Source organism: Lactuca saligna, chromosome 8 (assembly GCF_052625555.1).
Source record: "Lactuca saligna cultivar CGN05327 chromosome 8, ASM5262555v1, whole genome shotgun sequence".
In the NCBI taxonomy this organism is placed as follows: Eukaryota; Viridiplantae; Streptophyta; class Magnoliopsida; order Asterales; family Asteraceae; genus Lactuca; species Lactuca saligna.
The window spans coordinates 177,119,350-177,190,744 of record NC_136424.1 but is presented as its reverse complement, the minus strand read 5'-3'; the positions used below and the strand labels follow the sequence as shown (position 1 = coordinate 177,190,744).

General features: G+C 36.0%; 6 protein-coding genes across 10 annotated transcripts; 4 read left to right on the top strand and 2 right to left on the bottom strand.

Moving 5' to 3' along the window:
• The first annotated feature begins 2,506 nt into the window (after positions 1-2,506).
• On the top strand, positions 2,507-6,277 carry LOC145012459 (uncharacterized). 4 transcript variants are annotated; one of them, XM_078971260.1, is made up of 8 exons: positions 2,512-2,768; positions 2,868-3,098; positions 3,870-4,349; positions 4,422-4,514; positions 4,610-4,714; positions 4,820-4,867; positions 4,975-5,405; positions 5,675-6,277. In XM_078971260.1, the coding sequence occupies exons 1-8, from the start codon at positions 2,636-2,638 to the stop codon at positions 5,801-5,803; spliced, it is 1,650 nt and encodes a 549-aa protein (XP_078827386.1). In that variant the 5' UTR covers positions 2,512-2,635; the 3' UTR covers positions 5,804-6,277. The 4 variants fall into 4 exon arrangements, with proteins under 4 accessions (XP_078827387.1, XP_078827386.1, XP_078827385.1 ...); XM_078971261.1 differs by having other exon boundaries at positions 2,507-3,098; positions 5,498-5,809; XM_078971259.1 differs by having other exon boundaries at positions 2,512-3,098; positions 5,678-6,277.
• An 8,530-nt stretch (positions 6,278-14,807) lies between these two features.
• LOC145011054 (glycine--tRNA ligase, mitochondrial 1-like) lies at positions 14,808-18,167 on the top strand. Its single transcript, XM_078969677.1, has 9 exons — positions 14,808-15,220; positions 15,707-16,089; positions 16,165-16,282; positions 16,446-16,640; positions 16,709-16,933; positions 17,044-17,103; positions 17,169-17,249; positions 17,328-17,733; positions 17,802-18,167. Exons 1-9 carry the CDS (start codon positions 14,846-14,848, stop codon positions 18,095-18,097), a joined length of 2,139 nt encoding a protein of 712 aa, XP_078825803.1. The 5' UTR covers positions 14,808-14,845; the 3' UTR covers positions 18,098-18,167.
• An 11,177-nt stretch (positions 18,168-29,344) lies between these two features.
• On the top strand, positions 29,345-33,352 carry LOC145008511 (glycine--tRNA ligase, mitochondrial 1-like). The gene is made up of 9 exons (XM_078967100.1): positions 29,345-29,865; positions 30,674-31,056; positions 31,176-31,293; positions 31,461-31,655; positions 31,772-31,996; positions 32,108-32,167; positions 32,233-32,313; positions 32,392-32,797; positions 32,874-33,352. The coding sequence occupies exons 1-9, from the start codon at positions 29,386-29,388 to the stop codon at positions 33,104-33,106; spliced, it is 2,181 nt and encodes a 726-aa protein (XP_078823226.1). The 5' UTR covers positions 29,345-29,385; the 3' UTR covers positions 33,107-33,352.
• A 2,532-nt stretch (positions 33,353-35,884) lies between these two features.
• LOC145010338 (uncharacterized) lies at positions 35,885-36,280 on the top strand. Its single transcript, XM_078968894.1, has one exon. It carries the CDS (start codon positions 35,885-35,887, stop codon positions 36,278-36,280), a length of 396 nt encoding a protein of 131 aa, XP_078825020.1.
• Positions 36,281-54,716: 18,436 nt separating this feature from the next.
• TIM (triosephosphate isomerase) lies at positions 54,717-57,314 on the bottom strand. 2 transcript variants are annotated; one of them, XM_078967198.1, is made up of 10 exons: positions 56,950-57,314; positions 56,472-56,498; positions 56,287-56,356; positions 55,901-56,024; positions 55,730-55,814; positions 55,512-55,644; positions 55,245-55,418; positions 55,088-55,170; positions 54,935-55,017; positions 54,717-54,844 (listed from the first exon to the last, which is right to left on the bottom strand). In XM_078967198.1, the coding sequence occupies exons 1-9, from the start codon at positions 57,175-57,177 to the stop codon at positions 54,961-54,963; spliced, it is 981 nt and encodes a 326-aa protein (XP_078823324.1). In that variant the 5' UTR covers positions 57,178-57,314; the 3' UTR covers positions 54,717-54,844; positions 54,935-54,960. The 2 variants fall into 2 exon arrangements, with proteins under 2 accessions (XP_078823324.1, XP_078823325.1); XM_078967199.1 differs by having other exon boundaries at positions 54,717-54,827.
• A 1,707-nt stretch (positions 57,315-59,021) lies between these two features.
• Positions 59,022-62,987, bottom strand: LOC145011965 (transcription factor bHLH121-like). Its single transcript, XM_078970717.1, has 5 exons — positions 62,637-62,987; positions 61,266-61,369; positions 60,625-60,752; positions 59,636-60,073; positions 59,022-59,545 (listed from the first exon to the last, which is right to left on the bottom strand). Exons 1-5 carry the CDS (start codon positions 62,726-62,728, stop codon positions 59,375-59,377), a joined length of 933 nt encoding a protein of 310 aa, XP_078826843.1. The 5' UTR covers positions 62,729-62,987; the 3' UTR covers positions 59,022-59,374.
• Positions 62,988-71,395: the final 8,408 nt, after the last annotated feature.

Here is a 71,395-nt window from a genome sequence, read left to right as displayed (position 1 = left end):
TTTGAGTTATGAAGAGGGACTCGATGAGTTGACGCCTAGACTCGTCGAGTAGGATCGCGATTGCTGACTAGATTAATGAATAGACTCGACGAGTCGACGGGTGGACCCGATGAGTCCGCGCTGTGGATAGAACCCCTAAATCCTCAGGCCTGTGCCCTATTTAAGGGATCTTATGGCCCTCATTTGTGGTCACCTTCACCCTTGAGAGCACCATAGAACCTGAGAGCATTGTGAGTGAGAAAATAAGCGATTTTCTTCATTTCTAGGGTGATTCTGCAAGAAAGAAGAATTGAGGGCAAGCTTGGCTGATTGAGGAGCTCAGATCTACTACCATTTGATCAGAAGAGACTGCTAGAGGTATAAATCTATGCTCATTCTCGTGTATATGGTGATCTACTTGAATCTAGGGTTTTCTTATGCCTTCTTTATCTTGGATTCGAAGCATATGAGGTCCCAAGGTGGAATTCTTCTTAGATCTGGACCTTAAGAGGTCTAAAAAGTCCCATCTATCATGCTTTATGCTATTTCTTTGGATATATGAACCTAGGTTGCCATTTTAGAAGCTATTTCATCAAAAGAAGTCCTATGAGTGTTGCATGAGCGTAAAGGTTGGACCTTTACGTGATTATTGAGTATCAGAAGGTCAGATCTATAGGTTAGAGAAGCAAATTTGACCTCAGAAGGTATTTTGAGTGTTGCCATGGAGGGAACTCGCCGAGTCCATAAGGGGACTCGACGAGTCGAGTCGGGTTGCCCCGCGATTTGTGACCAGTGGTAACCCATCAAGTAAAAGGTTAACTCGACGAGTCGAGTGAGTATTTAGGAGGATTAAGAGGACATGCATGGACTTGCCGAGTCACACGAGTGCACTCGACGAGTTTGGTCAAAGTTTGACCGTTGACTAGGGTTGACTTCAGTTGACCTTAGGGTTTTGGTCAAGCTGGTTCAAGAGAGGTCAGGGAGGGGTAGAATGGTCTTCTACCCTTTCTTTAGAAATGAGGACAAGAGAAAAGTATTTATTAGAGATGTTATTATGTTGATAGGAGGAGGCTAGGTCGGGTTATCGAGCACGAGAGGTTATCCGACATCGTACTAGGTGAGTTTTCTCACTATACTTTACCTAGAGTGGTAATTATGTGTGACCGGAAGGTCTTATGTGCTATGATGAGTATATGATGTATGCTGTTATATGATATGTATGTGCTATGTTACGTTATGAGTATTTTGATATGGACCGGAAAGTCAACAGTGTATGGGCTGGAAGGTCAAGATGATACGGACCGGAAGGTCAGAGAAGTGGGACCGGAAGGTCTACCAGGATTATGGGACGGAAGTCCCCTGAGACACATTAACCGGAAGGTCTTGTAGAGTATTAGCCTTGAGTGGCGTATGTGGTATTTTGCGGAACTCACTAAGCATTTATGCTTACCGTTTATGTGATATGTGTTTCAGGTACCAGCAAGGACCGCGGGAAGGCACCGGCATGATCTGTACACATTGATGGAGTTTTATGTATTTGAGATCTTGGGATTGCTTATTTGTTGGACATGTGTTACATTGGATTTTGATATTTCTTATGAATGAAATTATGTTTTAAAAAATGAAAAAAATTGTTTTGAAAATTTACGTTGTTACATGATCTTTTGACAGTTTAGGCCCACAAGGCTTAGAAAAGAAGAGGGAAAAAACAACAAACATGATAAATCGAATGGTACGATAGGGCTTCTACCTAGTGGTATTTGGTATTGTCCTTCCTCCTAAAGGTTGTGGGTTCAAGTCATGTCATGGATATATGTGGAAAGAAGGAGTAGTTTAGAAGTAGAAGAGATCTGTCGTTTAAAACAAATGATAAGAAGTGAGAAGAAGTCTGAGCATTCTTAAGGTGAAGATAAAGAATTAAAGGTGGTGACCATTTGTGAATAAAGGAGCAGAATGTTGGTCTAATTTAGAAAATAAGACTCAGGGGTTGCTAGCCTTTTACACAGGCATGTAAAACATATCAGATGGCAGTGACAAAAATTGGTTTGTGTTTAGTATAAATTAGGACCTGCGTTACTTTTAATTCCATTTCAGAACAAGTTTTTTCCAGCTAATAAAGCATATGCTCCAAGCAATCTTGTTATCCCTTGTTTTCACGTTTTCCTTTTTTGTCCCCGTTTTTTGATCTGTCGGTTTACGTCTGCATCAGTACACAAAGTAACATCAGACTACTTTGTCGTTTTTTTTATTGCATTTAAATCTTTGTGGGCCATATTTTCTTGGTTTATAGAAAAAAAATCTGTTTGTCAAGCCCCACTTTTGTCTTTACATAATCACATGAATTTGAAAAACTGAGAAGACGACCAGTGATGGGAGGTGAAGCAGCAGGGGTAACCACACTCCAAATATTCTTTCCTTAAGACTTGACTATACAATGACAAATAAATTTCAAAGTAAAAAAAATCATATCGCAATTAACATTTTAAATTTATATTCTTTTCTGAAAACATTATTATATTATGGGAATCACTTAAGGAGGAAGCAATCTTAAAGTTGCTTTTGCATGTGAGCACCACAAATCAACTCTATGTTTCTATATAAACATGTAAGAAGATAGAAGTAGTATTCACAGAAATCAAAATAAAAAGGTAGAAAGATGGCCAGCTCAAGCTCCAATTCACATGTCACTCTCGAAGTTGGAGAACAACACACATACACATACCCATACCCATCAAATCTATCTGCAACAGGCTTTACCACTGTGAAGCTGAGTGGTAGGGATGAGTATGGTATGTGGAAAACACAAATGCTATGTCTATTGGAGAGTCATGGTATGCTTTGTTTCATCAATGGTATATTCATGTGCCCTCAACCCATTAGTATTTCAGGGAAGGAAAAAGTGGGTGACTATCAAACTCACTACAGGCTGTGGAGAAGATCAGATGCACTTGTGAAGGGTTGGATTCTTGGTTCTCTCTCTAAACGAACTTTAGGGTATGTTTTGGATCGTCTCCATCAACAGAGAAATGCAAATGATTTTAGTGGAAAAGATGCATGGGATGAACTCCACACTATGTATGCTCCTGTTGGTATTCCACCTGAACTGCTAGTAGTTGAAGGTAATTTTTTTTTTTTTTTTTTTTGTTTATGTATCTTTTATTTGAGTTGGTCATCCAAATCATATAGCACTCGTCATTATAATATGATAAGACGTGTATAGCTTTTGATAAATTGTATAAAATATAATCACTAAAAAGATTGAGTCAGCCAAACACTCGTCTATAGAAACAAGGTACAAAGTATAGAAAATTGATAAAAGTGTCGATACAAACAAGGTTTTTATTTTCATCCTCATTTAAAATCTTTAACTGTTTTATTGGGAAAATAACTTAGGAGTCCAACGAAGTTTTCAAATCATTCAAAAGACCTCAATTATGTTTTGTATATTAAGAAAACCCAAAGAACTTAATCTTTTGTATAAAAAAGCCAAACAAAGTTACACTTTTGTTTAATTCTACGGAAATCAAAGAAGCGAAACAAATGACGTGTCTTATTACCATATCGGGAAAATGATTTGTAAAACCAATAAAGTTTCCAAACCGTTCAAAAAACTTCAATCATGTATTGTCTGTTCAATAGAATCCAAAGAATTTAACTATTTCAACAGACAAAATATGATTGGATTTTTAAATGTTTTGGAAGCTTCGTTGGATTTTTTTAAACAAAAAGTTAAGTTCGTTGGATTTTTTTGAATAAACAAATCATGATTAAGGTTTTTTGAACGATTTGAAAACTTCATGGACTTGTAAGTCATTTTCCCTTGTGGCAATATCAAAGCACATATTTTTCTATCTTGTAGTTTTTACTTCATAACAAATATGCAAATATAGATACACTACAAGATAAAGACAGAGCAAAGAATCTCCACAGATTATACAATCATACTAAAGCTGGTTATTGGAATGGGGTTGAAGACATACTGAGGCAGGAAAGGGTTACAGTGACGGACAAAATCACCAATAATGGCACCACCGCGCTCCATGCAGCAGTCGGTAATTTCAAGGGCCGAGAATTCCTAGAGAAATTGTTGGAAAAGATACCTGAGAACACACAACTAACGAATATAAGAAATTCAGATGGAAGCACGCTGCTTCATGTAGCTGCCATTAATGGCAACTATGAAACTGCTGACATCTTGGTGGCAAAGGACCCAAATTTGTTGTTGGCTCTTTCTAATATGCATACCCAGACAGCAAGACATCTGTTGCAATGCATCAATACTGTTATTGATGATATACAGAAGGATGCTCTGTTTTCTGGCAAAACTGGTGATGACCTTCTAGTTACTGTTATTTCTTCTAAAGATTTTGGTAAGTGTCGAATTTTAGTAAAAAACCTACCCACTTGTATACTTGATACGACTGACTTTGGAAAATATGTAGGTTTTGCAAGAGAACTGTTAAAGCGTTACAAAACATTGCATACTGATGCTGTGCTGATGGCTATAGCTCAAAATTTCCCTCCCAAGCTTAAAGGTTTGTTGTTTTTTTTTTATCTTGATTCTACATTGTCAAATTATTTATAAAACTTTCTTGACACTCTTCCTGAACACCACTTTTTAATATTGAAGCGAATGATATACTTATGTGGGTGGATGAGTATTTCACAACCCCTTGCAATTATATTATTTATGGCAGATCGGTTTTGAGGTTGATATGCATCCCAATCTTATTTGGTAGGTCACGAGCTTATCTTTTCTTGAACTCTTAACTTGTTGGTTGCACATTCTATTATTAACCCCATGATCATCATTCTAACAAACATTCTATCCGTAATGCAGTGACTTCCTGCATCCTTATGTGTTTCCTGTATATCCTTGGGATGTTAGGTAAGATGATCAACAAGTACCATAATTATATAACTAAAAATGAAAGGGAGGAAAAAAAAGGTTTATCTCTTTATTTCAGATGCTCAAAATTTGTGTCTATGTTGCAGTGTATCTATTCTTTAAAGAGGGACATAAATTTTTTGAAGATGTTATATGCCTGTTGTCGGAGGTATCTATGTTGATAAGGGAAAAAAACTACTTCAGCTCTTACCATCATTATTACAGAAATCCAATTATTGAAGCCAGAAGACAAAATGCATACGAGTTTGTAGATAAAATTATGCATCACTTCCCTAATGCAATTTGGAGTGCCAACGAAGATGGTCACAACATTATTCAGTATGCTGTGATAAATCGCTCAGAAAAGATTTACAACCTACTATATTGGATGAGCCAACATAGGAATATATGTCGAAGAATTAAAGACTCTTTAGGGAATAACCTATTGCATCTAGCTGCAAGATTGGCACCTAACAACAAACTGAATCTTATATCGGGGGAAGCTTTACAAATACAACGTGAACTACAATGGTTTAAGGTATAAATCTCAATCATTCAAAATTGACATATATATTTAAACGTCATAACTATTTATCAAGTATATGTAACATATTGTAATCTTGTGGGAAGTGGAAAGATTCATTTGTCCTCTAAGCATCATACAAAAGAATTCTTTCAACGAAACACCACAAACAATATTTACTAGAGAACACAAGGAGTTGGTGATTGAGGGACAAAAATGGATGAAGTCCACTACAGAGTCCTACACGATTACAACTGCATTAATCATCACCATTGTGTTTGCAGCAGCTATCACAGTGCCAGGAGGAAATAAGCAGGAAGGTGGGCTACCAGTGTTTACCAACCACACTGCCTTCACAATATTTACAGTATCAGATGCCATATCATTATTCTGTGCTGTTACCTCATTGGTAATGTTTTTGTCGATTCTCACTGCACGTTTCGCTGAACAAGACTTTCTCTTCAAGTTGCCTACAAAGTTGATAATTGGTTTGGCCACCTTGTTCATCTCAACCACAGCCATGATAGTAGCTTTTGCTGCAACGTTATACCTTGTATTTGGCCAAAGCAACTCAAGGATTCTTATTCCTATAGTTGTGCTGACATGCCTACCAATTACTTCTTTTGTGACCCTGTAGTTCCCTCTTGTCATAGAGTTGATGAGTGCTACATATCGTGGTAGGATTTTTGAAGCAAACATATTATCCTGTATATTAATTTTTTTTATCAGACTATGAATGTTCATAAACAAAAAGCATCCATAAATAGGATGAACATATGGCTGACATACTTATTGTATAAAGTTCTTAATCCTCAATAACAATACTTCCCTAACCTAAGGAGTAAGGACCAATAATTAGAGTATGAAATATGACACATGTTTGGTTATATGTGCTTTTGCATCCTTTGATAACACATTTCTAAAATATGATATATTTTTAAAAAAGTGTGTTGCTATGTTTTTCCAACGAAATTACATAAAATTGTTAATGGATTAATGTTTAAAAAATACGTTGCTATTTCTTCCAAATGGTGTCTAGATGCTCATAAAAATTATTTTAAAATATATCCAAATGGTGTGCATGTGCTCCTAAAAATATTTTGTACCCTAGAATTAACAACAGATAGAAAAGGCTTTGAATCAAAGGATCGATTGGAAATCATAAAAATAACAAAGACGTTTTTGGCTTTCGAGAAGCTGAATGCTCTCACATAGATTGTCTCTCTAACTGAATACATTCCAAGATAATGACTGACTCAATCCAAACTTCTATGTAAGCATAACCTAACTAGAAGAGTTACCACCGGTACACGAAAAATCCTAAATAGCTACAGAAAGTTGTTATGGAATCTGTGACATCCCCAAAAATCTCGGCCAGAAAAGAACGATTTTCATTTATGCTTTTAAAATAATTTCAGAGTAAATCCTTTTGATTTGAAAGAGTTGCAGAATTTGTTCCCAAAAACAAAATGTGATAAAATAATATTTACCAAATCATTTCATAAAAGAAATGTATTTTCATTATATAATCAAAACTCGGGATGTCATGTTCCGATACAGACCATAAAGCATAAACGATAGCATTACAAGTCATTCAACAAATATATACATATACAGAGTTGTAAACAAAACAACTTGATGGTTCATCCATCTTATACCCTTGCACCACTTCCTGTAATATAAATAAAACTGAGTGGGTCAAGCTTGGGAGCCTGGTGAGCATATAGGGTTTTCAACCCACAATAAATAATTATATTTAATTCCACCAACCAACAATAACCCAATTACCCATTCCCGTTATTCTCACTTTACATCCCTAAGACAACTAACATAAGGGACCTATTCTAAGAATATTTCATCAGGGCGACAACACATGCTTCGGGGGTTCCTCAGCAATATAAGTCAAATAAGGCAACCATGAGGGGGATAGAGTACAGCGAATGAACACCCAAGTTCATTAACACCTACAGGTGGTGAACCTGCTAGCGTTCCACATGACTGTCTAGAAAAGTCTGTGGTCATCATCTAAACTCCGCTAGATGACTGAATCAAAAACAACATTGAGGCCTCTCATCTGTTTATCACACGTTAATTATCTACCCATGTTCTACCCGACATATTAGTAGATAAAAATATATATTTTTATACATAGTTTAAAACCTGCATAGCATTCTCATTCAATACATATTCCAAAACAACAGATGAGACACATACACATAACATGTATTTCATAGAGAATAAATCGTATCTATGAGATAGAAGAAAGTGAATATACATTCACGCATATAACAACAAAATATACACATAACACGTATTTTATATTAAAGACTTAATAATTATGCGTTAGAAGAAAGTAACCACACACTCACTTTTAATGAGAGAATCGAAATATTTAAATTTCAAAGCAAACAAAAGATATGCACAAAATATACAACCGAAACCTTATCTTTTAATGAGAGAAGCGAAATAGATAGAACATTCGGTTCATTTTTGTTCCAGAAAATTACAGAGCAGAGATAGACAGAGCGGTCTGTCCATTTTTGTTCCCTAAAATTCGAGAGCCGAAATAGACCGAGCGGTCTGTTCATTTCGGTTGTCTAATTTTTAATGAGAGATTTGAAGATTCGGTACCGACTCTCATTCCATCATGCCCAATCCTTGTAAGATTTTGTTAAAGGTTGCTTCGAGTAAGGCTTTAGTAAAGATGTCAGCCAGTTGATCAGCAGATTGAACAAAGTGAACTTCCACGTTTCCATCTTCTACATGATCCTTGATGAAATGATACCTAAGTGCAATGTGCTTAGTTTTTGAGTGTTGCACTGGATTATGACAAATCCTTATTGCACTTTCAGATTCACAATAGAGAGGAATCTTTTTCATACTTAACCCATAGTCTCTTAATTAACTTTGAATCCAAACCACTTGAGAGGTACAAGATGCAGCAGCGATGTATTCAGCTTCGGCTGTGGATAATGAAACACATGTTTGTTTCTTGGATTGCCAACTCACAAGTTTTCCATCAAGAAATTGGCATCCACCTGTAGTACTTTTTCTGTCCAGTCCACATCCTCCTAGATCAGCATCAGAAAAGGCTTGAATGAAGAATCCTGATTTTGCAGGATACCAGAGACCGAGAGATGAAGTTTTCTTCGGATATCGGAAAATATTCTTCACAACAAACATGTGAGGTTCTCTTGGATTGGCTTGAAACCTGGCACAATAACAAACAGAAAACATAATATCTGGTCTACTAGCTGTTAGATACATAAGAGACCCTATCATTTGACGATAAAGTGTTATGTCCACAGCAGGTTTCTCCAGAGATGGGGTTAGCTTAGTGCCGAATGCCATAGGAACCTTCACTTTTGAATCACCCTTCATTCCAAATTTTGTTACTAAGTTATTGGTGTATGCCTCCTGGTTTATAAAAATACCTTCTAGTCCCTGTCTAATATTCAAACCAAGGAAAAAGTTAATTGGACCCATTGCGCTCATTTCAAATTTAGTCTCCATCAACTTCCTGAATTCAGCTGTTAAGCTAGGATTCGTGGAGCCGAAGATGATATCATCAACATAAATCTGAACAATAATCAACTGTTCGCCTTCTTTCTTACGAAAGAAGGTTGGGTCAACCGAACATTGTTTTGATTTTGATATTTTTAAGAAGCGAGTTAGTGTTTCATATCAGGCTCTCGGTGCTTGTTTTAGCCCATAGACAGCTTTATCCAACACATAGCAGTGATCAGGGTATTTTTCATTCACAAAACCAGGCGGTTGTTCAACATAGACGGTTTCTTCTAATTCTCCATTCAAGAAAGCGCATTTGACATCCATTTGGAAAACTTCGAAGTTCTTGTGAGCAGCATATGCAAGAAAGATTCTAACAGATTCCAACTTTATTACTGGACCAAAGGTTTCTTCATAATCTATCCCCTCTTCTTGACAATAATCTTTTACTACCAACCGAGCCTTGTTACGAATGACATTCCCCTCCTTGTCCAGCTTATTTCTAAACACCCATTTCAGGCCGACAACAGAGGTATCTTTCGGTGTGGGAATCAACCTCCAAACTCTGTTGCGTTCGAACTCATTGAGCTCATCCTGCATTGCTTGAACCCAATCAGAATGATCAAATGCAACATTTACATTTTCAGCTCTATCTTGGAGATAAACGAATTAAACATACAAAATTCCATTTTAGAGAATAATGCAGTTTGTTTCGCCTTCAGTTGAGACCGAGTAAGAACACTTTCGGAAGTTTCACCAATAATTTGCTCTTTGGGAAGGTCCTTTGTCCATTTTACTAATGGAGGATAGCTTGGATCATATTCTGGATTCAATTCAGCTTCTACTTCTATTTCAACATCTGATGGATTACCCTCACCTTCGTTAGTAGAAATATCACTTACTTTTTCCTTCTCCCCCTCGACTGGCGAAGTGAAGTCTCTATCAACATCAGAGTTTGTATTTCTTGTTGAAGTGGGTGTCTCCCCCTTGATTGGATTTTCACTTGTGATTTTTGGATCAGTTATATCTTTATCATCTATACTTTTAGATGTTGGGGTTGAACTTGGATTCTCTCCCTCAACAGAAACTTCAGTTGTCTTTGGAGTGGTTGAGCTCTCCCCCCTGGAACGTTGAAGCTTTACTTGGAGAGCCGTTGGATGACTTAGGACTTGGTGGTTCGCTTTCCATCTCTTTATTGGCTTCTTCTATGACTTTCTTGAGATTATCTACTTTGTTGTCTGCTGCTGTTGCCTCCGAATGAATTGCTTTTTCTGGTTCATCGAACAGCCGAATGTATTCCTCAAACAGGTTGGATATTGGAACCGAGGCCTGTCCAGATTTTGGGAATATGTCTCCTGAATCATTGTCAGTCCTTTGAACCTTCTTCATATAATTGTCATCAAAGGTGACATAATAAGTTTGTTCAATTTTTCTGGAACTCTTATTTAACACCCTATATGCTTTTGATGACAGAGAGTAACCCAGAAATATGCCTTCATCACCTTTAACATCAAACTTATTTCGGTTCTCTTTAGAGTTAAAAATAAAGCATCGTGAACCGAAACTATGGAAAATTTTGACGTTCGGTTTCCTATTATTTAAGATCTCATAAGGAGTTATAGAGAATCTCTTGTTGAGCAAAGACCGATTTTGAGTATAACAAGCATCAGTGATGGCATCAGCCCAGAAGTATAAAGGTAGAGAAGCGTAACTGAGCATGGTTCTGGCTGCTTCACATAGAGAACGGTTTCGTCTTTCAACAATCCCATTCTGCTGTGGTGTATAGGGGGCCGAAAAATTGTGAGTTATCCCCTTATCAGCCAGAAAGTCTTCAAAGTCCTTGTTCTTGAATTCTAGTCCATTGTCCCTTCTGATGTTTCTGACTATCTTCCTTAATTGCACTTCCACTTGCTTGATGAACACCTTCAGCTTGGGAGTTGCATCTGATTTCTGCTTAAGAAAGAAAACCCAAGTGAAGCGAGAAAAGTCATCTACAATTACAAGAATGTACTTACTTCCACCGATACTCTCTATAGCAGAAGGTCCACACAAATCAATGTGTAACAGTTCAAGTGCTTCCACTATCTTAGTATTGATGCGTGTTGGGTGGCTTTTTCGGCTTTGCTTACCCATCTCACATGTTGCGCATAAATGCTCCTTATCGAACTTGAGAAGAGGAAGGCCTCGAACATGATCCCCAATCACCAATTTTTTGATATCTTTGAAATTTAGGTGTGATAGACGTCGATGCCATAACCAGCTTTCATCGGTGTTTGCCTTTGACAGAAGACAACTAGCTGATGTCCCTCGTATTGGATTAATATTTAAAGGCTACATCTCATCCTTCCGCGCAGATTTCAGCAGAACCTTCTTGGATTGTTTTTCAATTATCTCAGACCCCTCATCATCGAATGATACCTTCAAAGCTGTGCCCACAACTAATTGCGATACACTTATGAGATTGTGTTGCAATCCTCTACATAAGCCACCTTTCTGATTGAGAAATCTCCATTAGTTATCATGTCGTATCCTTTGATTGTTCCAAAGGAATTGTTTCCAAACTTCACAGACCCACCATCTCTTAGGGACCGAAACTCCCTTAGCTCCTCCTTCCTTCTTGTCATGTGACGCGAGCAGCCACTGTCTATATACCATTCTTCGTCAAACTGCTCGTCACCGATTACCTTTTTGATCAATCGATCGCAGTCGTTGATCTTCTCACTCACTGGCTTGGCTGCAAAACACTTATTTTCAGTCAGGTTCGGCTCCGAATTTGCACTCTTGGTTGATGGACCAGCAGTGACGATAAAACATTTTCCACCCGAACCTTCATTCTTTGCCACATACGCCTTTCCATGAGTGGGTCTTCTAACCTCTTCGTCTTCAGAGTCAGTTGACCATACTTCTACGCCACCGAACTCATCTTCCTCAGCATTCTCCTGTACGATTAAGGCATTCATTGAGTTGTTGGACGCCTTTTCTTTTTGACTTCTTCTAATTTGCGCATATAATACGCTTCGTCATCTTCACCCTCTCTCTTCTTAGCCATCTTTCTCAACATGCAATCTTTGGCAAAATGGTTTTTGTCGTGACAATAGTTGCAGTTGTATCCGGAGTCTCCTGCAAGCTTCTTCTCCTTTTTCTCTTCATCCTTTTGAGAGGAGACTTTCGATTCATCCTTCATCTTCTTAGAACTGTAACTTCCCTGCCAGTTTCGGTTCTTGTTGGCGGGAAATTTTCTCCTTGCGAATTTCTTTGGATTTGTGATCATCAAGGCATATTCCTCACTTGTAAGCTCGCACTCTGACATGTCTGACTCTTCTTCTTCTTCTTCAGCAGTACTTTTTCCTTTAGAAACAAGAGCCAACGATCCCATACCAGAGACCACTTTCGCTTCCTTAGTTACAACACTTTCATGGGACTTCAGTATCCCTACTAGTTTCGCCAGCGAGTACGATTTGAACTGTTCATGCGCCTTCACAGTGGAAACCACAGCCATCCATTATGGTCTCAGCCCGTTCATGAATGCTACTTTCTGCTCGATCAGCTTCCTCTCTATCCCATGCTTGATCATCTTACTTAAGAGATGATTGAACCGATCAAAGGTCTGTACAAGCTTCTCTTCAGGTTTCTGCTCGAAAACTCCAAATTCTGATAGTAACAGAGTTTGAATGGAGTGTTCCAGATCTTCATCAATTGAGTAAAGTTCCTTCAGCCTATCCCAGATCTCTTTAGTAGTTGTGCATGAACTTACAAGCTGAAAGGTGTCAGATTGCAGGGTGAATCTTATCATCCGCATGGCTTTTACGTTACACAAGATCTTGTCCTTCTCATCCTGTGGCATCTTTTGAACATCTGTCACCAACTTGTTGTAATCTTTTTGCGTCTTAACAGTTGTGTTTGTCTCCGAATGTACAAACGGTCCAATAGTGATAGCTTCCCAGATGAGATAGCCATTGTCTTCCGATCCAACCACATAATCTTCAAAGTGATGAGCCCATACTTCGTAGTCTTGAGTATAGAGTATGGGTACTCTGGTTGTTGATCCGATGCTGTTTGAGATGTTAATTGGGTTTGTATGTGAATCTTCTTGAGACATGGTAAGTTGCTCAGAATCAAACCTATAAACTTGAGATTAGGGTTTTTATCAAAAATAGAGTTATCGTCGATATGAAGACGGTGGCTTCTATTTATACGATAAAAGCGGAAACCCTAAAGAATTACGTATACAAAAGGAATGTGTATTGATCACACAGTCTCCTGCTCTGATACCATTTGTTAGAACTAAGTTCTTTTAGGATCGTATGATTCTAAGCAAGATACAAAATAAGAACGTAATGAGAACACAAGTATTGCGCTGAATATGTCGAATGATTAATGCAATAACACCTCAGAAGAGCTCGATAAAGAACTTCAATCTGTAGAGACGTTTAGGGTTACAAGAATCAACGTAATGAAAAACTTATTAATATACGCATACATGCATGCATATATATACTATAACCCTAGCAATTAATCTAGATAACTACGTAACTAATCTAGATAGACACGGATGAACAAGCCCAATCCGGATACAAAATACTTAGCCCAAGACGCAACACAAATATACTCAACAAATATATATATATATATATATATATATATATATATATATATATATATATATATATATATATATATATATATACATGTTGCTATTCATATATGGCAGCTATTCATACATAAAAAAATTTCTCCATACATAATAATTTGTGTTTTAGAGTGTTGTATTGTACAACTTTACAAAGCATAAAATGTTATGTATAACAAAAAAGTATTTTTTTTATATAAATAACTTCCCTTAATACCTTAATATAAAGAAAATTGCAAATTTAGTCAAATACATTAATTACTTTGTGAAAAATAGCCAAAAAAAACTCAAATTACAAAACGAGCCTTTAAAATCGCAGATAGACTGAGTCTATTTGTGATTTCTCATTTCCATCTGCGAACGTACAAGTGTTTAAAGCATATATGTGCTTTAGGCACTTGTATGTTTGCAGATGGAACAGTCCATCTGTGATTTTGTACATTCCATTATGATTTCGTAGCTATTTTGTATAAAAGGTTTTTTTTTCTTCATTTTTTACTATCTTTTTTAGAGAAACTCTCTCTTTCAACCTCTCGTTAGTTACAACGCAAACCAAATATTCATTTATTTTTTAAAGATGTTTTAAACAAATTTTTCAAAGAAATAACAACAAAAATGATAATTTTTTGAAAAAATTTATATATAATAAGGTTGTTTCATAGTTAAACCCTATCAATTTCGTAGTCAAAACAATATATATATATATATATATATATATATATATATATATATATATATATATATATATATATATATATATATATATAACACAAAATCACAGGTGAATAGAGAGGAAATCGCAGATGAACATAGTCCATCTGCGATTTTAGGCTGGAAATAGGTTATATATACAACGGAAAAAAAAAACCACCTGCAAATGTACAAATGGTTAAAGCATGTATGTGTTTTAGCTACTTGTACGTTCGCAGATGGAATGGCGAAATCACATATTAATTATACCCATCTGCGATTTTAAGGGCTAAAAATGCAATTTTAGTTTTTTTTACTATTTTCCACAAAATAATTAATGTATTTGATTAAATTTGTAATTTTCTCTAATAATAATAATTAAAAAAAAGTACTTCTATTAAGGACGTTTTTAGATAATAATATAGATGAGACCGTTCTATTTTGTATCCAAATAGTAAACATAAATACTACATATTGTTGGTTTTATAAATTAAAAATTAAAAAAATTGGGTGTACTTCACCTAATCAGCTAAAGTTATGGACTAATTCAAAAGTGTTGAAAAATCTTATACATATGTTTATCACGCCTATATTTTTTCTACGACGACCAGCCGACGACATCGCACCAATGGCCACCTCCGAGGACTCACTCCGACGAGCTCTTGCTGAGAAACAATCCACGATCGATGCGACCGGCAACTCGATACGTCAATTGAAGTCTTCCGGCGCATCAAAGTCGGAGATAGATGACGCCGTTAAAGCACTCAATGCTTTGAAACTCGAGAAAACATCGATCGAGACTCAACTGAAAGCTTCCGTTTCTGGTGATGCTAATGGCTCTGTTATGAGCAGGGATGCGTTCCGTCAGGCCGTCGTTAATACGCTCGAACGACGTCTGTTTTACATTCCCTCGTTTAAAATTTACAGAGGTGTTGCTGGTTTATATGATTATGGTCCTCCTGGTTGCGCCGTTAAATCTAACGTTCTTGCTTTCTGGCGTCAGGTATGTAGATTTTATCAATCTTCATGAGTGAAGTTATTCCGCTATATGTTCATACTTTGCACTTCTGCTCTAAAATGCATTCGACTTTAAGAGTTCAATCTGTGAAATAGATACTCCATTCATTTCCAAATAAGTTTTGCTGCTGATTACGAACCGGTTGCCCTTTTAAGATCAAAATCGATTCGAGTTATAAAACCTATTTAGATAATTCACTAGAAATGAGGTTTGCAACACCATTCATATCAATTTTGGATGTAGGATTTTCTAGTTTTCACACTATAGAGTCAAAGTGTAGCAATTTGGGTGAAGAAGCCGATAGGGTTTCGAACTTAACCCATTTCATTTCACAATTGGGCAGATTCAATCTGAACATGATTGCTTTTTGTTTTTTTCCTCTCCAAATCATTTGTCGTTTGTTTAAGTTTACCAACAAGCATTTTATGCTAACAGGATTAGTAGATAATATTTCTGCTTAAACTTTCTCAGCATTTTGTTCTTGAGGAGGACATGCTAGAAGTTGATTGTCCTTGTGTCACCCCTGAAGTTGTCTTGAAAGCATCTGGTCATGTTGATAAGTTTACTGACCTTATGGTTAAAGATGAAAAGACTGGAACATGTTACAGAGCTGATCACCTCCTTAAAGATCATTGTAAAGATAAGCTTGAAAAGGACCTGTTTATGAGTGCTGATAAGGCTGCTGAATTCAAACACATTCTTGCTGTTCTTGATGATCTTTCAGCTGAGGAACTTGGTGCAAAGATAAAGGAATATGGCATTGCTGCACCTGACACTAAGAATCCTCTCTCAGATCCTTACCCTTTCAATCTCATGTTTCAGACCTCAATTGGTCCTTCTGGCGTGATCCCTGGGTCAGTATTATATCTTATAATAATCATGGTTTTACATTCTTCCATATTTTACTCATTTCATTTGATATGATTCAGGTATATGCGACCTGAAACAGCACAAGGCATATTTGTTAACTTCAAAGACTTGTACTATTACAATGGAAACAAGCTACCTTTTGCTGCTGCTCAAATTGGTCAAGCTTTCAGAAATGAGGTCATTTGCTTTTAAGCCCCAAATACCAATCTTGTTATTTTTATTTTATTAAGGTCTACTCGGATTGGATTTTCTTTTTGGGCCCCTGTTTTTCGGTTTTTAGTCTTTGAAGCAATAAAATTTGGAGTCGAATAAGTGACATTTTGTTGTCATCTTTCTTCAGATATCTCCTAGGCAAGGTCTTCTAAGAGTCCGTGAATTCACACTTGCAGAAATCGAACACTTTGTGGATCCTGATGACAAATCACACCCAAAATATTCTGAAGTTGAAAAGCTTGAGTTTCTTATGTTCCCAAGGGATTTACAAATGTCAGGCCAATCTGCAAAAAGACTTTGTCTTGGTGAAGCCGTTTCTAAGGTTAGTTTTTTATTCGGTATTTTAAAGCAACTACAGGAAACAGCAATTAAACATGATTTTCTTCACAGGGGATTGTGAACAACCAAACACTTGCATACTTCATCGGAAGAGTATATCTGTTTTTGACACGTTTGGGGATCGATGAAGAACGTTTGCGTTTCAGGCAGCATCTTCCAAATGAGATGGCCCACTACGCTGCAGATTGCTGGGATGCTGAAATCGAATCCTCTTATGGTTGGATCGAATGCGTTGGCATTGCTGATAGATCCGCATATGACCTACGTGCACACACGGTAACCTTTAATTATAGAAGGGCATTTACGTCTTTTCAACATACAAAGTTTCTTCAATTCCTTATTTATTGAAGAGATGATGTTTTACCATTTTTTTTTTAATTTCATAGGATAAAAGTGGTGTTGCACTTGTGGCTCAAGAGAAATTTGCAGAACCTAAAGAAGTTGAGGTGAATTTTCTTTTTTTATATTTTTAATTGAGAAAGCTGCTAACAAATTGATGTATTTCTTCTAGAAACTTGTTATTACTCCTATTAAGAAGGAGCTTGGGCTTGCATTCAAGGGTAATCAAAAGATGGTAGTTGAAGCATTGGAGGTATAAACAAATTCTTCTCTTAATTAACCATCAAACAGCCACTTATACACACCATTTCTGATTTCTTGATTTATGTAGGCGATGAGTGAGAAAGAGGCGATGGATATGAAATATGTTTTGGAAACGAAAGGGGAGGTGGAGTTTGAAGTTTGCACTCTTGAGAAAACTGTTACAATAACGAAAAAAATGGTGACAATATCAAAAGAAAAAAAGAAAGAACACCAGAGAGTTTTCACACCTTCTGTGATCGAACCTTCTTTTGGCATTGGTCGAATCATCTACTGTCTCTATGAACATTCTTTCTACATGAGACCAAGCAAAGCCGGAGATGAACAGTTGAATGTCTTCCGTTTCCCTCCTCTTGTGGCCCCCATCAAATGCACTGTTTTCCCATTGGTTCAGAACCCTCAATACGAACAAGTTGCTAAAAACATCTCCAGATCTCTGACTGCAGCCGGGATTTCAAACAAGAAAGATATTACAGGTTTGCCATTGTCTGTTTCATTACTTCTCATTAGAATTTGTACTTATATTGTATCTATGTATGTATAGGTACTTCAATAGGCAAAAGATATGCGAGAACAGATGAGCTGGGTGTGCCATTCGCTGTGACTGTGGATTCCACGTCATCAGTCACAATCCGTGAAAGGGACAGCAAGGATCAAATCCGTGTCAGCATTGATGAGGTGGCGGCTGTTGTCAAGGAGGTCTCCGAGGGCCGTGCCACATGGGCAGATATCTTGAAGAAATACCCCGCCCACACTTCTCTTTCTGTGAAGGAGGTTTTTTGGCAATTTTTTAGTTTTATTAAGAGTTTTGGAACTTTTCGTAATTTCTTTACTTTATAGGTGTTGTTGAGTTGCAAATCTCGGAACTGATGATGTGATATTTTTATGTATAGTGGTTTGATATTGTTTATGCTGTCGTGATGTAATTACCACTATGTATAGTGCTTAGTTAGTGTAATTAAGCCTAAGCTTCCTATAAACTTCAAATCTATATCTTGTATTTTCACTCTAATTAATAAAGTACTAAAACTGTGACCAGATGGCAGATCACTTGTACTTTTAGTTTTTAATGTTTGATTCGTGATTGATTTGGAATGACAATGGGGCGGAGCAGGGTATCTCATCCCCGAACCCGATATCCGCGGATTTTTTATCAGGGCTGAAAATTTCCCCGACCCAACCCTAAACCCAAAACCCGAAATCTATGCCAAAAAAAAGTTAAAATTGTTTGGAAAAAGCTACAATGGAACAATGAAAAATTAAAATTTACATAGGCTTACAACACCAAATACGTTCATAACATCATTTAACCATATAGAAATTAGTAGTAGTCTAATATTGTTATAAAAGCAACCAACCAAGAAACCAAGTACAAAATATGAAAAACCAAATCCATCGCAATAGTGCATGACATTTAAACATTAAAGCAAACTCAAAATCAAACTAAATCATCCAAACTTGTTGTCTCGTTTTCTGTAGTGTCTCCTACAAAATGTTAAACAAACCCAAAATCATACCAAAACATCCAAAGCATATAAAAGTAGTATTCTTATTATCGTCATTTTACATCTTTCACATCATAATCAAATTCAACATAACGACAATATGTCTCTTCTAAACAAGTTATTGTATAAAAGAAAACATAAAATAATTTAAAAAAAAATAATACTAATATGCAAAAACGATTTATATATTAATATACAATAGTATATTAGCTCGAATTTCATTCAACAACCAACTTTGAGCTCACATTAAAGCCTTCGATGTTTTTGCATGAAGTTGACTACGATGAAGACTTACTAATCTTCCCCTAATGTTGAAAGCTAATTCTGAGGCAAAGGTGGAAATAAGAATAGTTAATATATCTTTAGCTATCTTTTGGAGTGTGAGGTACTTAAACCCATTTTTTCCACCACACCAACAAATCAAGTTCCATGTCTTTAGACAACAACTTCTCATTAAAGTAGCTATCAAACTCACTCATACATCCTGATTCATCATCATTACTAGTAAATGTTTTTTGAATCCAACACGATGAATGAAAGATAGATTGGCGAATATATATAATTGGTTTGTGTAAACAACGTTTTAGAATGGGAAAGTAAATGTTTTATACCATTCTTACTATATGCACCCAATACTTTAGAGAAATGTTTGCACTTTGCTTTAATTTCACCATTTAGTTTAAAAATTTTAAAATGGGGTCGTGCTGGTGAACATGTTGCCCTTTTTAACCGGTGACTTTGTTAAAAACTCACAATCACAATTTTCCCAACATCTTCATTTCTTATATCATTTTAGGATAAAGAAACAGAAGGTTTTCAAGAACTTACAAGAGAACCTCACTACATAAATCCTAAACTACTCTCATAACAAAACACTCAAACCCTAAACTAAAGATACAACCAGAAGATGTAAGAATTAAGATCTACTCATCTGAAACAAACGATCAACAAGAAAAGAACAACAATTATGCTGAACTATTAACGATCTAACAACGAGAAACCCTAAACACAGAGAAACCCTAATCGTATAGCAAAGCTTTTAAGTTGAACAAACCAGATGAGAAGTGATCGAGAGTTATAACCAAATACACTCTCTCTCTCTTCTTTTATAAGTTGACCAAGTAAACCGGATCCAACTCAAAGTCTTCTTGACCCGCTTAAGATCCGCGTGCATTTTTCCTGTAAAATCACTTAACTCCAGAAGAACAAGACTTGTACACATTACACCCTCTAAGTTATAAATAAATATGAGATTGCAAAACTGTATCACCCTTAATTTTAATATCCCCCCTCAATCGAAATATTTATTTTTCATTTTTTAAAAACATCTACAAGACCCATTTTGTTAGACAGAAAATCATGTTGTTTTACAGCTAAAGATTTAGTAAGAACATCTGCAGTTTGTTCAGACGAACAAATTTTGACCAATTTTATCACACCACTAGAAATTTTTTCTCTAACAAAGTGGCGATCAATTTCAAAATGCTTTGTCCTCTCATGAAACACAGGATTTAAAGCCAATTTAATAGTTGACTCATTATCACAAAAAACTGAAACTGGAATTAATTCCTTAATTCCTAACTCAAACAAAATTTTTAACACCCAAATTATTTCACATGTAATAGAACCAAGAGCCCTATATTCAGCTTCAGTAGAAGATCTAGAAACAGTAGATTGTTTCTTACTCTTCCAAGATATCAAACAATTGTTAAAATAGACCAAATATCCAGACACTGACTTTCTTGTAACCAAGCACTTAGCCCAATCTGCATGTACAAATCCTTTAAGTTCAAAACTGTCAAATTTTGTTATAGCTACTCCCTTTCCTGGACTATTCTTTAAATATCTTAAAAGTCTAAAAGCAACTTTAAGATGAGACCTGTTAGGTCTATGCATGAATTGACTAAGCACTTGAACAACATAAGAAATACCAGGTCTAGTAACAGTTAGGTATATTAATTTCCCTATCAGTTTTTGAAATTCAGTTTTATTTTCTAATAAAGCATTTCCTTTATCTTTTCCACCAGAATCTAACATAAAATTTGTTTCCAAAGGTGTACTTACAGGTTTACATCCAAGCATACCATATTCATGTAATAACTCTAAACAATATTTTCTTTGATTTAAGCATAAACCATTATTAAACCTTACTACTTCAATTCCCAAAAAATACTTCAAAACTCCAAGATCTTTAATTAAAAACTGAGTTTTCATGAAATTTTTAACTTTCTGCAATTCATGTTCACAATTTCCAGTCAAAATAATGTCATCTACATATACAAGTAACACAGTTAATGAACATTCAAACTTCCTCACAAATAAGGAATAATCACTTATACTTTGCTGAAAACCATATAAAAATAAAGAAGAACAAAGTTTTTTATTCCATTTTCTAGGAGCAATTTTTAGCCCATATAACGATTTAGTAAGTTTACACACCCTAGAATCACCAGCAGAATAATATCCAGGAGGAAGAGACATATAAACATCCTCAGTTAAATCACCATATAAAAAAGCATTATTGATATCAAGTTGATATAAAGGCCAAGAATTATGAACAGATAAAGAAATAACAATACGAACAGTCACAATTTTTGCAACTGGAGAAAAAGTTTCTTCAAAATCTATTCCTTCTCTTTGGTTATACCCTTTAGCTACCAAACGAGCTTTACTGGATTTGTATTTAATTTTAAAAACCCACTTATAACCTATTGGTTTTCTATTTTTAGGCAAATTAGTAATTTCCCAAGTATTATTTCGATGGAGTGCTTCCATCTCTTCATTCATTGCTTTAACCCAGTTAGGATCAGTTAAAGTTTCCTTATAATCTTTTGGTTCAACAGTTTTATTTAAATTTGAAATAAAGAATTTTGTGTTATTATCTAATAAGGAATAATTGATAGACCTTTCAATACCATATTTATATTTACCTTCAACAATATAATCAGCAAACTTAACAGGCATATGTGACTCACGTCTAGACCTAGAAGAACCTATAGACTGCTCAACAGAAGGAATTACAAATGACTGACTACTTTCCTCAGAAATATCAGAAGAAGAAGGAACAAAGCCAATAGAAGGAGGCACAACTGCCTCGCCACTACGTTTGACAGTATTATCAGAATTATTATCATCCAGGTGAGTGGTTGCATCAGCACCATCCAACTGTGACTCTATTCTCAACTCATCAGGATCAATAGAATCATTTAAGTATTCATTAGTATCAAAATCATCATAGGAAAATGGATCACTAGGGCCAAAAATATGTAAAGTTTTGTCAACATTTGTTGACTTTAACTTGTAAGGAAACACAGACTCATAAAATTTCACATCCCTGGACATAAAAGAAGTGTTAGTATCCAGACTAAGAAGTTTATAAGCCTTTTTATCAGATGAATACCCTAATAAAACACATTTTTCAGCACGCTCAGAAAACTTATCATTAATATTTTGTTTGACAGCAAAGCAAAGACAACCAAAAATTCTCAGATGATCGAAAGTAAGAGCCCTTTTAAAAACAAGTTCATAAGGAGAAGATCCATTTAAAACTGAAGTAGGCATTCTGTTTATCAAAAAAATTGAGGTTAAAACAGCATCTGCCCAAAACCGTAAAGGAACTGCTGATTGAAACAAAAGAGATCGTGCAACATTAAGAATGTGCATGTGCTTTCTTTCCACAACCCCATTTTGTTGTGGAGTATAAGCACAAGAAGTCTGATGAATGATACCTCGTTCTGTACATAAACATCTCATTTGATTATTAACAAACTCAGTACCATTATCAGAACGCACAACCTTAATATTAACATTAAATTGATTTAATAAAATATTCACAAAATATTTAAAAGACTCAAAAACTTCACTTTTAGACCTTAAAAGAAAAACCCAAGTAGCCCTAGTAAAATCATCAACAATAGTTAGAAAATACTTAAATCCTTCTACAGAAGCAAGTCTATATGGACCCCAAACATCTAGATGAATTAATTCTCCTAACTAAGTTGAACTATGTTGACTAAGAGAAAAAGACTCTCTAGTCTGTTTAGCTCTGTGACACACATCACAAGGGGGAAGAGATTCATTTCCTAACTTCAGCTTATCTTTTAATGAGTTTAAAGCTTGGTCAGCAGGATGACCAAGTCTGCTATGCCAAGTTAATTTTGAAACACAACATTTAGAATTATTTAGACTAACTGAACTACCTGAGGGAACATGATCTAGATAATATAATCCCCCAGACTCTCTACCATTCTCCACCATTTTCTTTGATAGTGAATCCTGAATTTTACAGTTATGTTCGGAAAAAATCACCTCACATCCATTATCCTTACACAGTTTATGTACAGACAAAAGATTAACATTAAAATCTGGCACAGCAAAAACATCAAATAAAGTAAGATTAGAGGATAAGTGAATATTTCCAATCTTATTTATTGATGCAGAAGAACCATTAGGATGTTTCACAAGAAGATTAAGTTTAGACACATCCACAGTGTCTTGGAGTTGTGACTCCGAGGCAATCATATGTTGATTTACCCCAGAATCAATAATCCAACTTTGAGAATTATTTAAACTAACAGAGGAATTAAAACAATATGTTGATGTACCTGCCATATTTGCAGCAACAGATACATCCTCACTAGCAGAGTTCTCATTTATGAGACGAAGAAATTTAGAATACTGTTCACTTGTGAGATAGTGACATTCACTACTAGGAACAGAACCAGCAGAAACTCCAGAATTGTTGGTTGGAACAACAGAAGAAGAGTTCACAGAGAAAGACTTATTTTGATTATTATTATTATTATTATTATTATCATTCTTTGGTTTAAAATCTTTTGGATAACCAATCAATTTATAACATCTCTCTATAGTGTGACCCTTAAGATTACAATGCTTACACTGTAACCCTTGATTTCTAAACCTATTTTGACCTTGACCCCTTTTTGAATCAATAACTTTACTATTAAAAACAGACACTTGGGGTTTTGAAGAAGAAACAGAACTCAGAGAACCATTTTTTTTGAAGAGATTCCTCTCTAGAAAGAATTGAAAAAGCTGTTTTAACATTAGGTAAAGGTTCCATTAAAAGAATGTGACTTTTAATTTGATTATACACATCATCAAGACCACTCAAAAATGGCATTAATTTCATCATTTTAGAATGATCATCAAGTTTAGTAGCAGCCACACATACACATTCAATTAAACTAGTCAAACCATCAAATTCTTTCCACAAAGAGTCAAGTTTATTATAATATTCGGAAAGAGAAGAACCATTCTGTTTTAAGGTATTTATCTGCTGATGGATATTAAAAATTACCGAACCAGCAGCCTTATTATAAGTTTCAAACAACTCATCCCAAATACTTTTAGCATTATCAGAATGAACATGACTAGCATATATAGTTTCTGATATTGATCCTAGCAACCAATTACACACAACAGCATTTACACGTTCCCATTTAGCACTTTTAGTGTTATCAGTTTTTTCCTGAGTTAAAGTTCCATCTACAAAACCCAATTTATTTCTGGCCTTAAGGCCCCTAGTCATAGCACTACGCCATATTCGAAAATTTTCATTACCAGTCAATTTTATTGTAATAATAAAAGTAACTGCATTATCAGATGGATGGATGTACAATGGGTCATCAAAATCAACAGGAACATCCTTGGGAGTACCACTCCCTTCAGACGTTTCACCAGCCATGACTAGTCACAAAAGACACACAAGAAACAAGCAACAAGGAATAAAAAACAGAAAGAAAAAAAAAACTTAAAGAAAACAGACACCTGTGTGACTTAAAGTCCATGGTCACCACTGTTTGTCGGGGCCCAAGACAATCAACACAGAGTCTAAATCATAAAACGGATTAAAAACCAATCAATTAAGGATAGCAAACGAGACCAATCAAGGAAACAACAAGTACAAACTAAATCAAGTAATCAAATAAGCACAAATATGTCACTAATGTACTCAAGACATCAGAACTCATGCATCTACGACAAAAAATTGAGAAGGGAACAAGAAATCGCTCACAGTGATACTAAACAGACGTTTGCAAGGCAAAAGACCGCTCACCTCCCCTAGGGTTGTTCCCTGTCACGGTTATTTCAGACACTAGTCCGTTCCCTGACAGAGAACTTGAACCTTTTGCAGAGATTAAGTGAGCAGACAAAGCGCTGAGAAGTTTTTTTTCTTCAAAATCGAACCACGGATCCTCAAGAATCGGACAATATCATCAAACTGCAAATGACATAACAGCTCGCAGTAACTTGTTTCTTAACAAAAAATATGTAATCAACAAACAAACGATCTGAAGACGATCAGACTCAAGGACACACGAAAAAAGGTATGAGTAAGACGAACCTGTACAAAAATGTCTTCAAATCACCAAGATCTTCAACAGATACTACTCCGTTGCTCTGATACCATGTTAAAAACTCACAATCACAATTTTCCCAACATCTTCATTTCTTATATCATTTTAGGACAAAGAAACAGAAGGTTTTCAAGAACTTACAAGAGAACCTCACTACATAAATCCTAAACTACTCTCATAACAAAACACTCAAGCCCTAAACTAAAGATACAACCAGAAGATGTAAGAATTAAGATCTACTCATCTGAAACAAACGATCAACAAGAAAAGAACAACAATTATGCTGAACTATTAACGATCTAACAACGAGAAACCCTAAACACAGAGAAATCCTAATCGTATAGCAAAGCTTTTAAGTTGAACAAACCAGATGAGAAGTGATCGAGAGTTATAACCAGATACACTCTCTCTCTTCTTTTATATGTTGACCAAGTAAACCGGATCCAACTCAAAGTCTTCTTGACCCGCTTAAGATCCGCGTGCATTTTTCCTGTAAAATCACTTAACTCCAGAAGAACAAGACTTGTACACATTACACCCTCTAAGTTATAAATAAATATGAGATTGCAAAACTGTATCACCCTTATTTTTAACACACTTCATCTTCATCAAATGTATCATCAATATGTGGCGTTGTTTGCTACTGCCAGATGCTTAATGAGATCTTAGACAAGGGTATATGCGACAGACCAAACAAGTTTTATTATTTCAGAGTTTTGAGTATATATAAGTGCTTCTTTTCGAAAGGATTAGTTAACTTATATCTTTACAAAAACATACAAATTTATGATCATTTTTTCCTACAAACTAAGTGTTGTTCTTCACGATTCAAGATCTATTTTTGTTAGTAATCATGAATTCATATTTGCATTTTATTTCACTATCAAATCCCTTTTTATAAAGTTTCCTATTATGAACCAAATGTTATTTGGAAGATACAATATGGTGTGGCCAAAGTTTATGCAAAACTCTTAGGTTTTTTTTTTTTTTTTTTTTTTTTTTTTTTTTTTTTTTTTTTTTGCAGATCTGCACAATCACTTTTGTCTGCGCCGCGCAGACATATGCCCCTCGCAGAGTGTTTGTTTTTTTGGAAGTGTGCAAATCAAAAAAACGTCTACACGAGATCTTCCTGGCGCAGATATGAGTCACTGTCTTCAAAATTCTTCATAGATATGGGCCACTGTCTTCAAAATTCTTCACGCCTCATTTTAACTTAAACCAAAAAAAAAAGTCACCTATCTTTTTATCCTTTCTCCACCGCCTATCTTTTTTGCTGAAAATGCTTTTTTTTATGTTTATGACATGAAATTAAGTTTGAAAAATCAGTTTATTTCAGTAACCGGAGATGTTAAAAAACAAACAAACTTTTTATTGCAGACTGCATACGTTAGGTCCACATCTAATAAAACGAACGAAAAGATCATGAGACCGGACTTATACAATACCAATATGAAAATATTGGTCCAATAAAAATCGGACCAAATAAAAAATGGATAATGACTTAAAAGGGTAACCTATTTTTTTATTTGTACATATTTAGTCACTGAGTTTTTTTTGTCCATATTTTCCCATTAAACTGTTAAAAAAAACCTTATGACCTGCTATAGTAGGTGCTATAGTAGGTTTCCGACATATTTGGCAACTCTGACGTGGCTTTGCAGCTCCCATGAGACTCTAACTATCTTCTCCGACCAACAATGCTTTTTTCCGATGAGATTTCGGTTAACTTTTCTGGCCACCATTACAATTGTTCATTGTTCATCGTCTTCGACCTCCAATCCACCATTACAACCGAGACCTTCACCACCATAACCCACCTTTCATCACCCTCCATCGCCTTTACGATGGTTCCTAACATCTGACCAAAACACTAATGCCACTGACGACAACAGATTTCTTACTCCTTTCCTCCTAAAACCATTTCCGCCTAATTGCTCCACCATCTCATGGGGCCACTCCCTTTCTATCCATAACCCTCATCGGAAACCAACAAGAACATCCGTTGTTACCTTCACCACCACAAAAGCACAACCCCTCCCTATTTCTCAAATCTCTAGTTCCTCCTCCGCTGTTTCGATCTCTCTTGTTTCCCTCTCCAACCCTTTATTTCTTACCTATTTTCTCTACCAACAATCGTCAAAAAAATATAATCACCAGACAAGATGACCAAATTCTTGTCGGAGTTGTCAAATATGTCAAAAACCATCTAAGCCTTTTATAACAGTCATAATGATGATTTTTGAACAATTTAAACAAGTTTAATAGGAAAATGTGGACAAAAAAAATTCAATGACTAATGAATACCAATCAAAAAATAGGTTACCTTTTTAAATTATTATCCCAACAAAAAATGAATGAAACCAATTCAAAAACACCTATCTTAAAAGGGAAGTGATTTATACACAACAAATTTTCTCCGATCACAAACAATTTATGTTTTATAGACTTGTATAGTACGGTATTTTAAAGCACAAGTTGTTGTGTATGGAGAAAATTTGTTATCTATAAATCAGCTCCCATCATAAAAAGATCATATAACCAAGACAAAAATGCAAAAATGGTCCCTATGGTTTGTCAAAAATTATCACTTTGGTCCAAAAAGTTTTGGAGTTGCACCAGTGTTTCAAAACTTTCATTTTGTTGTGAGTTTGGTCCAAAGCAATTCAAAAATTCTTCAAATAACGGATTTACCCCTTTCTATTTGTTTTTTTTCCTTTTATTTTCTTTACTGTTATCTAATTACAATAAAATGGAAAACAAAATATAACCCTTTCCCCTTTTTACATACTCAATATCACCCTCTTTCTATTTACTATTCGCCAAAATCATCAACGCGATTGTCGGAAACTTGAATCCACCACCGCCACTGTCGTCTTCTATCTCCCGCTCTGATGACAACTTCGCCTTTGCAAATGCTACCTCGACAAACACAACAACAATCACTTCGTATCTCTCCTTCGCCGAAGATATCACCATTTGAAACCCTAGCGTTCATTGAAACGGTGGCGACGGTTAATTGCTAGGCTTTTGGCAGCTGATTGTGGTGGTAGTCGTCTCTCTTTCCTACTAAGGTTTTGGACCACCACCATTTACAGATCCGGTTTGCCGCCTAACATAGAGGTTATGTCCAGATTTACAGAGCTAGGGTTTATAGCACTGTCACCTTCAACTGTCGTCTTCATCGAGTTACAACGTCGTCAAACTCAACCATCGTCTTCGTCGAGTTCCAGATCGGAGCTAAGGTTTGTAGATCTAAACGTCGCAAATGGTGGTGATGTGAACGTTATCGTCAATGATGTTTGAACGCCGATTTGTCTCTTTCTTTTATGGCAAGTCGTCAAGCTATAGAATTGAACGTCGCAAATGGTGGTGATCTAAACAATATCAATGATGTGTAAAATCCCATCCCGATGATTTCTTGATGTATCTCCCATATTTTCTAGAATTAGAATCCAAAAGTAATTGCTTGACAGATGGAATCTAACAAAGCAAATTGCTTGACAGATGGAATCTAACAAAGCAAAAAATGATCGCATAGAATTCTCTGAGTTAAATCATGTTGTACTACCATCGATCATGACATCATCCAACTAGGTTTATTAGTTTTGAGATCCAAAAACTCCCACCCATTTTTTCATCCGATCATATTTCACTTATGCCAAGCTTGTGTATGTCTTTATCCATTATGTATTTACGTACCACTTTGTAAATTTATCAACTCTTAAATCTTCACAATAACGAGAATTACCCATTCAAACTTTTTTCCGACGAGAAAAAGGAAAACAAAATATAAAGGGTAAAAAATATTATTTTACACACTTTCAATTTTAAAACGAATCAAATTCGCAACAAAATGAAAATTTTGAATCACCGGTACAACTTTAAAACTTTTTGGATGGTGGAGACATTTTTATAGTTGAGAAATTAAATATCTTTCTTATATATTCTTCCTATCATCGTTTTATCAATATTAAATGATGATAAGTAAATATTATCAATCTATTAAATGTGAATATACTAAACATTTGATATGGTACCAAGAATAAAATTTATTTTAGTTTTGTCTATCACAAAAACATGGTACCGTTTTTGTACGTACGCTCCTTATTGCCTAAAGCCTAATCATAATAATTTCTAAAATATCCGGTAGAATCTTTTAGTGGCCTACATCAGAGCCCAACTACAGCCCAAAACCCTAAAACCCTAATCCTACCGCCGGTGGTGGGGCCATTGATCGGAACGCATGCGTTTACATTCCGCTATCTTATCATCACTCGCTCACCACCGCATCACCTCCAGATTCCGCCAAATATATTCTTTACAACGACCGGCTAACGCCACCGCACCAATGGCCACCTCCGAGGACTCACTCCGACGAGCTCTTGCTGAGAAACAATCCACGATCGATGCTAGCGGCAACACGATACGTCAATTGAAGTCTTCCGGCGCATCAAAGTCGGAGATAGACGAAGCCGTTAAAGCACTCAATGCTCTGAAACTCGAGAAAACATCGATCGAGACTCAACTGAAAGCTTCCATTTCTGGTGATGCTAACGGCTCTGTTATGAGCAGAGATGCGTTCCGTCAGGCCGTCGTTAATACACTCGAACGACGTTTGTTTTACATCCCGTCGTTCAAAATTTACAGAGGCGTTGCTGGTTTATATGATTATGGCCCTCCTGGCTGCGCCGTTAAGTCTAACGTCCTTGCTTTCTGGCGTCAGGTATGTTGAGTTTTATCTGAATTTATAATCGCCACGATGACAATCATACCGCTTAAATTTTATACTCTCATCTCCTGCTTGAAAATGCAATCGGCTTTGTGATATCCTGTTCATTTCGGAAATAGGATTTGCCGCTGATTCGAACTGATTGGCTTTTCACCTCTAAATTGATATGAATCGCAAAACTTTCTGGATAGTCCAATATATACGAGGCTTGCAACAAAATTCATATCGATTTCAAATCTAGGATTTTTAAATTTTCGCATAAGGTATTGAAGTGTGTTGCAATTTGGGGGAGAAAGAGGATTGAATTCCAAACATGCAGTGCCAATGTGTGACTAATTTTCCTTGTAGGTATACGTCTCATTTTTTACAAAATGGACAGAATTCAATATGAACTTGGTTGTTTTTTTGTTATTTAGCTCCTAAAGTTTCTATTGTCTAAGCCAGTTATGAAGTAATTTTCTGTACAACTAGGAGGATTGGTGTCTAATCTGAAATAAAAGATAAATCATTTGACACACTTTTCCCAGAAGCAACAGCATTAAACATCTATACCTTCCTTGAGTTTTAAAATTGTGTAGCTTAAAGACAATTGCTACCTACATCCCTAAGAAAGACTGACTATTTAACAAACGATTAATTGACATATGAATCTGTTTGAATCATGCGAGAGCTTATTCATTATCCAAAGATACAATAACATCAAAACTCAATACTGGAGATATGCCTCAACTAAACAACAATAGATTGGATGTTGGAGATGATAGTGGAGGATACTAATATCATTTTGCTTAAATTTTCTCAGCATTTTGTTCTAGAGGAGGACATGCTAGAAGTTGATTGTCCTTGTGTCACCCCTGAAGTTGTCTTGAAAGCATCTGGTCATGTTGATAAGTTTACTGATCTTATGGTTAAAGATGAAAAGACTGGAACATGTTACAGAGCTGATCATCTCCTTAAAGATCATTGTAAAGATAAGCTTGAAAAAGATCTGGCTATGAGTGCTGACAAGGCTGCTGAATTCAAACACGTTCTTGCTGTTCTTGATGATCTTTCAGCTGAGGAACTTGGTGCAAAGATTAAGGAATATGGCATTGTTGCACCTGACACTAAGAATCCTCTTTCGGATCCTTACCCTTTCAATCTCATGTTTCAGACCTCAATTGGTCCTTCTGGCGTAAGCCCTGGGTCAGTATTATATCTCATATTAATCGTCTACTATTGTCAGATTATTTTACTTCATAATTGCAATGATTCTGCCTTTACATTCTTCATATTTGCAACTGTTTTCATTTGATATGGTTCAGGTACATGCGTCCTGAAACAGCACAAGGCATATTTGTTAACTTCAAAGACTTGTACTATTACAATGGAAACAAGCTACCCTTTGCTGCTGCTCAAATTGGTCAAGCTTTCAGAAATGAGGTCGATTTTCTTTCTTGAAAATTTAAGATTGCAACACGTGCATTTCATTCATGCTCTATGTATTTTTTTAAAGACATTAAATGATTATTCAAGTAATGAATTTATTTATATTCACTTAAAAAACGATGTTCTCTGGAAATTGACATTTTGTTGTCATCTTTTTCCAGATATCTCCTCGACAAGGTCTTCTAAGAGTTCGTGAATTCACACTTGCAGAAATCGAACACTTTGTGGATCCTGATGACAAATCACACCCGAAATATTCTGAAGTTGAAAAGCTTGAGTTTCTCATGTTCCCAAGGGATTTACAGATGTCAGGCCAATCTGCAAAAAGACTTTGTCTTGGTGAAGCCGTTTCTAAGGTTCGTTGTTATTCAAAATTTTAGAGCAAACTATAGGAAATAGGAATGTATTCATATCTATTCATTCATAGTAGCAATATGCAACCCTAATAGCTTTTAAACACATATTTCTTCAGGGGATTGTGAACAACCAAACACTTGCATACTTCATCGGAAGAGTATATCTGTTTTTGACACGTTTGGGGATCGATGAAGAACGTTTGCGTTTCAGGCAGCATCTTCCAAATGAGATGGCCCACTACGCTGCAGATTGCTGGGATGCTGAAATCGAATCCTCTTATGGTTGGATCGAATGCGTTGGCATTGCTGATAGATCCGCATATGACCTACGTGCACACACGGTAACCTTTAATTATAGAAGGGCATTTACGTCTTTTCAACATACAAAGTTTCTTCAATTCCTTATTTATTGAAGAGATGATGTTTTACCATTTTTTTTTTTAATTTCATAGGATAAAAGTGGTGTTGCACTTGTGGCTCAAGAGAAATTTGCAGAACCTAAAGAAGTTGAGGTAAATTTTCTTTTTTTATATTTTTAATTGAGAAAGCTGCTAACAAATTGATGTATTTCTTCTAGAAACTTGTTATTACTCCCATTAAGAAGGAGCTTGGGCTTGCATTCAAGGGTAATCAAAAGATGGTAGTTGAAGCATTGGAGGTATAAACAAATTCTTCTCTTAATTAACCATCAAACAGCCACTTATACACACCATTTCTGATTTCTTGATTTATGTAGGCGATGAGTGAGAAAGAGGCGATGGATATGAAATATGTTTTGGAAACAAAAGGGGAGGTGGAGTTTGAAGTTTGCACTCTTGAGAAAACTGTTACAATAACGAAAAAAATGGTGACAATATCAAAAGAAAAAAAGAAAGAACACCAGAGAGTTTTTACACCTTCTGTGATCGAACCTTCTTTTGGCATCGGTCGCATCATCTACTGTCTCTATGAACATTCCTTCTACATGAGACCAAGCAAAGCTGGAGATGAACAGTTGAATGTCTTCCGTTTCCCTCCTCTTGTGGCCCCCATCAAATGCACTGTTTTCCCATTGGTTCAGAATCAGCAATACGAACAAGTTGCTAAAAACATCTCCAGATCTCTGACTGCAGCCGGGATTTCAAACAAGAAAGATATTACAGGTTTGCCATTGTCTGTTTCATCACTTCTCATTGGAATTTGCATTTTAACATGTGCTTATATTGTGTCTATGTATAGGTACTTCAATAGGCAAAAGATATGCGAGAACAGATGAGCTGGGTGTGCCATTTGCTGTGACTGTGGATTCCACGTCATCAGTCACAATCCGTGAAAGGGACAGCAAGGATCAAATCCGTGTCAGCATTGATGAGGTGGCGGCTGTTGTCAAGGAGGTCTCTGAGGGTCGTGCCACATGGACAGATATCTTGAAGAAATACCCTGCCCACACTTCAGCTTCTGCAGATGAATGATGAGTGAAGTTGTAATGTAAGACGTGCTCTCTTTGTTTTTTTTTTTTGGTGTTAGAAACAATGTTGCTGTTTATTTTTAAATTCCCAACACGCCCATGCTTCTTTCAACACATATCATGCATATCAGATTTTAGCTCTACTCATATAGTATAGGGTTGTTTTTGTCTTTTCACTTACGTTGGAGAAAAACATATAGACAGACAGACACACAAGAGAATGTAATTTTCCTGTTGGTTGTGTTGTGCACCTGTTTTTTCTTTTTTCTTTCTGGATAAAGTGGTGACGTTGTGTGGATATATATATAATTTGATGAATATATGAGAAAATAACCTAGTTGGAGAAATTAAAAAACAAAAGCTAACGAGGGTAAATGTGTAAATAGTTTGGACTTGAAAGGAAGGTTTTTTTTTCGCTTGCTAAACTTTTCATTTTAATAAAAGGGAAGGGAAGCTATCCTATCAAATTTGTTGAGCTATAAAGTCGAGTCTGGGGTTAAGTTAATAAGGTCTTAAAATTCCAGTTTAAATAAAACAATTATATCACCTTTAATTAGGGGAACGTGTCCAGGAAAAGAACGAATATATTCTCTCTTTTTTTCCCCTTTGATAGCCGTGTCATTCGACTTTTGTTGGCGCAGCAATCGAATTGCGTACATAAAATTAATGTTAAACATGGGTAAAGCTTTTCTTTATGACTAATTTCTATGTTTTTAATATATTCTTTCATGTTTAAGATATATTAAATATTAACTAATTATCTCTTTGATTTTCACTGTCTTTTTCTTATTCATACAATTAAAGGCATTCTCCAAAAAATGTTGCAGTCTAGTGGAATAAGGCTGTAAGCTAGAGATTATTAAAGGTGACAATTTTGGATCATTTATATGTGCATGATTCGTTTTGGGTTTGTTCTATCTTTCATGATTTGAATATATAAAACAAAAACTTTAGCTAGAAGGAAACGAATCGGACATGTTTATGTAACTTTTAACATATGTTTTATCTTTATAGATTTAATAAATAAAACAAAAAGTTTAGCTAAAAAAGATCTGGCCCCATAGATTTAAAGTTGTCTAAAGGGTAATTTTAAGATATACAACATTTTGAATTGCTTAATTTAAAGATTATATTAGTTTTGTAGATATATAGTTTTTCTGCAATCGTATTTTAACAAATTAAATATCATTTTTTTTTGCTAATGAACAAAATGTTTGTAGGTCAATCTCATTAAACCTGAACTGTTCCAAAAATGATTTTAAATTTATAAATTCGATTACAATCCACTGTTTTTTTTTATCTATTAATCTTTTTTATGATTACTAATGAACGTATTGATGATTTTAGTATCATCAACTTGTTTTAGCGTAACGAGATTTTAAAGATCACCAATGGAGTTCAAACTATGAATTTATACAAGTTGGGAGGTGCAAGATCTTCGTGACAAATAGGCATATGAGTTAAATATCAAATTTGTAAAGTGATTATATTATCCAATCAAAAATCCAAGACCAATTTGTGATTCCAGAAACTACCTCGTTCTTTAATACTCCAATAGAACATTTTAGATTTACGATTCTCTGTCAAATGTTTTTATTAAAGTTTTGAATTTCAGTGAGATCGTTCTCAAATATAAAGTTTCCTTTAAAGCTTTCGACAAACGTCCCATAGAGATCATGTCAAAGAAGGTGCATTGTTGACACAAAAAGTAATGCATATATTATCTGTAATCACATTATAGACGATTTGAAAGGGATGCTACACAACTTGAAAGCACTTTTGTTTCGTGTCAAAATTTCGAGGGGCTCGATTACGCCATTCATTTTTATTTTATTTTTATAAATGTATGCCAAATCAAATATTATATTTTTTGTACAGATAGAACAAAATTTCTTTTTAAGTGTCATAAGAAACACTCAAACACAAACACATGTCAAGTCAAATATTATATTTTTTTAACAGATAGAACAAATCTATTTCCTTCTTGGTATAATTTTCATCCAAAATTACTTTCTTGCCTACTAAACTTCTCACATAATCTTGGTAACCTTGATTTTCGTTCACAAACTTTCTTCTAATTAAGGTATTAATGATATGTTAGATCATTTAATTTTGATATATATACTAAAAATATCATCGAATCTATATAACCTTTGATTTGATGAGATCAAAGGATGAAATTGTTTTTACGATTTTTTTATTTGATCCGGATTCATTAGTTATGTGTATCTATTGAACAGTCAAATAAATTAACATTTCTTATTTTTTTAATAATTTGAATATACATTTATGAAAAAAAACAGGATTGTCATTTATAATATAAAATATAATATAAAAAATATCAAATACGACGATCTAAAACTTCAAATCACTTTTGATAAGCATATTTACAACCACTAAAATAAGTCTACAAGTTTCTTCACAACCCATGATAAATTTTCTTTTCTCAAAATGAAAATGATTGCAAGTATGATTTATGGTTCCCATCGAGACTTTTCCAAAGTGGGTGAGGGGTATCTTGGTCTTTTCCCACATAAAACCTTCTTTACTTAGTTATACCTTATGCATCATTACTTGCCCCACGCAGCATCACTTGTACCCAACGCATCAGCAGTTGTACATTTACCTTTCCAAAAAGCTTCCAACACTTGTACCAATCACAATGGAATCCCTCAAAATCAGTAATACAAACCGTAACGGATTGGAGAATCCTTTCCATATTTTCATCAAATCTCTCCTTTAAACCATTCTTCATCATTACCATTCACACACTGAAGGTGAAATGTCACCCACAAGAACCACAAATTCTTCAATTTTCGAAGCGTTCTCGCTAACCCCACTTCCATATCCGGTTCTTTTGATCTTGTCGCTCATCTTCTTCTTTCTTGGATTTCAATGGTACTCTTCTTACGAAGAAGCCATTGAAGCTACTGAAGAGAGCTTCAATTGGATTCTTTTAATCACTCCATTAATTCTGCTTTTTGCTGTCAAATGGTTGTCAAATGTTGAGCACCCAGAAAAGTTTTTTGGGTTTGGGTTGTCACCGTGGGAGCGTCGCCGCTGGCTAGCGTACCAGTCGCCGGAGGAGGGAGGTTCGCCGTGGGGAGTGGCTGCTTTGATATTGTTGGTGCTTGTCTTGATGCAGTTTCATTCTACTGTTCTTGAAAGTTGGTTTTGATTAAAACGATTTGAATTTTAATGGGTTTTGGTGGTTAATGTTAATTAAAGTGAGGTTTGATTTGTTTTTGTGTTTATTTAGAATGAATGTTTAATATGAGGTTTGATTTGTTTGGTACTACTACTCAGTTTATGCTATGGTTAGTTGTACATTGAGCTATATAGGTTGTAATATTGTTCTTATATTTGGTTTTTTTGGCTTGTATAATATCTCTAATTTATGCTTGTATTGCTATTCATGAAATAGGATTATTCATGGGTTTTCAGTATTCGAGGATTCAATTGTGTGACAGAACATAATTTCATCTCATTATTTATGTAATAAATGGTACCTTGTTAAATGGTTGATAATTGGCCTATCTGCCATTCAAAAAATAATAGTAATAATAATTGGCCAAACCCTAACTAGGCTATGCCTTGTGGCTCGGTTCAATTGGAGGAATGTATATAAGTAATTTAAAATTTCATGTCTCTTTAACTCTAAATAAATGTTTTTTTATCATTTGGTCATGACCCAAAACCAGGTTGCAAACAAAAATTTATCCGATTTATAAACCTGTTTGGTTGAAACTGATCCGGTTTGAAATCGAACTTTCCTTTTGTATCGGTTTGAGTATTTTGCTAGTGGAAGCAGTTTGGATGAAACCGATTTTCAAACTTATAAAAATCAATTTTCATATAGTAAAAAAATTGTTTTCATCAATTATTTCTTAAATTTGTTGTTTATCTAAGGTTTAGAGGTTTACTATCCTGGATGCGAGGAAAATATTTTTCTAAATTTTAAAAGTTGAAAAAAATAATGTTAACCCCTACCTGGAAAAATACTGTAGCTCAATATTTTTCTAAATTTTAAAAGTTGAAAAAATAATGTTATGAACCCCTCCCGGGAAAAACAGTGTAGCTCATGTATAGCCATGAGTTTTACTTATTTGTTCATCAAGTATTAATTTTCCTTAAATTTCAATACCGAAAGCAAGTTCAGTAAAATATGAAAAAAAGAAAAAAAAGGTTTTATTCTAACTGCTTTCACTCAAACCGATGGGAATCAATCCTAACCAAATCCTGTAGATATTCGCATGTAATCCTAGAAAATTACATTTAAATTTAGCTTTAAGATTTTGGCACAAAAAATGGTTGATCACCAAAATTTCTTAAATAAACAAATATGTGCAACTAAGCCAAAGAGTTTTATGGTCTGCCAAGCAAACCCAAATACATATACGCTCTTTCTTTTTTCTTAAGTTCTATAAACCATTTTTTTTAACGGCAAATAACATTAAAAAGCACCAAACTTGTAGCAAGAAGCTAGCAAGCGAGGGCAGATACAACTACAGAGAAGAAAACAAACGAAAAGATATAATTAAATGTGAGCAAAAGAACTACTCCATTAAGCTCAATTACTGCAGCTATTATGATTCCTATGTTTACCACACAAGTAAGATAAAGTTATTATCATGTTTGTTTTTGTTGGAAATCCCCACACTTTTTTGAATGTCATATATCATTTCTGGCCAACTAAACACAACATATGATACACTAGGCAAAAATTATCATATTACCACTATGGGCCATTTTGCGATTCATTTTCATTCCCAAGGGCCAAGATGCAATATTATTCAAATACAGGGTCAAAACTAGAAGTACATCATCATTGGGATGTTATAAAATTCCCTTTATTATATCAAATAAGTTACAATCGTTGGCCCTAACTATTACATCATCTCATTGATGCCTAGTGAGAAACGCGAACAATACACGATGTGACCATAGAGACGTCACGACGTGACAAGAAAAAGTGAAGAAGCTGTGTCGGGACTGTTCTCATGATGTGACACATTGGTGGTCAAAATGTGAGGAAGATTGCATCCCAAGCCCCTGATCTTTTAGGGTTTCGTTCGTATGTAAACCATATTATCTCGAATCTAGGGTTCATTATCAACCTTAATCACCCTCAAACCTCAGAAAACTCAAACCCTAATCTTTCTTAGTGATTCCTGGCCTTCTGGAGCTTTTGGTAGTTTGAAGAAGAAGAAGAAAAAGAAGAAGATGTTGTTCTAGTTATGGATCTAGCAAGGAAACATCATCATCGTCATCTTGTGCTCATTCTGGACCTTTATAAGTGTCTAAAATCCAAACTTAATTGCTTAATGTTACTAGATCTAAGTTTTTGTCTCATGTCCTTCATGCTTCAGAAAGTGTGAATGGAAGGAATTCATAAAATTGGAAAATTTATGGATTCTAAGGGTCTCTTGAGTATTATAAGGTTCAAACATGGGTAGGTCAGCACCCCAAAATGGCTTGACATGGGTAGGTCGGCACCCTAAAATTGCCCGACATTATGTATGATTGTATGGTATGTGGTATGATGGGGTAACTTACTAAGCTTTGTGCTTACGGTTTTCAGTTTTGGTTTCACGTACCTCTTCATATAAGGGGAAGGAGCCAGCAGGGTAGCAACGCATTGCACACACATGATTCCGCATTTGAGAACCCTAGTGTGACATCCCCATTTTCACGGCCAGAAAAGACCGATTTTGTTTATGCTTTATAAAAATTAGAGTACCTCTTTTAATAAAAAATATTGCGCAATTTATTCCCAGTAAAACATGATAAATACATTATCAAAGCATTTATGAAGAAAAGTATTTTTATTAATTTTAAAACATTTGGGATGTCATCGTTAATACATAAACATAAGCATAAACAGAACTTACATTCATTATCACTAGTGATTTATATCTACTTAATCTCTCTGTGTAATGTGACTTCATATCAACACCTGTGATATAAATAAACCGAGTGGGTTAGGTTGGAAAACTTGGTGAGTACATAGGGTTTCCAACCAACAATAAATAAGTTTATTAACTTTATCAAACCAAATAAACACGATTACCCGTTCCTGTTATCCTCACTTTACATCCCATAAAACATCTAACACAAGGGACCTAGTCTAAGGAATTCCATCGGGGTGACAACACATGCTTCTGGGGTTCCTCAACAATTCATGTCAAATAATGCAACCATGTGGGGGTAGAGTACTGCTGGTGAGCACACAGTTCGAATAAACACCTACAGGTTGCGAGTCTGCTAACATTCCACTGGACTGTCTAGAATAGCCCGTGGTCGTCATTTATACTCCGCTAGATGACTGGATCATCAATAACATCTATATCGAGGCCTCTCATTATTTTATTTTGTCACACAACAACTATTACATCTACCCATATTTTACCCAACACATTTTGTAGATATAAAATACATATACAATTTAAATCATTTAAACGTGTATAAAAATATTTCACCCGACATAGACAACAAGTATTCAGACAATATGCACACATAGCACGTAATTTATATTAAATACTTCATATCTATGTGTAAGATGAAAGGGATCATGCACTCACTTGAAAAGGTGGTGATTCCGAACTCAGACAACGTTTCGCTTCTTAAAAATAATGTCCTTCAACGAAACCTAGTATTATTACCACTAGATTTTAATCTATTATTCACCAAGACTAATTGATAGTCTAGCTATTATTACTATTATATAAGCGTTAAACAATACTTATATAACCCATAATAATAGTCCAAGTACTTATTATAAGTTCCTAATAACATTACTATAATTAGATGTGACAACTGTCAAATTTCGGTCAACTCAAAGTCAACTAAAGTCAACAAGTCAAACCGTTTGACTCAATTTTCCCTTGGGTACTAGAATTTACATTATGAAATTTCTACACCACTCTCTATTCTAATGAGAGATCATAAATCAAAAAGTGCGAACATCTAGATCTCCTTAACCTAAAACTGTGGTACGTGGCTAGCCAAACCGATAAAACAATGTTGCATACTCATCGGGAGTGTGTAAGATCCTTAAACAAGGCTTAACAGTGTTTACGGACCTTGCATTGCGAAGCCGGACACTCACAAATGCCACACTCGAAACCTTTCTCAATTGTTTTCACTCTATCTCTCTCTATTTGAAATCTCTCTAAGTATGTGAAATCTCTCCCAAAACTCTCTTTGTATGAGAAATCTCTCTAAGTATGTGAAATCTCTCCCAAATCTCTCTAATTATGTGAAACTTCTCCCAAAACTCTCTTTGTATGAGAAATCTCTCTAAGTATGTGAAATCTCTCCCAAATCTCTCCAAGTATGTGAAATCTCTCTCAAATATCTCTCTGTATGAGAAATCTCTCCAAGAATGTCAAATCTCTCCCAAATCTCTCCAAGTATGTGAAACCTCTCTCAAATATCTCTTTGTATGAGAAATCTCTCCAAGAATGTCAAATCTCTCCAAGTATGTGAAATCTCTCCCAAATCTCTCTCAAAAGTTTCCCGTAACTTTTTAGAATCATTCGGGTCATTCCGACCCTTAACCGGGTCAAAAACGGCTTAAAACGGGGTAAAAACGAGAAAAATGGACCTTAGGAACCGAAACCCTCTTATAAGAGGCGAAGTCTCTTAGGACCCGAAGGTCCTCTTAGGGACCGAGAGCAAGGAGGACCCGAACCCTCCTGAGCCGAAGGTCCTCTCAGGGCCGAACCTCGCCCAGGAGGAACCGAACCCGAAAGATCCTTGCAGGCCCGAACCTCGCAGAAACACCCGAACCCGAAGGCTCCTGGAACCGAACCCGAAGGTACTGTTCATTTGGGTTATTTCGGTTCTGATGCCCATGACCGAACCTCTCGCTTCCTCGCACCCTCTCGCCTCCTCGCCCCCCTTCGTTTCCCCCTATTTCGCTTCGTTTCCGGCTACCGTCCTCAGCATGGATCGAACCTCGGCCTAGGGACCGAACCTCGGCCTAGGACCGAGAGGTCTCGCTGGGAACCCATTTTCTCCCGGTTTTCGCATAGTTTTGCGTTTAAGGCCCGTTTTTAATTATTTTAACACGGGATTTTCACCTAAAATCATATTTTAACATAATAAACCCTAAATATTCACAATTTAATCATATTTTCATAAAAATCTTTATTTAAATAATAAAAGCAAGTGGGTAAAGTACAAAGAGGTGGAGTGTTGACTTTGCTTTACCTTATGACACAAGCAACCACTCCCACACCCAATCTATGACCAGCCACACCTCCCCACCTTACCTAGGTCACATCAATGTCCTTTCCACTCAATTATCACTCCTTCCCATGTTTTTGAGAGCTGAATATTCATCCTCTCTCCTCACTTCTCTCATTTGCTCTCATTTCACAAGAAGATCAAACTATTTCCTCTCTCACTTTCTCTCTCTAGAAATTCGAGATTCAAGGGCTGATCTTGGGTTTTTCCTCCACATTTGGTAAGCATAATCCATTCTCCTTATGATTATTTCACTTGTTATACTCAAATCATGGATATCTTACACAAACTCCATCATAATTGTGTTAGAGCTTCGAATCTTCAAGTGATTCTTCAAGTGTTCTTGGGTTGAACACTTCTCTTCTTCAACACTTATCTACTGAAATTACTCAAGGTGAGTTCATACCCCTACATTTTCATGTTTTCTCAAGTTTTCAGGGGGGGGGGGGGGGGGGGGGAATACAAGTTAAAACACCAAGAACATAACTAAATTTTTCTAACAGCCTTCATCAGAAAAGTTCAACTCCATTCACGGACTGTTTTGGGCATCTTAAACATTTTTTTTTTCAAAACTGTACAAGTTGCAAATAGTTCAAGTTTTTAGCTTTAAAATGACTACTTGCACATCTCCATACGATTTTTCTACAATTTATGGTGATTTTTACAAAACTGCCTATCATTTCAAACAACGATCCGGACCAGTCTGTGATTTTGGACTTTTTCACCCAAGTTGGAGGTCATTAAAAATCGTGATAAAAATTATGAGTAAACTAGACACATTTTGTGAACTCTCATATTTTACGGATCTAGTTTTCGACTTTGTATGATTTTTCTATGATTTTTCCAAAATAGTGAAGAAAGGCTAAAGTTAGCCAACAACATATAAATATCATAACACTTTGTATTATGTTGAGCAAAGTGTATAATCATAAGTTCTAATTATTGAATGTGTTTCTTTGTTAGTTTATCATCATGAACTGAAACTAAGTCATTCGTAATAAATATTATACATTCATTTTAGAACAAGTATAATAAACTATAAAAAGTATAGTTTAATAAATTCATAACACTAATACATTTCCATAAAAGAGTTCATACATATTACATACGTTTTAGATAAACTATAATAGGTATAGTTTATGATACATCACACAACACACTCGTACAGAAAGGGTACATTCATACAGAAAAGATTTATACTCACACACATTTCACGTAAACTTGTTAACCTATATTGTGAGACTCTCTCTCTCCCCGTACGTCCGAGTGCGGGATATAATTCCTGGTAGTTATAATCAGAATCTCCTTGAGGGAGAACGTGATACTTGTATATAGATCTATATTGGGTTTGACACCCCACACCTTGCTGCTAGCTACAGTGGGACCTGCAGGTCTACGGGTGACAAATGTCATTTCAGTTTTCGCGACGCCTGAGAAACGTCGTGGCAGGTTCACATAGTCATAGTATGATTATAGCGACTCACATAGGGATATAACAATCCATAAAGTTTACGGGATTTTATTTATAAAACCTAAATAAGTTTTATGTCGATTTAAAATCACTTTTTATCTCAATGAGTACAGATATTACTGTACACTTTTGGTTTTGGTAGTTACGACTACACATCATTTGAAACCACATTTATACCTTTAAGTATAGTCAATACTTGTTCTTTCTCGGTCCTCGGATTTAGGACTACATATACATAAAGTATTAACAAACATGAGAACATACGGAAATTTCATTTAATTCAACAGCGTCCATGTCCATTTAAACACATAACATTTTATATTAGTAAGAAAGGTTACTTATACATTTTGGTCTTCGGTCATAAGACTACATTACACAGATTTTAAAGAAAATATCGGATTTTCTAGATACATATTCTAACGCTTTTACAAGGAAAACGGTTTACTTTTCTAATGAAACCTCTTATGAACTCACCAACCTTTGTGTTGACACTTTTCAAAACTACTTGTATTCTCAGGAATTCAGTGAAAACAGGAAATCAACAACATTTTGAGGATGGGACGATAAATCGTCAAACAGTTCATTTTGTATCATAATGTAATTGATGTGAATCATGTAAACATGTGCTTTGATGTAACGTTTTCAATTATATTTGTAATGGTTGTATTTACTTTAAGCACTATTATACTCATTGTTGTGATACTCTACATGAAGTCCTCCACCCCCGGATGTTTCCGCCATCCTTGGTTTGGGGGTCTGACAGATTGGTATCAGAGCATTGTTTATAGTGAACTCAGTATATCAAACCACATAAGATATACAAACTATAAATGCATTGGGACTAAGTCTCTGATTTAAAGTTTCAAAACAACTATACTTTTAGAAATAAATAGTTTCTTATTAAAGGTATACATGCATACATACATATTAAGGTCAACACCACTCTAGAACAAAACAAAAGTAATGATTCTTGAATATCACAGGTAAGCTCGGGGATGTATGGTCAGTCTTGGGAGTGGCATAGCCTGATCAACTATGCTGGTCCGAGGAGTGATTAGCACATGCCCAAGAATAGTTGTGATATGGCAAAAAGTCTAAAAACTTACCAACACTACCACAATGAGAACATTAGAATAGTTAATGAGTTTAAAATACTATAGGAGTATTTTGTAATATCATAACTTATATGAAAACTAAATAGATCCTTAATAATAGGTCTATAGTCCCTAAGTGGATACTTTAAGGTTATATATAACTTAGAAATTATAGACTTAGAATTTGTGGTCATTACTTTACTTCCTTTTCCTTGTTTGGATGTGGACCTAGAGTGGGATCACTTATTCAAAGGTCTATCGTATCTTGTTATATGTAATTAGTATGCACAATGTCATTATAGAAGTAACTAATAAGGATCACCCACTATAAGTAAGTGATAATAGCGTAGGCGTAGCTCACTTACAGCGCGTTTTATAGAAAATTGGGCTTTGCTTGGAGTAGCGTTCCCGAGCCGGAAAGCCCTTCTTCTCGGAGCCGTCGAGCACTCTGGGGCTTCCGCCTCGTGCTAGGTAGGGGTGGCAATTCTCGACAGGACTCTCAACACGAAATAAATGGTTTGGGTTAAGTTTTTTGTGACATCCTCATTTTCACGGCCAGAAAAGACCGATTTTTGTTTATGCTTTATAAAAACCAGATTACTTCTTTTAATAAAAATGTTGCGGAATTTGTTCCCAGTAAAACATGATAAATACGTTATCAAAGCATTTCTGAAGAAATGTATTTTTATTCATTTTAAACATTTGGGATGTCATCGTTAATACAAAAACATAAGCATAAACAGAACTTACATTCATTATCACTAGTGATTTACATTTCCTTAATCTCTGAGTGTAATGTGACTTCATTTCGACACCTGTGATATAAATAAACTGAGTGGGTCAGGTTGGGAAACCTGGTGAGTACATAGGGTTTTCAACCAACAATAATATAATTATTATGTTTAAACAATCAAACAATCAACCAAATTACCCATCCCCATTATCTTCTTTAGTCTTAAGGATCTACCCTAAGAATCAACTACTCCTCGTTTATTTATTCCTAAGGATCATCCTAAGGAATCGGCACGAAGTCCATCGTTACCAAGGCTTATAGATTATAACTAGTGAACACGTAGTCCAAAACATCTGGTAAACACTTAGTTCAAAAGTAACTAGTGAACACACTTAGTTCAAAATACCTAGTGAACACACTCAGTTCAAAGATACCTAGTAAACACACTCAGTTCAAAATACCTAGTCAACACACTCAGTTCAAAAGTACCTAATGAGCACCTAGTTCAAAAACACCTACTGGTTACGAGTCTGCTAGTGTTCCACTGAACTGTCTAATATCGTCAAGGGTCATCATCTATACTCCACTAGATGACAGGATCACTGTCAACATTGATGTCTTTCATCGTGTTATCACACAACAACTATTTCATCTACCCATGTTTTACCCAATACAATTTGTAGATATAAATACATATATAGTTTAAATCATTTAAAACATATATAAAAATCTTTCACCCAGCATAGACAACAAGTATTCATATAATATGCACACATAGCACGTAATTTATATTAAAATACTTCATATCTATGTGTAAGATGAAAGGGATTATGCACTCACCTGAAAGGTGGTGACTCAACACGCGGACAGCGCTTCGATACTCTCAAAATAATTTTCCTTTGATAAAACCTCGTATCAATACCACTAGGGTTTAGTCGAACGATAACCGCGACAAATTAATAGTCTGACTTACAGCGGGTTTTATCGAAAACCGCGCTTTGCTGGAGCAGCGTTCCCGAGCCGAAAGGATCCTCCTCTCAGAGCTTCCCGGTGCTCCGGGACTTGCTTCTAACACCTTGGAGGTACTAGGGAAAAACCTTGAAGGTTTGGGGGTATTTGGGAGGAAAGAAGTGGAGAGTTGTGAAGAAAATGAGAGATTTGCGCCTCTATTTATAGGCTGCCAGCGTCGAGTACGCCGAGCGTACTCAAAAATTACGCTAAGCGTAATGGTTACGCTGAGCATACTCAAAATTATGCTGGGCGTAATATGACACGTGTCACCATCTGGTGGCTAGCCTTGGGGAGAAAGCAACGGCTGTGATCGCGCCACGTCACCCAAACTCGCACAACACCCTCCCGACTTAGAAAAATCATAACTTTCGCATACGAGCTCCGTTTTTGACATTCTTTATATTCACACGAAGGAGGGAACGTACTCTACAACTTTCGTTTAGACTCCGTCGGATAATTTTGATTTTATTTTAAATTTTATATTTTTAACAGGCCGAGACAGGATTAGTCCGTTAAAAATTCATAACTTCTTCATCTGACGTCCGTTTTCGTCTGTATTTTTATCGTTATGCTAAAAATAACGAGATCTTCAATTCTAGTTTAGGTTGTGTCGGCTAAAAACCGCTCGATCTATTATTCGAATTTCGGGTTGTACACTGCTAATCCGAAACTTCGAAAAATCATAACTTCCTCACACGAAGTCAGATTTGGGCGTTCTTTTTATGGACGCTCCCGATTTAACGTATTCTACAAATTTTGTTTAGATCGCTAAGGCTAAATCTCACTCTATCATAAATTCACTATTTACGCTTCTCAGTATCATGCCGATTCCGTCGCGAAACTTCGACGGGTCATAACTTCTTCGTTATAACTCGGATTTCAGTGTTCTTTATATGTACAGAAACCTTGTAACATATTCTACAACTTGGTTAAGATTGTTATTATAAATAATCTTTTGTCGAAAAGTCGTTTTCGACCCCTATTGCTTCTAAATTGACTAGCCCGGATCTACGGGCGTTACATTTTTCAACCTGCCAACCTGCTAACCCGCCAACCCGTTTATTAAATGGGTCATATATAGGTTTCTCAAAAAATAAACGGGTTGATCCGCCAACCCGTTTATATTCTTTATAAAAAAATTATTTTTAAATGTATTTATATATCAAGTATTAATATTTAATAAGTATTATACATTGTATACCATTGATTTATAGACCATTTGATTGTTTTGACATTTTGACTCGATGTGGATGGTCTAAGGTCGTAACTCGTAACCTATAAGGCTAAGTCTTTAACATGTTTCTATGAACGTTTTTAATTTTCATTTGGATGTTTAAAACTTAAATGTCTAAAATTCGAATATGTTTGCATCAACCATAAACAATTTATTCATGTTTAATTGTCAATTTATTTATGGAATCTGACCTAAGAACGCAAATCTGACTCACGAACCCGCCAACCTGTGAACCCGTATAAATAAATAGTTTGGCGGGTCATATATGGGTTTATGTTCCAAACCCGCCAACCCATGATCCGCCAACCCGTGACATGTATATTTAAATGGGTCATTTTTGGTTGACATAATTTGACCTGCCAACCCGCGACACGCCAACCCGAACACGACACGATTGCCAGGCCTAGTGCTAGGGAGGTTCCCTAGGCTTTTCGGGGGGTTTCGGGGCTAGATAGAGATTCTAGAAATAGAGTAAAGTGACAAAAGAATGAGAAAGGTGTGAGGAAAATGAGGGTGGGAGAGGTTCTATTTATAAGGTGAAATATGAATGAACTTGGTGCCACATGTCACCATCTGGTGGCAAGACTTAGGGAGAAAGCAATGGCCGAGATTGTGCCACGTCACCCATTTTCGCACAACACACTTCCGACTTCTAAAATCTGTAACTTTCACATACGAGCTCCGTTTTTGACGTTCTTTATATCCATGCGCAGGTAAAAATAAGATCTACAACTTTCATTTTGACTTATCGGCTAATTCTTAACCGATCTTAAATTTAACAGTACGAGGAGATTATACTGTTAAATGTCCGCGTAAAATTCATAACTTCTATACATACTCCATTTTCGTCTGTCTTTTTACCGTTGAGTTCCTATTAATGAGATCTTCAATTCTAATTTAGGCCGTGTAGGCAAAAACCGCTCGATCTAAAATTCGAGTTTCGGGTTGTGCATTGCTAAGCCAAATCTTAGAAGTCCTCAATTGTAAATTCACGGTTTAATGTATTGTAAATCGAGTAAATTCGAGTTTCAGGCGTTCTTTTTTTTTTTGTATGTTCTCGGTTTAATGTATACTGCAACTTTTGTTTAGATCACTAAGGCTAAAAAGTCCTCTATTGTAAATTCACTATTTACGTCTCCCACTGTCGTGTCGGTTTTGCCGTAAAACTTTGACGGGCCATAACTTCTTTGTTATAACTCGGATTTTGGTGTTCTTTATATGTATGGAACCCTTGTAACATATACTACAACTTGGTTAAGATTAATCATTCTAAATAATCTTTCATAAAAAACTCATTTTTGATGCTCATTATATCTAAATTGATTAGCCTAGATCTGCGGGCGTTACACCTGGGATTATACTTTGACATTATTTTGTTTGACATTATGATTTTTGAGACTTGTAACTATGGTTTTGTTGTTTGATGTGATATCAGTAATGTTTTCCTCAAACAATTTTATAAGTAATATAACTAAAAACGAAAAAAATTTGGTCTTGATTTTTGGGATGTTATATAAACACACACACACACACACAACCACCCTTGTGGTGGCCGGTGGTGGTATATGGCGGCACCTACCACCTCACGGTGGTGGTGGTGGCTGTTCTTGTGAGTTCCGACCAAATGAAACCATATACAACATTTCTCATAAAAAACGCACGCACATACCAATATATACCCATAGCCACCTACACACGGTAGTCAAAGGTGGCAGAAAAACAACAATGGCAGTAGCCACCACGGTTGGCTGCCATGGTAGCTCTCTTCAACTTTCGGCCAGCCAAAAACGCTCACACAATCACTATTGCAACAACGATTCACATACACACAAGAAGCACGAGCACCCACCATTCCAGACTTCGATCTTGGAGGAGAATGACGACAGAGGGGCGACAAACGAAGCTATGGAACGTACGACGACAACGATGGCACCAACAGGCAACGTTCAGCGATGGCAACGCAACCCACAGTGTTCGCAACGGCGCGAAGGATGCCTCAGAGGAAGGAAAAACGCAACAACAGCCTTGGTACTGGCCTTCAGGCTCGTCATCGGAGTCGCAAGGAGTTGTCGGTGGTTATGGTCTCACGGAGGTGGCGACTGTATGGGAGGTGTCGAGTGCATCTAGCAACTCGTCGAGTTCCTTCAGAACTCAGAAAACTGAGAAAATCCCAAACTAACTTGTCGAGTTATCTCATCAACTCGTCGAGTCTATTCAGAATCCAGAAAATAGGAAAACCCGACTCAACTCGTCGAGTTGGCTAGGCAACTCGTCGAGTTCCTTTAGTCTTTTCATATTCAGTCCTTTCCAGTTGAATCCAAAGCCCCAAACTACAGATCCAGTCCCCTAGGGTTAAGATACCACGTAAAGTTGCTAACTTTACGTCCATGCATGGCATCCAAGGGGTTGAAACACTCATATGAAGCTTAATAAGGGGTTTAGGGCATGGAGGATGGCCAAAGCCTGATAAAGCTTGAATCGTTAGGCCCAAGGAGGCCTGGAGGTGTCCAGAACTAGAGTCACAACTTGAAATCATGTTCAACTCCACAAATGGTTTCAAAATGGACTAAAAAGGCACTAAACTTCCATAGGAGAAGATCTAAGAAACAAGAGGTCAAGCTAAGGACTTTATACCTCCAAATGGTTTCTACCACAATGTAAATGTCGGATCTACTGCCTCTTCCTTCACCTATGCAACAACCACTTCAAGCTTCTTCACAAAAACACCAAAAAAGAGCTCCTTAAGCTCTCATACACTCAAAATGGGAGATAAGACACGGTCTAGGGTTTCTCTGGACTGAGAGGGTGATAAGGGAGGCTAACAATGAGGCTTAATGCATTTAAATAGGGTGCGAACCCTAAAAATTAGGGTTTTCCTTTCCAGCGTCTACTCGTCGAGTTGGGGCTCCCCAACTCGTCGAGTTCAGTCCTTAACCCACGTCCATATTGATCCCTACACGACGAGTTGGAGCTCCCCGACTCATCAAGTTCCAGGCTAAAACCTTAAAATTTTGAAAAATAGATAATGCTTGAACCAAGCGTTACAATAAATTGGATGAAGAAAAATCAGAAGAATCGAGAAGATATCGATCAATGGATGTAGTAGACTAACCCTGGTGGAGTAGACAATAGAAGAAGGAACACGTAGACGAAGAATCTGTTGATGGCACCACATGGAAAGGACATCGGGAAAAGATTATGAACGAAACCAAAAAAGGACCAATCATGATAGAATACTATTCACAACGATACCTCTCTTTTCATATATATATATATATATATATATATATATATATATATATATATATATATATATATAGGATCCGATTCAGTTGAGGATTAGTGAGAGCACCTTAAAAAATTTTAAAAATTTTAAAAAAACTTTAAAAAAATTCAAATCATAAAATCGAGCATAATACTATATTGGAGAGAAAAAATGGAAAAAAAAAAAATTGGATCATTAAAATTGAATCATGGATCATAAAAAAAGAATCGTGGATCATAAAAATGATCCATCATCTAATTTTAATGATCCAATTTTTTTTTCTCTCCAATATAGTATTATGCTCGATTTTATGATTTGTATTTTTTTTTTTTCAATTTTTTAAAGTATCCTCACGAGTTCTCACCGAAAAAAGACTCCTCACATGACCATGTTTCTATATATATATATATATATATATATGTATAATTTTATATTGATATGATTGGGTTGTGTGTATAAAGAAAAGTGGATTTATATTTTAATAAATAGTTGGATTGGTTATAATCACCTAAGTAGTCTAAATGTATTTAAGTACTTCAAGTTAAGCATATAAGGGTATTAGCAATTTAGCATTTACAAGTTTTTGTCCTTAATCTACTTTTGTGGATGAAAACAGGTGTAAATGTGTTGATTCAAAACAATATACGATATGATATTATTTAATTTTTTGGAAATTCTTTAATTTAATGGAAAGGAAAAGTAAGTAGCAAATCATCATCTTTTGTTTTTTAGGAATTATATATATATATATATATATATATATATATATATATATATATATATATATATATATATATATAAGGGGAGGAGAGAGAGAGAGAGAGAGAGAGAGATGTCAATGGGTCCAAAACGGAGCAGAGGTAGCATCCCTCGTTTACATGCATGAGTTCCCTTGCGCCACCACCGGTCCCTGAAATCCTTCGTTTCCTAACCCCGACCCTTGGAATCTACATCACCCCCACCCCTTGTTCTCTGTTTGATTACACAATACTAAAAATCTAAAATCTATATATATATATATATATATATATATATATATATATATATATATATATATATATATATATATACACACACACACACTACAAAGTATAACATCAAAATTTTGAAAATTTATAAGATACTACAATTTGAAAAATACACAATACTAATTTCTAAGAAATTAAACAAATCTGAAAGATGATTCAAACTTCACCAAGCCTCTTCAAGTGCAACTATGTGTAGGAAGCATCACCAAAGCATATGGACTATTCTTCAACCAAATTCTTATGGTGCTTTTCCATCACCACTTATTGATTTCAAATATAGGTTTCTGAAAGACCAAAATATCGTAACATGGTCACACCAACTCTTAGATCACAAAACCCAATTTCTAAGATATATTCACAATATAAGGACTAATAGAGGTAAAGAGAATCAAAACTTCACCAAGCCTCTAAAAGGTGATCCAAACTTCACCAAGCCTCTCCAAGTGTAACTATCAGTATGAAGCATCACTAAGCATGGAATAGCCTTCAACCAAATTCTACTGGTGCTCTTCCATTACCAGCTATTGATTTCAAATATAAGTTACTAAAAGACCAAAATGTTCATACATGGTCACACCAATTCTTAGGTCGTAAAACCCCCCTTCTAAGGACCAATGGATGTAATGGGAATCGATTATGGCCTCAAATACGAAAGTTGTGAAAAATTGATTTATGGGAATCAAGCTAATAAATGGCCCGTGTGAATTTAGCCTAATTCCTCACGGCATGTATGATTGCTACATCACACAATTTTACCCAAAATAACATCATACTTTGCTATATTAAGTTCTAAGCCTTCTAACATCATTTTAAACCATTTTTAATGATTGGTATACTTTAATAACTCCATTACGCATGTTTTAATTATCTCATTTTACTCCTAACACCATTAGATTATGGATTAAAATAACCTTTTTGATTTCTTTATTTTTATGCTTTAAAGCTCTGTAATTGTCGTTAGGTTAGATTTTCACCCTTAATATGTATCTATGATGATACAAACTAACTTAGAAACATTTTAACATACTTTAATCCATGACTAACCCATAAAGTGAAGATTTGGTCAGATTCAAGCTCAAAACTCAACTTCTAAGCTTGAATCTCATTAATAATTCCATGGATCCAAATGAATTGATCTCATACATGATATGGATTTTGATTTAGCTCATAAAACTCCAACTACACCCCCTATAAAGCAATTATATATGAAATTAATTGATTAATTGGTGAACTAATTATAGAATATCAATTTAAAAAAATCAATTTAACTCTTATACAACATTCATTTTTGGATTTAGAAGTAGTTCCTCAAACCCTAGATTAAGGAATAAAGAGATAATTACAGATTTTACCTTCTGATGCTTAAAGATGGAGACGAATTTGTCTAATTCTTCCATGACTTCATACTAGAGATTCAAATCTCTAGTTAGGAGAGAAATCACCCCATCCAAGTTTCTACAAAGGCTTATATGTTCCAAAGAACGAGAAGGGAAAGAGTTTGCATCCTTATAACACAAAATGTTACACTTTCTACCCTTGGATCTTAATTTTATTAAAATGAACACCATTTCACTTACTAAACATCCATTATTTCATTTTGACCATTCCCCATAATGTATCTAACATTTGTATCCTATTAAATCTTATGTGCCAACTCATGGTTTAATTTAACTTTCATGGATTTAACGGTTTTGGTCTCTCAACTTCAAAAGCTTACACCTAGATCACCATTTTGACTTGGAAATTAACTAGTGATTTAATGTTTTCCTAAGTAATCTATGTCTTTCAAGTCTTGTTTGGTCTTGAATTTTAACTTTCACAAACTGGCAACTTTGGTCCTTTAATCATAACATTTTCAATTTCTCTTTATTAATCTTCTAGTTTATTTATATTATCATATTTATTATATATTTCATTTATTAACTTTTAATTATTTATTTTTTGTTTTATTGTCCTAAAAATATGCTTTTGCTAAAATGTCTTGGTCCATTTTGCAGATGTTATACAAGTCCAATCGTTTGTGTTGGCTAAAGATTGGATTAATGACAATATCAATTATGATTTTCAATCCCCAGAAAAAGGCGTTGAAGCGGCTACGCTCTTGGTCGATTTGATCATTTCATAATGCCTCCATATTCAACAATTGAAAAGCAAGGAAGGAAGTTTTGTTTGATAATATTATTGGTTGGTCGTTTTGTTGGATTTCCAATAGATATTGTAGAAAAAAAATTAATTAGGTTTACTTAATTAAAAATCATATTATGATTTTTAATTCTTGTAAAGTTCAATCATGCTAACATTTGAATAAATTTGTTGTAGAAAAATAAAACAACCCACCCAAGAAAAAATAATTGACAAAATAGAACTCGTAATCGTTACCTAATAACATTTTATTTGTTTTTAATTACAACAATTATTCATTTTCGAAAGAAAAAAAAAAAAAAAAAAAAAAAACAGCTATTATGACACAAAATATATAATATGCTTTCCTTGAAGCTGAAGCACTTGTGTACTTTTTCTAAAGCTCCCTTTTTTACTCTTGAAGTTGGAAAAAATGTTCAATCAACAAAATTATATATGAAATTTTAACTAATTGCCTTTGAAAAAAATACTTATAATAATTTATAAAATTTATTGTTGCTTTCTATGATTCCATCACGCTTGATATAACTACCAAAAAAATATCTATAAAATTTTACACTTACAAGCTCTTTTAGGTAACATTATAAACATTAAATTTATTTTGCAACACTAATTGCAAAACTAATACAACCTTTTTTCCAACGATGCAATCCATTTCATTTTCTCTTAAACATATACAATTAAAGCAAAAAATAACTCCAACATAAACACATAACATTGTTTGTTTTCTTTTAAGTTATTCATGGGTCAGTATTCATCAGAAACCTGAGTTGTGTTCATCAAGTCTTTTCTTTTCCGTGAACCCAAGTTAAACCACCGACCTTCAATGATCCAACTTGAAGACAAGAAAAATACAAGAATCACCGGCATTAAGAACAGTAATAATTGGAAATTGATACCTACATAACTCGACCAAGATTTGAAGTTTGAGTATTCTGAGAGAGACAACAAGAAGACAACAATGGCAAGAAACGCAACCAAAGGAAGAGGTGGCAATGAGATGGATGACAATGTTTGGGCCCTCCACCCGTGTTTTGTGTCCGGGTCAAATCGCTCCATAATTCACACTATCAAATCCTCATGTATATATATATACATACATACAACTAATACAAGAGTGTAAGATTGCTTTGAAGATGGGGTAGGTTAAGTTAGGTTAAGGTATATATTCTTTGAGTATGAATTATGACTAAAAACCACTTTCGTTTTGGATTCTAATTAAAAGATATACCCAAATGCTCTTTCAATGAAGAAACATAACTCCTCCTTATACCAAATTTGAATAAACAATCAATAAGATAAAAATTTTAGTTTTTCTTTTCTACTGCATAAGAAATTGAATTACTTCCGACAAAACTGAATTTCGTCCATTTTAGCAACCAAACAGAGCATAAAATAAAATTTGACATTTACTTTATTGCACATTATATTATTCTGTATTCTTGTTTTCTTCAAGAATTATAACCAAAAGTCTTGTACACTCAGGGATGATGACATCTATTACAAAGCAAAGCCTGTGTGAGAAAAAGAAATTGCACAATTCAAGTTGCTGATGCTGACATGGCACTAACATCATAATCTTAACTAAAAATGACACTACTTACTTTGCCCATAATCACGGACACATACATCAAGCAGCAACCTTTTTAGCCGTCACAGAGTTAATGATGGTTGCAAAATCAGAACCCTGCAATCAATATTCATTTTTATTTTTATTTTCTATTTGAATATATTTATATTTATATAAATAATAATACCTTCAAAGAAGCACCACCAACAAGAAATCCATCAATGTCTTCTTTTTTCGCCAGCTCAGCGGAGTTCCCAGCATTTACAGATCCTAAACAAATAAATATTTATTTAAACATAAACAAATAAATATTTTATTATTGTTTTTGAAATGAAATGAAATACCTCCATAGATGATACGTGTCTTGGATGCAACTTCAGGTGAGACGTTTTTTGCAAGCCAATCACGGACTGCCACGTGTACTTCCTGAGCCTGCTCTGGTGAGGCCACTTTACCGGTTCCAATAGCCCATACAGGCTCATAAGCAATTACAATGTTATCCCAACTCGACACAGCATCTGTATTAAATAAATAAATAAATAATGTTAAAATTGGGTAGATTTTTTAAAAAGCAAAAAAGTAGGATGATGATGTAATAAATGAAAGGTTGCCTGCATAAGCTTTCAACTGCTTGAAACAAACATCAAAAGTTTTGCCAGCTTCTCTTTCTTCCAGTAGTTCTCCAATGCAAGCTATTACTCCAAGATTCTGGCCTAATGCATATGCAGCCTTCTTACCTATAAACTGGTATTTAAAGTGATTTAGAATGTGATTTTCACCTTTTATGATTTAGAAAATAGAAAGAAGATAATGAATTTATAAATCTAACCTCATCGTTTTCCCCAATCACATGCCTCCTCTCAGAATGCCCAAGAATTACCCATTTGCATCCGATATCTTTCAACTGCTCAGCACTGTAATTACAATTTACAAGTAGTAAAGTATTGGAATTATTATATATCAAGTAAGAGATAGTGATCAATGAAAGACAGGTGAATACCTGATTTCTCCAGTAAAAGCTCCACCTTTCCCAATCCAAGAATTTTGAGCAGCTATCTCAATTCGGTCAGATAAAGAGCTCTTTACTTGATCGATATAAACAAAAGGGGGTCCCACAACAACATCTGATGAGTTCAAATAACTAAAACTCAAATCCAATGCTCCAAGAAATCAAGAATCATGAATATGGATTGCTAAAGAAATAATGTATGTTACTTGTTTAGTATTTACTGCAACTGAATTTAATATGATAGAACAATTAACACGCTTCTTAAAGTTTTCTTCTTTTTTGCAAATAGGTTTTATAAAGTCTAGTGGATAAAAGCAGTTGGGATAATTAGATTATGTTACAATTGAATGAAATAGAGATGAAGATAGAAAACTAACCAACATCAGGCTCCAAAGTTGCACTGTTCAAGTCTGAGACTAGCTGCTTGATTGAATCTTTGGTCCCATTCTAGAACAAATGTTACAAAAAAGCCACATAAAAAAAAAATAAGTGAAAGTACAAAAAATCGGTGTTCAGGATTTCAATTTTATTGTGACTAAAAATTGAAGGCACAATCACTTACACATTTCCAGTTGCCTCCAACAAAGAACTGTAACAAAAGAACAGATATCAATTGTCAGTAGCTAATATTGAGAAATCGGCTTACATTTTGTAAGTAAAATGCCTTGTTAACAAAATAGAAAAAATTAAAGTACAATGTTGAATGGAAAGAAAAGAAACTAAGCAGATTGATGAAAGTATTTGGCTAGTTCTTACATTTATCCCAATATCAAAATTCAACTTTATTACAAGTTGAGAACTCATAGCCAGTTTACTAAACTTGTAATATCGCGTATTAACATACTACGACTATAAATAGAAATCCAAGGAATGCTGCAATACTAAAAAAAATCAGAGCCGTGTTCAATTCTTTTAGTTTTTCGCTGCTTAAGTTAGCATTGAGAGTGTGATTATCGTTCGAAGCAAATGAGAATTAATTGGAACGGATATATCAAACATTAGATCTGTATAAAATGAAAAAAGCATGTATATCTATCTACCTTCCCGGTGCCGGCCATGGCGACGATGCCGGTGCAAGGTCGTGTAGATGCAGAGGAGAGACGTATGTGAGAATTGACAGACTGGAAGAACGATTGAGTTGTGGAGAGTGAAGCGGACTCGAGCTTCGAAGAGCGGCGGAGTCCGGAGAAAAGAGGCGGAGAAGCAGCGGCGGATTTAGCACCGGAGAGCTGGGATGCTGGTGTAAGAGAAGTTGAAACCATCGCCATCGTAAAAACCCTAATTCGGAGGTTGGAGGCGACGAAAATGGCGGTAGTTGGTAACAAGTGGTGGTGCTAGGGATACTGTGGTTGCTGTGTAAAGGTGGCCGAGAGGCGATGAGTTTAATGATAGTGATTTGTTTTACACGATAAGTCCTTTTTTACGCTCCACTTGGGGCGTGTAACGAAATATATTTATTTGTTTTTAAATATTTGATTAATTGATTCTCTTAAATATTTAAATATTTGATTATTTGTATTGCTTTTTTGTTACAATTTATTGTTTAGTTTATCATTTAATATTAGATAATCACGTAGATATTCAGTTTGTGGGTTAATCTTGCTTTGTTTGGAACTTATAAACAAAGCCCTCGAGTTGAATATTCAAGACTTGGTTTTTGGTTTGTTTTGGATCGGTTTGAAACTAGAAAGTGAAATCGCATATATCAATCCAAATATCCTCATTTTGTCCAAGAAACAATTATTTAATTAATCTAACTACCTCATTTAATGATTAATTTATAAATTTAATTTACACGTATAATATACCGAGTGAATATATCATGGAACACAAATATATAATCGAATATCCATTATTATAATAAAACGGGTTGTGAATATATATTTAAAAATGAAAAAACGCTATTTTTGAAAAAGGGGTAAAACTACATTACGCTTTACTTGTAGTTTAAATTTAAACATGTTGTTTTCAACGAATAATCAAAAGACATACACGATGATAAATGAGTGATGGCGCATCCACCTATACTTATTATGTTGATAGGGATGGGCCTCATGGGAGTTGTGTGTGCCCCCATCGCCCAACCAAAAAGTCCAGATGCCATCTTTCAAAGCAACGAGGGCATTCTTGTCAATTTGTCTCCTTACTAATATGGATTATCCAACCATTTGAAAATTGTTAAGTAATTTCTTGAGTTGTTCTATTTTAAAAATAGAGATATTTTTCATAATTCATTATAAATGGAAAGTTGAAATATTAAGATGATCATTATTACAAGTATCATAAAATGATAACGCGGTCCATGAATACAGGTCCAACGATTCGTGAGAACATTTTTTTGATGGCGATATTAACGAAGTGGTAGATGCAATATATTTTATTTAAAGTTATTAAATACCAAATTAAAATTATATTCCAAGTTAGATGGTTCTTTTTTTTTTTTATAATTCCAAGTTGAATTAAATTTTAGCACATTATATCATAAACGGGTGACTTGAGACATCATGTTTTTAACTCATCTTCTCTAAAAAAATAATTTATGATAAATTACTGATCTAAAATATATTTTTACAGAATAAATGACTCTGCATCGGTTCAAATCCTTGTTAATTTATTTGGAATAAAAATACATCTTAATACATAATTTGAGAAAACTATTTAATAATTAAGTAGATAGAAAATTATTTATTTGAGACAATTAAAAAGATTGGGGGTCGCATATGTTGTTGACACGTGTATAAATGATAGATAACAAGTGAGTGGCCTGGCATCCATAATATCTAAATGCCAAATAGACCCAAAAAAAACCTTTGCCCAAACAAATTAATTCTTATGTGACTAAGATATTTCAAATACTTGTTTTCTTTTTCAAATTTATCCCTTGAATTAATTGTCATACCATTATTATGTTTGACAAAATTATTGCTTGAAAGCTAGACCTAAACCAATGCTACTTGATATATCATGCTATGAGTCCAAGTTACATGAAAATATTAAAGATTGCGATATGAATTTCGTTACATGCAATACGCAAGGCCGTTTAAAAAAATGTAATATGCAATGACTAAGGAGAAAAGAAAACGAAATCCACAAATAGAAAAGATAATGCATATGTTACGAAAGACATTGAGATAAACCCAAAATAATAAACATGCCTTACATTATATGTTATAAAATATTAATTAAATTGCCTATAATTCATATTTGATCCAAATCATACATTAAATAATTCCCTTATTTTTTCCTTTTAATAAAACAATAGTTACATACATTACATTATACATACAAGGAGCCGATACCATAAACACATGTCATCATCATCATCATCATCATCATCATCATGTAACCGTATAACTGAACAAAAAGTGGATTTAACTTTTTTTTTTGAAGTACCTGTGTTTTGTTTGACTTGTGAGAGTGAAAAGTTAGGAATCTATGCAAAGTGGTGGTGGCATGGCGGTGGTCCTAGCGGTCACCACCACCATTACCATTGAGGCCGCCAACGACACTATTTGATGAGCTGGCTTGTACAGTATGAGACGATGAACAGCCGCTAGGACTAAGAGAGCTCTCATCCGAGATGCTATTCTCCTTCCTATGTGATTTCTTCAACTTTGATTCACCCCCAGACCCCTCCTACAGTATATGAAATATCATCGTTTTTACTCTCAACATCTATCTAACACCCAGTTATATCTATATGCAAGAAATAGAAGAAAATGTAACCTGATCTAGTGTAGATCCGGGCATCTTGAGCTCCAATTCAGTAGCAACATCATTAGAGTCCTCATTTTTTCCACTTGATGACTTATTTTTAGAAGGTTGTCTGGTAGAGACGTGGGACCTACCACTGGGTTGGTGAACAGGTGGTGGAGATACGTATTGAAAGAAAGTGGAACACGGGTTTGAGGGATTTTGGTTGCCAAAAAAAGGGTAGGGTTGGATGGGTGGGTGGTGCATAGGTGGCATTGGCATTTGCATAGGGATAGGGTAGGGGTAGGTAGGTGGGTGGGGTTGCATTACAACTGATTGGTCCATATGACCCCCCCATGGGTATATACTACTACTAGCCCTAACCCTTTGTTGGTATTGAAGGTTAAGGTTTTCAATATCCGATTTTAAGGATGCTTTTTCTTCTCTTAAATCATGCTTCTCTTGAGTCAACTATTATCATTCAATATTTCAATTCAACCAATGTCAATATATCATCTATTTATAATTAGATAGATTAATAAGAAAAAGGTGAGAATACAATGTTATAATTGGGTAAATTATCCAAACTACATTTTCTTAATAAGAAAAAAGTTGAAACTACAATGTTGTAATAGAAAGAAGACAATGTTACATAAATGGTCCCTGTGGTTTAATATCTGTGTCGTTTAAAATTCACATGAATAAATATGAGTTATGATGCCAATTTCTATATTATACCATGGTGGAATGAAATTTAACAAATGGAAGGAATCACATTCCTTCAAGAATCATCTATTCCATTCCACCATGCAAAACAAACAACTTTTTCTCATTCCATTCCATCCTTTCCCCAATTCCATCATACAAAATTAACCAAACACTAACCGATTGTTTTCAAAATTCAAACTAAATCTTCTACTTTACAAATACATGTGTTTTGACTTATAATAGCAAAAAGTCATGAATGTGTGATTTTACTTAATTATTTCTAAAAAAAATAATAAGAAAATTTGGAAAGTTACCTCACGGGATTCTTCAGTGAGTGTTGTATACTCAGATTTTAATCTGCTGACTTGAGCAGTCAAATCATTTAGCATCTGGATTGTATCACAGAGTATAGTTGCCTTATCAAATTTAGGCCTATCTGGATCTGTTAAAAGTTTACAACATTTTAGCATTAAACTTACAATATATCCAACAACATTAACAGAATAATTTTAAAAAAGAAACAGAATACAAACAGGATACATTGACAACACATTATAGAAAGTGTGATAACGTGTTGTTTCTTTTTACTTAATGGACTTAACAGAAAATGACTTGTGGACATGAAAGTATATGACCATTTTACCCTTCTATCAAGAGCAAAACAGATTTTCTCAATATATTTGATGTATTCAATAGAAAAATATTTCTTAAGATATTCAACAAATTAAACATGGTATTGTTTTAATTTTTGACATAATAGGTCAGAACTTAATCCGATAAGCTATATATAGGTGTTTCTTTTTGCTTTGTGGTTTTTGCTACAAACCAATGATAAAGAGTCAACAAAACATTATATACCAATAATGATATAAGATTCTTATTTATATAAATGAGATGAAGAGGTGACAAATTTATCCATTTTTCTTATTATATAGCAACAATATGGGTGACATACCTAATGTCTTTCCCAATTCAGTGAACTGCTCATTGAGACGATCTCTCCTTAGCTTCTCACGATCAGCCTTTTGAAGCTTTCTGTCTTTATGTTCATATCCAGGCCTTTCAGAAGCAATAAACAAATGTCAAGTAGGAGAAAGGACAAGTAAAACTAAGGGTGTGTTTTGCTACATGGGAAATGACTCGGAGAGGAGGGCATTTACATCTTTTGCACAGACAAACAATCAAGAGTGAGTCCATGTCCCACCTTTTTTGTCTGATTTAGTCCCAATTTAATGCGCGTCAAATGTAGTACAAGAAAGAAGGTGGATATATATATATATATATATATATATATATATATATATATATATATATATATATATATATATATATATATATATAGGCAACTGGAGATGTGTATTGAAACTACTAACATGAAAATAAAATGTTTTCTTTTCAATTCTTTCCAACTTAAGAGTGTGAAAAACAATTATTACACCTTTTCTTTTTTCCTTTATCCACTCTCCTAGCTTAAACTTGCTTTTCTCTCCAAACTTGAGAACATAGTGTAAGGGGTGCTTGGTTCACAGAATGTTTTGGAAGGAATTGGAATTTGTCAATGGATTGGAATATGAAGGAATTGAATTATGTCATGTGTTTGGTTGGCAGAAACAGGATTGGAATTCACAAGTGTTGGTGAGGTAAATGAGGGGAAAGAAGATGGAGAGTGAGAGGCAAGAAGCACTTACTTGTGGACTTCTAGGGTTAGGGTTAAAGGGGTAATTTAACAATTTTAACATGAACTTCTAGGTTAAAGGGATATCTGAGTATTTTTAACAAGGAGTGCTTGGAATTGAATTCAATGGGTTTTAGGATGAAATCATGAAAAGTTGATGCAAAGGATCTTGTAAATTCCATAGGATTTTAATTCAGTACTCATTTGCAATTAAAAGCAGGATTTGAATGGAACTGAATTCCAATCCAGTCTAAATCAAGAAAAACTGTTCATTAATACTAGCAACTAGCAAGCTTAAACAGTGAAGTATAAAAACTAATGTTCTAAATCATTGAACTTCATTTTACAGACAATCATTGCTTGCAGTTACAGTCACATTACATACCAAAATTAAGCAAATCAAGCCAAATCCCTCATCCAAAAGCATGCAATCTAAAGTTCAGAATCATTGAACTACATAATACTGAATCATACTTGCATTCATAACGCGAAGTTCTCAATCCAATTATATGGAACTTCAACACCAGAAAGCAACACCTCATTAACATATCTTAATTCCTCAAATTATTAACATTTTAAATTCCGTTACCGAGTAAAACAGCTCGAAATACGTAAGCTCTGTAGTTATGAGCTGAGATTAAGAACTCATACCTTAATTCTGCGTTCAATTGATTTGGGGGTGATCGATTATCAGATGGAGCAAGATGAAACTTCTCTGAATTAGGAGGCAATCGATTATCCATTTGTAGGAGATAACAGTGAAGATTTGTATCTGCAATTTGCTTGATTTAGGTGTGATCCTTTCTGAGTTTTAGGGTTTATCCGTTATCCGATCCAGAAAGACAGAAATTTCATAAAGATAACGTGATTAAATGTAATTGTTGCCTATTTTCACTACCGAGAATCTACATAGTGATAGCTGTAGTGCAAGTACACCCGCATATTTTGGATTCGGGTCAGCTTTACCCGACGCTTTTCTCCGAGTTTTATATAAGTTACCACTTCAACGACGCTCTGCCAGTTTGCCAAAATAAATAATTAAATAAAAACACGTTTCAAACGATTTATTTATGGTTTCGACATGTCCCGATACATTTAACAAACAAATTGAGTTGCTAATTTTTTTAAGAATTGGGAGGTGAATCTTTACAACTTAAATACTCATTTATAAGGCAATTAAATTAAATATGTATTTTATGTGGATTAAATAAATTTTTATATTTTTTTAATATATGAAACAAATTTTTGTTTAAATGCTACATATATAAATCTTAAAGTCGTATAAAACTGATATACAAGAGTCGTTATATTTTATTGAGGAGCTCAAGTGCCTCAGGTTTTAGAAAGTCAAAAGTATCGTACACAAAGGGAAGTAATTTGTACATAATATTTTTTCTTCATACATAATATTTATGTTTTATAAAGATTTACAATACGACATTCTAAAGCATGTAACATCCAGATCCTTGAATTATGAAATTTAAAGTGAATTATGAGTTTTGTGTTGGTCACGATGTGATGAAGGTATCATCACGGCGTGGCATGACGATACAAGGTGCATTTTCTCGTTGAGGTGACACGGCATGACAACTAACTCAGAGGCAAATCCTAATTTCCGGACTTTGATCCTATTCAAAGGAAGTGTGGGTTAGGGTTTTCTCCACCCTCTACCTTCATCACCTCTGACCCCCCCCCCCCCCCTCTGAAGAAAACTTAATCCATATCTTCTATTTTTTAGTTCATCTTGGTGTTTTTGGTGGTTGTTAAAGAAAGAAAAATACATTTGTGGTGAAAGGAGCATCTTAGCCAGCTTTGAGACTTCGTCTTCGCATCTCTTGACCTTTGTAAGTGTTCAAGATCCAAGCTTTATTGTTCGATGTTGTTATATCTAGAGTTTTGTCCTTTCTTCTTCGATTATGAGCTAGTTTGAGTGGAAGGATTCCATAAAGTTGGCAACTTTATAGATCCTTGAGGTCATTTGTAGGTTACATGCTTTGGATCTGGAGTTTGGTGTAGTTTTGAAGCCATGCATGGGATTTTGGTCCCATTTTAACCATTTTGATCCATCTTGAGTTCAATACATGCATTGGACATGCATGTCTATAAAGCACCGATGCACTTGTTTTCCACATTGGTTTAACTTAAGACTTGACAGGATCAAGGATGGAGTTTTGGGGAAGAACTCCATGCCACAGCGTGATGCATGGATGCTTTATGACGTAACATGAGTTAAATGGAATGCCTCCATCTGATGAGTACCAAGATGTGGTAGTTGATGGGTTTTGAGCATTCTAACACTCCTATGGTGTACATGCAACCTTATAAACCTTGGATCTATGTTTTCTCTATTATACATGTAAATATTTAATATTCCAAGGTTTTAATCCTAACTAACATAATATGAAGCAAATATACTACAAAGCCTAGTTAGATGACATACCTTTTGATGGAGTTTGAAGTCTTGAACTTTAAGAGCTTAGCCCCAATAGTGTGGAAGCCTCAAGTGGAATCACAAATCACTAAAAAAACACCTTGGAAAACTTGAGAGAATATTAAGCACATTAGAAATTGGCCCACTCTCGTTTACTCGCACACTAGTGTCATTTCCGATGGGTTTTATACAAACAATCTTATGTGTGCATACAACCATAAATACGGATCTATGTTTTCACTATTAGATACACAACATTATGAACACATGAAGAACCCTAGCATCCTCCTAGGTATTTTGAAATTCAAATAGTAGAAGGGATTACATACCTCTTGTTGTTATATTTTAATAACAACTCAAACCTTCAATCTTCTTATCTTTGAAAGCAAGTACCACAAGTGTAGTACCTATAATGGCTTACAAACACCAAGAGAAAATGGATAGGCAAGAGAGAGGTAGGGAGAGGGAGAGAGAGAGAGGGGGGGGAGAGGCAGAAAATTGGCTCTAGGAGGTTCTGGGATCAAGTGGCCGATTTTCCTAGGCTGAGGGGTCCTTATATAGGTGTAGGGATTAGGGTTTCAGTCCTTATCCTTATCTGATTGCTTGCCCACCAAGCAGTCCAAAGGATAAGTACATAATCCTTATCTTGGAAAAATTCTAGGGCCTTATCCCCTTGACTCCGTCCACCCTATCCCATAGGGCATCCATTGCCCTACTTTGCAACTATCACATAATTATAATTCAGTCCCCTAGTTTAGTTAACTTCTTTTAATCACAAAATTAATTCTTAATTAATTTTTGACCAATGTCAACTAAATAAATATGATTTATCTTTTAATATATTATTTTTATAATATATTAATAAACCATAATAACCTCTTTCTCTATCATTTCTCCAGTCAAGTTGCTTTGGTGAAGGCAACCCAAAAGGACCATGCACAACCGGGTCAAATACTTACCATATATGGTTACGGGCTTAGACACTAATTGAACAGTCTTCCACTTGGATAAGTCTAGTAACCATAAATGCAAGAACAACTCGATTAGCAATCGTAGCTCTCAAAGACGCTGCGAACTCTGATCTTATCAGTAACCTGTCCTTTAGATAAGGGATCATATAATCCTCTGTTCTAAATATCGTGTGGACAATCACATGGAACATAGTCATACTTATTATCCAACAATTTGTTTCTTGATCTCATATTCGTTTGACATAGAACTTAATTGAACACATCAATTCAATCCTGACCAAGCCCGACACATAAGTCAAACCAAATCATCGAGGGGCCCTGATATCGCTTTTACCCTCTTAGGATAAAAGGAACAAATAAACTTCGACTTATATGCATTTAATATTCACTAATTAAATCATACACAACAATGCGTTTTATAACATCAAGTTACTGATGCGTTTTCACACTATCAATGCACAACCAATCAGCAAACAATAAACCATATATCTAGGTTTTAAGACCATATGATATTATCGTGTTGCGATCACTCGTGATAAATTCGATGAAGTGATTCCAGGAAGTGTGGGTTTATTCCAATGCTCAAAACTTGTTCATAAGCACTCATGAACGTTGTAGCAAACCTTTGCTATGTCTAATACCTTTCAGACAATCTACACACCAATTCATGACAGTCTTCATTCATACCTACTTCTAACATATGAACGACTATGGATCGTTTGAATAATCTATTATTTAGGAAGTCAAAACATGCAAAATGAAACAATAGGTAAACAATTAACATAACTCGATAACTTTACTAATAAATAATACTCATTTATTTAATCATCGAATGTCAATTACATTTATCTATTACACATTTCCAAACTATCTAATCTAAAGTAATATCATCCTTCGGCCCAATGCTCCTAGCGTGCTGCAAGTTCTTAACCCTACTCAGTCCCTTCACAAGCGGATCTGTTGGGTTATCCTCTGACGATACCCTCTTTACTACGAGGAGTCCTTCTTCTACCCGATGTCGAATAAAGTGATAGTTTATGTCGATATGTCAAGATCTACCATGATCCCTCGGTTCCTTGGTCAGGGCAACCGCTCCTTAATTATCACAGAAAATTTCCATGGGCTCCTGTATGGTTGGCACAACTCCAAGGTCTCCAATGAAATTCTTCAGCCATATTGCCTCTTTTGATGCTTCGCTCGCTGCAATGTACTCCGATTCGCACGTTGAATCAGCTACGATTTCTTGCTTGGAACTTTTCCAAGTCACTACTCCTCCATTAAGGGTAAAGACCCAGCCCGACTACGAACGGTAGTTGTAACATCCCGGAATAGCAAGAGTAGAGTTGAAGGACTAAAAGTGTAAATTTTGAAGGGCAACTCGGCGAGTCCATGGATGGACTCGGCGAGTAGGGTCGCGAGTCAAGTGGCCTACTCGGCGAGTCCAAAGATGGACTCAGCGAGTAGGTGCTGAGTGGAGAAAACCCTAAATTCAGGGAATGAGCCCTATTTAAAGAACATTATATCCTCTCCCCAGCCTCTTTGATCCCCCTTGAAGTCCAGAAACCCTAGAAAGCGTGATTATGGAAGATTGGAGTGCATTTGGAGCTTGGGGAGGTATTTGTTGAAGAAATCTTGAAGAAGAAGAGGCTTGGATCAAAGGGCTTTGCTTGGATTCGAGTTTCATTGCAGTTGGGGCATTCTTTTGAGGTAATATCTCGTTCTTGGGCTATCACTCATGTGGATTCATCATTTTGGGTTTATGGGGAGCTTATCTTTGTATGTTTTAGAGTTTGGAGGTTAGATCTGAGTTTGCTACCTCAGATCTGGGATGGAGAAGGCCTAGAGAGCATTAAAGTCCCTGTGTTTGAGTGCTTAGTGAAGCCATCATGTCCCAAACCCTAGCTCTAAAGTGAATAAGGCCTAGATCTCTTTGGATTCACGTAAAGTTTGCCACTTTACGTGATGGATGGATTGTATGAGGCTAGATCTATGTTTTGGATCAAATGCATGGCCTGGAATGCTTTTCTATGGATTCAGACCGGTGGTACTCGGCGAGTCACATGGGTGGACTCGACGAGTTGCTTGAAGATGAGCTAGAACTCGACGAGTTGGATGAACAACTCGGCGAGTAGGTTAAAGATAGCCTTAGACTCGGCGAGTCTGTTCTTGGACTCGGCGAGTCTTGTCGAAGAGTCCCAATATTTTCTGGTTGAGTCGAGAATCGGTGAGTCAAGGGATGACTCGGTGAGTTGGGTGCGAGTGGACTCAGAGTTGTTGGATTCGGTGAGTCTCGGGGTGACTCGGCGAGTTGGTTCGCGGATTGAGGAAAGTTCTGAGCATAGGGACTCGGCGAGTCATCGGGTTGACTCGACGAGTAGAGTCAATCAGGGGTTGACTTTGACTTTGTCCAAGGTTGACCAGTTGTCTTCCAGGGGTATTTTGGTAATCAAGGGTATATATTGAGTTGAGTGTTTTGGTGTTTACTGGAGGAGTTCGTGTCGGAGTTCGGAGCAGCGGGATCTTATCTTTTCAGCCGGCAGTTTTGAGGTGAGTTATCCTCACTATATCAACAGGGTCTAAGGCACCAAGACCGGCCCTATTATCGAATTGAGATCCGGGTATCTGTTATTATGTTATCGCTTTGATATGTTTGCATCCTGGTAGTTAGGATGATATTTGTTAGGGACCTGGTTAAGGTCGGTATCCTGGTAAGTAGGGTGAGGCTATGCTAGTGACCGGTTGGGTCGGTATCCTGTTAGAGTATGTTGTGATATGTGATCTGCTTGATTGGTTGCCTGGATATGAATTGTTATGTGATTGTTGTTTATGTGCACATGGATGTTTGGACTGGAGTTGGGTTGAGGCGGGTCCTGCTTCGTGCTGTAGGCCAAGATACCCAGGGCGGACCAGTTATTCCGAAGGCCCAGCGAGCGGTCCGGATAGGCTGTAGGCCCCACGAGGGCGGACCAGATGTGCCGAGGCTCGGAGAGTGGACCAGGCCGACTGAAGGCCCGATGTGGGCGGACCAGTCATACTGTAGACTCAGAGAGTGGTCCAGGTGAGTTAAAGGCCCAGTGCGGGCGAACCAACCACACTGCAGACTCGAGGGACATGATTGGACACGGAGGGTGGACCAGGTGGACTGAAGGCCCTACAAGGAGGACCAGACCCACAGAAGACCCGATATGCATGGTTGTTCTGTGATTCGTTATGAGATAGCATGTTATGTGTATGGTATATGTGGTTGGTATTTTGGGGGTATCTCACTAAGCTTTCGGGCTTACAGTTGTGGTTTAATGTTTTTCAGGTTCTTCAGGAGACTGTGGCAAGGCGAAGGCGTGATCGTACCGATCCTCATGATTTTGTAGAAATGTGATTCTGGGAATACGTTAAATGATTTGTATTGAAAACCTTTTTGTAATAATTTAATGAAATCGGGTTGTTTTTGAAAAATTTAAATTGGTTGGATTTTTCGGTCGTTACAAGTTGGTATCATAGCCTTGGTTTGAGTGAATTGGAGGAACACTTGTGTGACTCCAGTCTTAAATCGAGGAGGGTTTTCAAAAGATAATTTAAAATGGTTTTCAAAATAAGTAAAGGAGGACGCGGAGGTACGATCAGCCGGAGCCAGTAAGTAACCCCAAAATACCATACATGATATTTGTTTTATTGAGCTTTGATAGAACATCATACTAGAGTTAGGCTAGGGATCTTCAGGATTTCTTGATGTGTTGCCTAATTTATGATGCCTGCTAGCCTAGGGTTTTCTTGTGAGAGATTTCTAGTGTTCCTCTAGTTGTGAGGATAGAGCGTTGTTATGTATGTTTTCGCTAGGGTGTTGTGGAAGTACTTCATACAAATATGGGTAGGTGTGGAAGGTTGTATGGGCCCGTACTACTGAAAGCACAGGACCCATACGCGTATCAGGGAAACCATGACCTCTAGGGTTGGGTTGAGAGTTGGTTCCCGGGATTGTGGGAAGTGTCTGAGATTTTTGGTGGTTTATTTTCGGTATGGAGATTTCAGGGCATGCTGGGAGTGGATCCGGGTCAGGATCAGGATAAGGAGAGGGAGTTTCGGGTGGGTCCGTACAACCCGAGGTTGTCAGTCAGATGAGTACGCGCGAGTTGGATGCGAGGATTCGTGAGATCCTGCATGATGAGGTTGCTGAATTGTTTCGTGCTGAGCTGTCGGAGTTGTTTGGGTCGATCAAGACCGCCATGGTAGAGTATTTTGATGAGCGCTATACGGCTCTCACGGAGACGGCTGCCGCAGCGGCTACAGCAGCTATAGCAGCGGCAGGGAGGAGAGCTAGTAGAGGTTTTCAGTATCGGGACTTCGATAATACAAAGCCTCCCACCTTTGATGGAGTTCAGGACCCGATCGTTTCTATGAGATGGTTGTCAGACGTGGAGGGATGTTTCTTCACGTGTTCATGCCCTGCTGATCAGAGGGTGAGGTGCGCTCTGAACCTGTTAAGGCTCGGGGCAAAGGATTGGTGGAGGTTGACCACGGGGTCATATTCGGATGCGCAGCGGGCTGCGGTTTCTTGGGATCAGTTCAGAGAGATGTTCAGCACTCGTTATGTTCTGCAGGTCGAGAGGGAGAGGTTGGCTCAGGAGTTCCTTGAGCTGAAGCAGGAGTCGGAGTCGGTGACGGAAATCACCAAGATGTTTACTGAGAGGGTAATGTTTTGCCCTGAGTTCGCTTCGGAGCAGGCTCAAATGTCCTGATATCTGGGTATGCTAAAGAGAGACATCAGACAGTTTGTGTCCGCGCAGAGGTGCGAGACCTTGTTGGAGTTGCAGGAGGCCGCCAGGCGGCGCGAGTTAGAGATTGAGTTGCAGTTGCGTGAGCTGAGGCAATCTCCGGTTCAGTCGCAGCCGGCGACGAAACGGTCTAAGACCGTTGATTCCAGGATGGGAGATCAGGGCAGCCACATTTGTGGAAAGTGTGGGAGGGGTCATGCCAAAGTTTGTCGGTCCGGTGGTACATGCCGCAAGTGCGGAAAGGAGGGACACTATGCGAGGGATTGTCGGCAGTCAGTGCCGGTTCGGGATTTGAGGATATGTTATCATTGTCATCAGGTTGGACACTTGAGGGTCAACTGTCCACAACTTGCTGCAGGACCTGTGCAGGCTCCAGCACCGGCCACGTTGAGGATCACAGGTGGAGGTCAGGGTGGAGCGGAGCCCCCAAGGGCTTAGGGTCGTGCTTTTCAGCTTACAGCGGAGGAGGTTCGAGCAGTGTCGGATGCAGCTGCGGGTATGTTTCTTTCTTGTTGTCTTGTTTATTATGATTATTGTGGAGTATCGTTTATCTGCTAGTCTCGTTGGGTGGTCTTCGTTTTGGTATTCCGTTGATCCTTGAGGGTTTGGCATGGGTATGGGTTAATATTTCGGGTTTTTGTTGGTTATCTTTTGTGAGAATCATTGGTGGATGCGACATTGGTTTGAATGTCGGGTAGCATCTGCAGTCTGAGGAATGGATATTTGAAGATTGGGTTCCTTTCGAGCGAGATGATCGGTGTGGAAATGTGTTTTTGCGAAGGTTGCTAGTACTAGTGGGAATCAGTTTGAGTGTAAATATGGGTTTTGTGCAAGGTTATCTTGGGAAGTCGGTGATAGCGACCGGGGAGTTGGTAGTGAGTGCCTTAAGTGGGGGAGAATTGGAGAGTTCTCCGGAGGATCGGCGAGTATGAAAGGTTGTTTACCTGCATGGAATTCAGTGGTGTCTCGGTCAGCCAAGGGCATTGATTGGTATGAGTAAATGGCAGGCGTGCGGAGCGGGATGCAGACCAAGAGCTTGATTGTGCAGGGTTTGGGATCAGGTCGGGATCGAGTATGTATGATGGAGATAGAGTTCGGAACCCATAGGGGGCTAGAATAGTATGCATGTGAGGTTTTCCCGGAGAGGTAACTCGGAATGTTGATTGCTAGTTGAGCGGTCCGGATAGACTAAAGGCCAATGGGCGTACCAGTCAGGCCGAAGGCTCGGTGAACGGTCCA

What these genes read in the sequence shown, in the direction of transcription:
- LOC145012459 (XM_078971258.1), top strand. Translation starts at nt 2,636, where the DNA reads ATGGCCAGCTCAAGCTCCAATTCACATGTCACTCTCGAAGTTGGAGAA. An exon ending in ATGCATCCCAATCTTATTTG is followed by an intron (nt 4,715 to 4,819) that starts GTAGGTCACGAG and finishes TCCGTAATGCAG; the next exon opens with TGACTTCCTGCATCCTTATG. An exon ending in GTATATCCTTGGGATGTTAG is followed by an intron (nt 4,868 to 4,974) that starts GTAAGATGATCA and finishes TCTATGTTGCAG; the next exon opens with TGTATCTATTCTTTAAAGAG.
- LOC145011054 (XM_078969677.1), top strand. Translation starts at nt 14,846, where the DNA reads ATGGCCACCTCCGAGGACTCACTCCGACGAGCTCTTGCTGAGAAACAA. An exon ending in TTCTTGCTTTCTGGCGTCAG is followed by an intron (nt 15,221 to 15,706) that starts GTATGTAGATTT and finishes AAACTTTCTCAG; the next exon opens with CATTTTGTTCTTGAGGAGGA. An exon ending in CCTTCTGGCGTGATCCCTGG is followed by an intron (nt 16,090 to 16,164) that starts GTCAGTATTATA and finishes GATATGATTCAG; the next exon opens with GTATATGCGACCTGAAACAG.
- LOC145008511 (XM_078967100.1), top strand. Translation starts at nt 29,386, where the DNA reads ATGCGTTTACATTCCGCTATCTTATCATCACTCGCTCACCACCGCATC. An exon ending in CAGAACCTAAAGAAGTTGAG is followed by an intron (nt 32,168 to 32,232) that starts GTAAATTTTCTT and finishes TATTTCTTCTAG; the next exon opens with AAACTTGTTATTACTCCCAT. An exon ending in AAACAAGAAAGATATTACAG is followed by an intron (nt 32,798 to 32,873) that starts GTTTGCCATTGT and finishes GTCTATGTATAG; the next exon opens with GTACTTCAATAGGCAAAAGA.
- LOC145010338 (XM_078968894.1), top strand. Translation starts at nt 35,885, where the DNA reads ATGTCACCCACAAGAACCACAAATTCTTCAATTTTCGAAGCGTTCTCG.
- TIM (XM_078967198.1), bottom strand. Translation starts at nt 57,177, where the DNA reads ATGGCGATGGTTTCAACTTCTCTTACACCAGCATCCCAGCTCTCCGGT. An exon ending in TTGGAGGCAACTGGAAATGT is followed by an intron (nt 56,357 to 56,471) that starts GTAAGTGATTGT and finishes CATTTGTTCTAG; the next exon opens with AATGGGACCAAAGATTCAAT. An exon ending in TGATTGGGGAAAACGATGAG is followed by an intron (nt 55,645 to 55,729) that starts GTTAGATTTATA and finishes TTTAAATACCAG; the next exon opens with TTTATAGGTAAGAAGGCTGC.
- LOC145011965 (XM_078970717.1), bottom strand. Translation starts at nt 62,728, where the DNA reads ATGGATAATCGATTGCCTCCTAATTCAGAGAAGTTTCATCTTGCTCCA. An exon ending in TGAATTGGGAAAGACATTAG is followed by an intron (nt 60,753 to 61,265) that starts GTATGTCACCCA and finishes AACTTTTAACAG; the next exon opens with ATCCAGATAGGCCTAAATTT. An exon ending in CCGGATCTACACTAGATCAG is followed by an intron (nt 59,546 to 59,635) that starts GTTACATTTTCT and finishes CATATACTGTAG; the next exon opens with GAGGGGTCTGGGGGTGAATC.